The sequence below is a fragment of the Diceros bicornis genome, unplaced genomic scaffold, assembly GCF_020826845.1.
Source record: "Diceros bicornis minor isolate mBicDic1 unplaced genomic scaffold, mDicBic1.mat.cur scaffold_108_ctg1, whole genome shotgun sequence".
NCBI classification, from domain to species: Eukaryota; Metazoa; Chordata; class Mammalia; order Perissodactyla; family Rhinocerotidae; genus Diceros; species Diceros bicornis.
Window position 1 is genome coordinate 613,872 of NW_026691022.1, and position 71,515 is coordinate 685,386.

Below are 71,515 nucleotides of genomic sequence, written 5' to 3' on the forward strand. Positions count from 1 at the left end.
GGTAAAATAGGTGGGGGTGGGAATCCCTACTTTACAATGTTGACATGATGATGAAATTAAATTTTGTTGGCAATGTGTCTACACAGTGCCTGGTACATGATGGCTATGGTGCTTATTTTTATGGAGCAGGCTGGGAAGAGACCCTTGAGTTGGGACTTGCCTCATCGGGGTCAAGTGGTGGAAGCCCATTTATTATTGGGTGCAATGGAGGAAGGTGATGAGAGATGGGAGGTAGATGTTGGTGAGGAAGGAAAAAAGAGAGCAGGAGGGAAGGAGAGAGAGAGGGAGAGAGAGAACATGGTGACACAGCAGCCAGACCAATTTTTCTTCACGGTGATGAGAGGAGAAAATAAGGGGTTTGCCACCCTGTCCTCATTTACTGGGAGCAACTCAGCAAAAAGGGTCATGATATTCTCACAGTGTTGAGCAATTCCAGCTCCACCCCTGCCGTCTTCCCACACTTTCTGTAATTGAAAACCCGGAGAACAGAGAAAAGGTTCCCCTCTTTGAGTGACAGAAACGCAGCACGATGTGGACCTTCAGCTTGCTCCTCTTCTGGGGTGCGTGTGAGGCTGAATGGGGAACTCGGGGAAGCCTGGGCTGGAAACAGGCTGTAGGAAAAAGGGAGGGCCATGGACCGTCCAGCCAAGAGGTCATAAATGTAGGTTGGACACTGCAAACACCTTTATTGGGGGACCTTCAACAAAAATCACTCTAGCTCAGGGAATTCCATCCGTCAGAGCAGAATTCCTTTATAGCCATTCACTTGACATGTATTTCCTGAGTACCTACTATGTATCAGGAGCTGTTCTAGGCAATGAGGATAGAGAAGTGAATAAACAGACGAGGTTCCTACTCTCGTGGGGCTAACATCCTAGTGGGAGGGGGTGGGTGGAAAAGAATCCACTAACAGTAACAGCAACCACCCACTTACCATCATTCTAAGTTCCTCAAATATGGAATGCATTCAACCTTCACAGAATTTCTCTGATATTGGGTCATCAATAGCTCCATTTTACAAAGGAGAAAACTGAGGCAAAAGAGATTAAATATCTTGCCCAAGACAGCTTAGCTGGTAAGGGGTAGAGTCAGGGTTTAAAACCAGGCAGTCTGGTCCAGAGTCTGTATGCTTTATCACTACACTATGCTACCACAAATAATAAACAAAAGCATTTCAGGTAATAATAAGTGCTATGAAAGAAGTTGTTATAGAGTGTGACTAGGGGTTGTATTGAAGGCGGAAGTCAGGAAAGACATTTCTGAGGGGATGATATTTGTGCTAAGATCAGAACAATGAGATGGAGACTTTCTGTCTGTCCTCTTATTGCTTCTTCTTTAGGCGTCAGTTTTTCTTGGTATTGTTTATCTTCTATGTTGTGGTTTCTTTGACATGTCTTGTGAGTTTGGGTCATGGGTTCAAATCTAAGAATGAGGGATCTTTTCTAAGTGACAAGTGTGGGTTTCCTCTGCTGTTGTAGAGTTTCTCCTATTTTATGAAGGAGGAAACTTAGCTATGATGAGATTAAATAACTTCCCTGAGGCCACATGGTCTGTAATTGGTGAAGCCAGATTTTTAAACCCGCATATTTTGATGCCAGATTTGGTATGCTTAAATGCGATACTCGGTTGCCTCTAAGATAATTCATGAGCAAGAGGATTTCAGTTAGTGATGGTGAGTTGGAGTGTTGGGAGTTTGGGTCTGTGGAACTGGTTGACTGGAAGGCTTCATCAGAAGAAGCAGATAAGTCATGGACTCCAAATGCAGGAATGCAGAGTTGTTGCTTTGGGGTGTCAGCACTGGTATTAGCCATTAGCACCCCTCGTTATGCTCTGAAGTCAACCAGCAAAGAGTAGTTATGATGACTTTGATGATGTTGATGGTGAGGGTGATGATAATGGTGGTGGTGGTGGTGGTGGTGATGATGGTGATGGTGATGATGAAGATGATGATGGTGGTGGTGATGATGATGATGGTGGTGGTGGTGGTGATGATGAAGAGGATGATGATGGTAGTGGTGGTGGTGGCAGTGGTGCTGATGAAGATGATGATGGTGGTGGTGATGAAGGTGATGATGGTGGTGATGATAGCGATGATGATGGTGGTGAGGGATAATGATGATGATGATGATGATGATGTTGGAGAAGAGCTAAATGCTGGAGGACTACACTGCCTTTTAGATATTTAAAAAAACTAATTGCCCTACCATTTCATGAAATTTTAATACCACAGACTGTACATCTATTTGTGTATTATATGTATATCTATATGTGTATTATACATAAAAGAGTAAGATTTTTTTCATCTTTCCCAAAAGAACCAAGTTTTGCCCTTTTGGGGGAGATGTCATTCCTTTTGAGAATGTGTGTTTTATTGTACATCTTTGAAAACCGCTTGGAGCTATTTTTGTAATTGAGAAGAAAATGAATACAATCAAAATGAAAAACCAAAATAAAGTGCAGAAAGGCAGGAATGGTGGCTGTGAAGATTATGTGCAATAATGTATGTTTCTCACTCAATTGGGTCTCTCATGTAAGCTCATCAAACCTGAGGCCATGCCAGGAGTAATTTTTAAGGTTGAGCCCAAAAAGCTTCTTGCTGCTTCACGGTATTTTTCTTTTCTTTCTACACAGGGTGTTGTGGTATATGTAGCTGCGAAACAGTCACATTAACCCCACCGGAATCAGTGGCATGGCGTAAGTTGGTCCAAGAGAATCCATATGTCCAATGTGGTGGGAGGACGTCTTCTGGAGAGGAGATTCTTTTGTTCAGAGGCTGACAGCTGGTCACTTGCTGAGAGCTAGTTAGTGGCAGAACAAGGGATAACTTCCAGGTCTCCTGGTTCCCACTCCAGGCTCTTTCCTTTGTGCCTTGGACTTGCTGTGTGACCTCAGGCAAGTCACATTACCTCTCTGATCTTCAGTTTCCTCAGCTATGAAGTACAGATAACAAGGTTCCTATCCCACAGGGATGTTGTGAAGCTTGAGTCAAAAGGGGTAACTTTCTAAACCACCTGGTGTGCGTGACAAGAGCTTCATAAATGGTAGCGTGGTGGGAATGGGCATGAAATTTACTCAAACTACAACTCAATGTGGAAAAAAATGCATTTTTTTAATGTTTCATTAAGTATTCTCATCTTCCATATAAGCTCCTACTGGATAGAGGAGGAAAACAGTGTTAGTTTTCTCAGTGTTCTCAGTGTCTCAGTTTCTTGGTTTAGTCTTATTTGGGAAACCCCGTTTATATTGTATGAAGACTTAATCTTTCAAAATTTCTCACCCTACCCTTGTTCCTCCCAAGATGGTGTCTGGGTATTGGCATAGGGGCAGCTTATGGGATCTTGTAGCTGTGAAGTGTGGACTCCAGGTGCGGTGTTTTGTCTACAGATGGAGCATGGCCCCATCTTGGTTCTTGCTTGTCCATCAATCCTCTCAGAAGCTCAGCATCTCCAAGGGGTCCATGCAGTAGCTCCTGGTTTCCATGTCCAGGCTACAGAAACCATAAGAGTTTTCTTGGGTCACCTACCAGCTCTCTCCGTCTGCTTGTTCTAATCCTTGGCTCCCACACCACGTTGGATGTGGCAACAGCAGAAAGAAAGCTTTTGTTGGGAGAAGTTAACCCTTAGCCTTGATGCCTCTAAATTCACCCACTCCTATCTGGAAATCTCTCAGGTGACCCATCACCACTTATATTTAGCCTTGAGGGGAGATGGCAGAGAAGCAGGAATCCTGGTGAGTCTTCTTCGTCTTAGTTCTCTTTTAGCTTCCTTCAGTTTTCACCCTTCCTATATAATAGGTATTTCCCTTACATCATATCCTGAGTCCTCTCTACGCCACAGCTTAATGAAATCTCTATCTTCCAGTCCTCCAAGCCTGGCTATTGAAAAAAACATTTATTGACATAGAATTGAGATATAACATTGCGCAAGTGTAAGGCATGCAACATGTTGATTTGATACACTTATATATTGCACAATGGTTACCACCGTAACATTAGCTAACACCTTCATCACCTCACATAACTACCATTTTTTTTTTTTTGTGGTGAGAACATTCAAGATCTACTCTTAGCAACTTTCAAGTATATAGTACACTATTGTTAACTATAGTTACCATTTTGTACATTAGACTCCCAAAATATATGCATCTTGTAAGGCTTTGCTTTCAAGACTACTGTCTTCTTGGGAACCCAAAAACCCAATTTGATAATGAAAATCTGAACATTACCTTTGGCTGTCATTGTGTGTCTGCAGCTAAGACATCTTAAATTTTCCTGAATGAGATGAAATCTTTTGGCAGGATGGGTTTGAGCGGGGGTGGGGGGGTTCACATCCCTATAAGTGGAAAAGAGAAAGTTACATCAATATATGCCCAAAAAGGTCATCCTTGATTTAAAAAAACTATTGTTTTTTAAATAATAAAAAATCTTTAATAAAATTTTTTAATAAACCTGAGCCCAGAAAGCCTTTGCTTGGTGAGAAAGAGATTGTATTAATCTCCATAGCTCTGGGACCCAGTCCAAGCCTGGCAGAGTGTGGGCAAGTTAGATGGATAAACGAAGAATATGTGCGCCACATAGAGAGTGTGAGAAATGTATGGTAGAGGGTTGTACAAGGAATTTATAAGTGGGAATTCAAAAGGCTTAACGTTTGAGAAAATTCTGTACTATCAGGATTAAAAATGCATAAACACAGGTGTGTTAACTTTGTGAGAGTTCATCCAAGTGTACACTTATGATACTTGCACTTTTCTATATATATTACACTTAATAAAATGTTATAAAAATGGACATACACTTGACACAGCAACCGCTCATCCAGAAATTTACTCCAAAGAGATAGTCATATAACATACAGAGATACCTTGCTATATACTCAAGAATGGGCACTCAGGGACTGATTGGGTAAATTGTTGTGTTTGTTAGAGTAACTCCAGCTACTGTAACAAATAAACCCAAAACTGTCAGTGGCTTAATAAAAAGAAATTTAATTCTTGTTTGTTTAAGAGTCCAACGCAGTTATTTCTGGCTAGTGAGTGGCTTTCCTCCATGGGATGATTCAGGGACCCAGATCCTTCTGTATTGGGGCTCAGCCAAGCTAGGGTCTCAGAGACTTCTGCAGACAGTGGCAGAAGGGGAAAGAAACAGTGGAGAAGGCACACCCACTTGATAAAAGCCTAGGCCTGGCCGTGACACATGTCACTTCTGCTCACGGTCACATGACCATACCTGGATGCAAGGTGAGCTGGGAAATGTAGTCCATGGTTGGGCGGCTGCCTCCTAGTGACAATTCCACACCACGGAAAGGGGAGTGTGGAGTTTTTGTTTGATCTTTGGCTACCTAGCTATTTCTGGCGCAGCTATAGCTCATGGATACAATGGAATACTATGCAGCTGTTAAAAAGCATGAGTTAGGTCTATATGGACTGACATGGAAAGTCGCCCAAAATGTATTATTTTCTTAAATTTCTATTATAGAAATATTTAAACACTCAGAGGCAGCAAAGAAAGTATAACAAACACCCATGTGCCCATTGTCCAGCTTCAATGCCTGACAAATTTTGCTCCTCTTGGTTTGCAAGACATACTGTTGAGTGAAAAAGCAAGTAGAAATAGAACAGAGCTGTCCAACAGAACTTTCCATGATGATGGAGTGTTCTAGATCCACAGAAGCCACTAGTCACATGTGGTTATTGAGTAGCTGATAAATGGCTGATATACTGAGGAATGGCATGTTTCATTTTATTTAATTTTAATAGATTTAAGTGTAAATAGTAGCTACTGTATTAGAGAGCACAGCGGATTGTAGATTGCACGATCCTATTTGTGTTAAGAAAATTGTGTGAATTTATAAATTCATTTCTATTTGATAGTATATTTGCACAGTTGAGTTGTGAATAGGACCCAGCCTTGAAGGATTCACTCAAGCTTTTGACAATTGTTACCTCTGGGTATGAGGATGGGGGACGGGGAGACCTTCACTTTTAATTTTATACACTTCTGCATTGTTCGAATTTTTTTTACAACAAGCGATTATTACCTTCTTAAAAAAAGATAAAAACAAAAGAAACAAAAATAAGGATTACCATCTGCTTTTGGTTAGTTTCCGTCGAAGCAGAGCCTGAGATGAGGATTCTGGTGTGAGTAATTCATGAAGAGAGGGCTCTCAGGAGGCACTTGCAGACACTTGCAGGAGTGAGGGAAGCAGGATAGGGCAGGGGGAGAAACTAGCCACTCAGAAGGCATTTCAGGAAAGGCTTAGCCACAGCCCATCCCGCCGGAGCTCTAGAGTGTGAATTGCACCCGAGACGTTCACCTGCTCAGAGGCAAGGGGATGGCTGCACTGTTACACTCCTGCATCTGTCTGTCATCGCTTCTGGAGCAGTGAAACAGCTGTCAGACGAGTGTGCCAACCTGGTACAGGGGATGGGGGTGGTGCCAAGAGTGGCTACTGTCCCACCCGTCTCACCTGGCAAGGTGTGAGGAACTCATGAGCTGATGCAGGTAAATCTCCAGGAAGAGACTGGGTTTTCTTCATCACATACCAACGCCTGCTTCCGTAACTTGCCACCGTGACCTTGGCCCCCAGGGAAATACGGAGCCTGGCTGGGTGAGCGGGTGGCTCATGGCCAGATCTCCAAGGCAGCTAACAACTTCTCTGTCCTCTGCTTGCAGGTCGGCTGCTGAATCTGACAGGGACGGCTTTTGGTAAGAAACTCCCCCAGATTGAAGGCAATCAGGCCTTGGGCAAGCACTTCCATCTCCCGGTGTCATCATCTGATTAGTGGGTATTGGGACGACCCCTACCTAATGGGATAGTTGTGAGGACTCCCCTCCATGTGGAGTTGCTAAGAGGGGGGCTCTGGAGTCACTCTTCCTGGGTTCAAATCTTGGTTCTGGTGCTCATTGCCTTGGGGACCTCAGGCATTTCAATAAAATCCCCACGACTTCAGTGTCCTTGAAAATGAGGGTAAGAGGAGTTAATTCCACAGGGTTTTGATGAGGATTAAATGAGGTGTGTACGGGCAGTGCTTAGAGTGGTACGTGGAACATGGTAAGCGCTCCATTATGTTAACACTCCCCCTCCTCCTCCCTCCCCTCCTCCTCCCTCCCCTCCTCCCCTCCTCCTCCCTCCCCTCCTCCCCTCCTCCTCCCTCCCCTCCTCCCTCCCCCTCCTTGTCTCTCCCCTCCTCCTCCCTCCCCTCCTCCTCCCTCCCCTCCTCCCCTCCTCCCCTCCTCCTCCCTCCTCTCCTCTTCCCTCCCCTCCCTCCCCCTCCTCCTCCCCCTCCTTTTCCCTCCCCTCCTCCCTCCCTGCTCTCCTCCCTCCCTTCCTCCCCCTCCTCCTCCCTCCCTTCCTCCCTTCCTCCCCCTCTTCCTCTCTCCCCTCTTCCCTGACTTCCCTCCTCCCTCTCCCCCTTCCTCTTCTTCCACTCCTCTTGCCTCTCTTCCTCCTCTTCCCCCCTCCTCCTCTTCTCCCTCCTCCCCTCCTTCTCCCTTTTCTTCCCCCTCCTCCTCCCCCCTCCTCCCACTCCTCCCTCCTTCCCCTCCTTCTCCTCCTGCTCCTCTGCCTCCTCCTTCTCCTCTGCTCCTCCCCCACCCCCTCAGCCTCCCCCTCCCCTTCTTCCCCTCCTCCCCCTCCTCCTCTCCTCCTTCTGTTCCTCCTCCTCCTCCTTGGAGAAACGCGTATTATCTGGTTGTTAGTGGCTGGGCTGCGGCTGGGCTGAAGCTGGGAGCCAGTGAGGGGCAGAGCCAGGACCACGGCGGGTCCCCTGGACTCCCTCCCTGCACTCATCCCCTCTACTTTGCTCTCCTCTTGCGTTCTGACTTGTGGTGTGGCCTGGGGCAGGCTACGGGAACTCTCTTGGGCATCCGTTTCCACATTTGTAAAATGGAGTTGTAACGTTTACCTTGAAGCAGGGTGACTGACCATCCTGACTTGCCCCAGACTGGGATCGGGGGGGCGGATCCCAGGAATTTGGACTTTGAGGGCTAACAACAGGAAAATCCTGGGAAAGCCAGGATGACTTGGTCAACTACCTCGACGCATTACAGTGGGGACTGCAGAAAATGCATGGAAGAGGCCTGTTGCACGGAAGTCACTTATGAAATGAAAGCTCTATTTGTATTTTAATAAGTTCCTTTGTCTCTCTGAGTCTCATTTTCTGCTTAGGTCAGTTAAATGACCATTAAATTGTTTTGAAGATCATGTGTGTGTCTCAGTTGGGGTGTTGAAGTGGCCTGTGCCCTGGTATCCCCACTCCTTGCCCTTCCAAGAGCGGCCAGAGGGCACCTGTGAACCCCTGAGTCAGGGGCCATCCCTCCTTGGCCCACAGCCCTTCAGGGCTCCCACCTCCCTCTGGGTAAACTCTCAAGTCCTCCTTGTGGCTCACAAGGCCCTGCACAATCTTCCCCTATCCCCTTCCTGCCCTCCCCTCCTCCCTCTCTCCCCTTCGCTTCCTCTGCTCCAGCCACGCGGGCCTCCTCACTCTTCCTCCAACATGCCAGGCACAGTCCTGTCCCAGGGTCTTTGCACACGCAGTTCCTTCTGCCTGGAAAGCTCTTGCCCTACATATACACGTGGCTCCCTCCCTCACCTTCTTTATGTTTTAGCTCATGTGTCGTCTTCTTAGTGACCTCTCTATTTTTGACATTGTATCCCTCACCCCCACATCTCCAGATTATCAGCTCTGTGAAGGTGGAGAATTTTGTGTGTCTTGTTCCGCCGCTGAATCCACAGTGCCTAGAATAGGGCCTGGTGTATAGTAGGTGTTTGTATTTGTCAGGGTTGTTCAGAGAAACAGAACTAATAGGATGGATATCTATATATCTGTATACACACACACACACACACACGTAAAGATTCATTACAGAGAATTGGCTCACACAATTATGGAGGCTGGCAAGTCTCAAGATCTGCGGGCTGAGACTGGAAGGAATTTGGAGAACTGAGTGAAAGTGAGCATGGCTGATGGGGCAGGATAGGAGACGAGCTGGAGAGGTTGACAAGTGCCCAGTCAGACATGACTGGGTTGCTAGTCTGGTTTGGGGTGGATTTGAGTTGTGAGTAATGGGAAGCTCAGAGTTGAGAGACCACAAGTGATAACGTGCCGGAAGTCTGCAAAGAGAAATGTTGCCTTCGTAGCTGAAAGAGGAAGCTGGAAATGAGAAGCAAGATGTTATCTGAGGCATCATGCAGGGAAGGGAAATAAACAAATCATGCTGTAGGGAGCAAAGAGCTTGGGTCTCAAGACCCTAATAATGATAATCCATCTCATACGTTTTTTTTTTTTAAGATTTTATTTATTTATTTTTTTCCCTTAAAGCCCCAGTAGATAGTTGTATGTCATAGCTGCACATCCTTCTAGTTGCTGTATGTGGGATGCGGCCTCAGCATGGCCGGAGAAGTGGTGCGTCGGTGTGCGCCCGGGATCCGAACCCGGGCCGCCAGCAGCGGAGCGCGCCCACTTAACCGCTAAGCCACAGGGCTGGCCCTATCTCTTACGTTTTCATGGCACTTTATAAAGAGTTTTCCTATGATGTCCTATCCTACCAATTGATGCTGGCATTCTCGCTGTGCCCCTCTATTTATTTCACGCCCCACATCCCATCCACTGGCAAATCCTGTTAACGTTACCTTCAAAATAAATCCAGAATCCTAGCTTTCCATAGCTCCCACCTGGGTTGTATCCACCATCATCGCTCGCCTCGACAAGTGTGGTCACCTCCTCCCTGGTCATCCGGCCTCTGTCCCTCTACAGTGCATCTTCCAACCAATGGCCAGAAGGATCACATTAAAGTCATGCTCTGTCCTTCCTCTGCTCAAAACTCTCCCATGCTCCCCTTTTGCTCTGATAAAATGCTGAAGTCTTACAGTGGTCCAGCAGATCCTGCATGATCTTGCTATGTCACCTCCTCCCACTCTCCATTTATCCACTGTACTCCAACGACATCGGCCTCCTTGTAGTTCCCCAAAATCACAAGGTGTGGTCCTGCCAATGGGCCTTTGCACTTGCTGTCTCCTCTGCTTTAATTAGCTTCATAGCTCACTCACCTCCTTCAGATCTTTGCTCAAATGTTACCTTCTCAGTGAGGTCTTTATCATTGAGCACCGACTATGCACCAGGCGCTATTCTATGCACTTGGGATGCAGTAGTAAGTAAGATGGTCACACATCTCTTCTGGGGGCTCACAGTCAATCAGGGAGAGAAACTTTAAACAACCAATTACAAAAGTTTTTATGTAGAATTATCTTAGATATTGCCTGAAAATTTACTCCATTTCCAGTCAGACCTACCTCTTGTCGTGTAGAAGTAATGAAAATCATGCACTTAGGGTTTTCACCGGCCTGATGCTGCCATTCACCGGCTGTGTGCCCTTGGGCAAGTTACTTAACCTCTCTGAGCCTCAGTTTTCCACATCCATATAATGGAAGTTGTATTAGTTTCCTATTGCTGCTGTAACAAGTCACCGAAAACTTGGTGGCTTGAAACAACAGAAGCGTATTCTTACAGTTCTGGAGGTCAGAAGTTTGAAACGGGTCCCACTGGGCTGAAATCCAGGTGTCAGCAGTGCTGCATTCCTCGCTGGAAGTTCTAGGGGAGAATCTGTTTTCTTGCCTTTTCTGGCTTCTAGAAGCCAACTGTATCCCTTTATTCGTGTCCCTCTTTTTCCATCTCCAGAACCAACAGGGGCTGGTCAAGTTTTTCTCACATTGCTTCACTCTGACTCTGTCTCTCCTGGTTTCACCTGTCTCTTATGAAGATGCTTGTGATTGTGTTGGTCCCACCTGGATAACCCAGGCTAATCTCTCCATCTCAGGGTCAGCTGATTAACAGTCTTAATTCCATCTGCAACCTTAATATCCCTGTGCCATGTAGCATAGCATATTTGCAGGTTCCAGGGATTTGGACGTGGTCATCTTTGGGGGGGCCATTATTCTGCCAAACACAGAAATGATAGTGTCAAGTGAGTCCCTTCCCTAGCACCTGGAAGCCTGCCCCCACCTGTGGCTTTGTCCTCCTGGAACTCACAGTGTAGTAGAGGAGATGATCACTAAAAAGCTAACCACTCAAATAATCCACCAATTATAATTTTGATAAGTTCCATAAACAGAGAGCACAGGGAGCTATGGGGGAGTCAGGGAAGGCTTCTTGGAGGAAGTGACATTTAAGCAAGAACTGGAGAATGAATAGGAGCTGGCCAGGCAAAGCAGAGGAAAACAGAACAGCATGTGCAAAGGCCCTGTGCTGGGGGAGGCTAGAAATGGAGAGTGAAGAGAGATGTGGTTCGGTCTGGTCACTGGGGACTTTCCAGGTCATATTAAGTAACTTGCATTTTCATTCTGAGTGCAACAGGGAGTGTTGTAGGCAGGGGTGGGGGTGGGTGATCAGATTTGCATTCAGAAATGATTGCAGGGAACAGTGGAGGGTGTAGGGGCTGTAGGGGATGTAGGGGATGCAGCATCCAGGGGAAGATCTGTACCAAGCATAGCCATGGAAATGGAGAGATGTGGGTAGATGTCGAATATTTGGGAGGAAGAATCAGTGGGGCTTGGGAACACACTGGACATGAGTTGAGGGCCAAAGAAGTAAACGGAGGTACAGAGATGTGAACTTCACTTGTCCCAGGGCTGGGGTGGCTAGGATGTAGTTTTGACTGTTTCCATAGAAACCAAATGACAACAACTTAAAATGTTTATCTCTTAGAAGTTTATTCTTCACCCTCTCATAAATCTCCACTTTGAGGATGGAACAAGGTGACAGGGCTACCTCGTCTGAGATCTTCTCAGCTCCCAGGTGCCTCCCATCTTGTTGTTTCTCCGTCCCTCGGTGTGGAGGTTTTCCAAAGCATCATCCCCATGGTTATGGACAGATCACCTCATTCTGTCCATGTTCCAGCCCAGGTGAAAGGGAAAGGAGAAGTGAAGACCATGCTCCTTCTTTTTAAGGGTGTGGCCAAAAGGTGCACATATCACTTCTGCTCATTTCCATTGGCTGGAACTTAGCCACATGGCCACACGTAGCTGCAAGAGAAGCTGGGATTGAAGCTTAAATGGGTGGTCATTTTAATAAAAGGAAGAGGGGGAGATGGGTGTGGGGGAGTAGCCACCATTCCCTGCTTTGATGTTTCCTGTGGGAGCTTTAACCCAGGTGGTCCTTGCTCCAAAGGCTGCAGCTTTGACTCGCATACTCTTCTGTCTGGAGCTCTGATGCTCACAGAGTGGTCCATGGACTGGCATCATCAGCATCAGTCACAGGCTTGTTAGAAATGCAGAGACACAGGTCCCCCAGACCAGCTGAATCAGCACCCGATTTTCCAAGGTCTCTCGGGGATCCCAGGTGAGGCAGATGCTGCTGGTCTGCGGACCACACTTGGAGAAGCAAGAGTCCAGATCAGTACTTCTCACACTTCTTGTGCACACACATCACCTGAGGATCTTGCTAAAATGCAGATTCTTTCAGCAGATCTGGGGCAGGGCCTGGGGTTTTCTGTTTCCATCAAAATGCCAGGCGATGCTGATGCTGCCCACCCACGGACCACACTTTGAGTGGCAAAGTCTAGGGTCTGTAAGGTCCTTGACTAACCAGTTTCCTAGGGCTGCTGTAACAAGTTATCACAAACCATGTGGCTTAAGACAACAGAAATTTGTTCTCTCACAGTTCTGGAGGCCAGAGGTCTGAAATTAAGGTGTCAGCAGGGCCGTGCTTTCTCTGAAGGCTCTAGGAGAGAATCTGCTCTGTGTCTCTCTCAGCTTCTGGTGTTGCCAGCAATTCTCGGTGTCTCTTGACTTGTAGATGCATCACTCCCATCTCTGCCTCTGGTATCACATGGTGTTCTCCCCAAGCCTGTCTCTGTGCCTCTTCTCCTCTTCTCATAAGGACGCTAATTATATCAGATTAAGGGACCATCCTTCTCCAGCATGATCCCACATTAACTTACATCTTAATTGCATCTACAAGGACCCTATTTCCAAATAAGGTCACATTCTCAGGGACCAGGTTTAGGGCCTCAACATATCTTTTTGAAGGACACAATTCAACCCACAACGGTCACCTTTACTCTCGAACGCTGGCTTCCCTTGCAGCCCCGCTCTGGTGCACTAACCCGAACTCTTCCTTCTGTGCTGCCCAGAAACGAATGAGTGTGTGGATACGACCGTCTGCCCAGCTTATGCAACCTGCACCGACACTCCAAAAAGTTACTACTGCACTTGCAAACAAGGCTTCCTGTCCAGCACCGGAGAGACACAGTTCAGGGGCTCAGGTGTGGAATGCAAAGGTGAGTTCATACCCCCTCAAAGGTGGTAGGAAAATCAAATAGAAGCTAGCTGGGTAGTAGATGTGGGTGCTTTTTGTTTTTTCCCCAAATATGATTTCCTCCATCCCTCCCTGCCTCTGTCTCTTTCTTCCTTCTTTCCTTCCTTCCTTCCTTCTTTCCTTCCTTCCTTCCTTCCTTTCTTCCTTCCTTCCTTCCTTCCTTCCTTCCTTCCTTCCTTCTTTCTTTCTTTCCTTCCTTCCTTCTTTCTTTCTTTCCTTCCTTCCTCCCTCCCTTCCTCCCTCCCTCCCTCCCCCCTCCCTCCCCCCCTCTTTCTCTCTTTCTTTCTTTTCATTCTTCATTTCTCTCTCTCTCTCTCTTTTTCTTTCTTTCTTTCATCATGAGAATTATTCCTGGTCACAAAAATTTCCAATGGTTAGAGGCTAGCACTAGGATGAAAATGAAAATAAAAATCCTACTATCTGTCAATATCCAGAAATAATCACTGATTTCATTTTTGGGGTGTGCCTTCAGTCACCTCTCCAGTAGATAATAAGAATTTTTGACATTTATTGAGTGCCAGCCTGCATGAGAAAGGCTTTATGTGCATCGTCACATAAAATTGACTGTAAGCATTGTGATGATCTCCAATGTCCAGATGAGAAATCTGAGGCTTGGAGAGCTGAAGTGATTTGTTTAGGGTCATGCAGTTGAACTAGGATTCAAACCCAGGTCTTTCTGACTTTACTGAGGGTCTCTCAAACACGTGGCTTAGTTGCCACACTCTAGTTAAGGGGTGTTGGGGAAGCATGTTTAATCACTCTAAACCTCAATGTTTCCATCTGTAAAATGGGTGTATAAAAGTATGTATCTCAAAGGATAGTTGGGAAGATTAAATGCAACAATGTATGCAGTGTGCTAGGCACATGTGCAGTATCAAGGGCTATATTAACGTAAATAATATAAACTGACATAATTCCCAGAAAGAGCTAAGTTCTTTGTCTGCATTCCTTATATTTAGACCCTTATTCTCTTGATAGTAAAGATCTGATTATGCCTCTGAATAAGACCAGACGTTGGCAAAATTTTCTGTAAGGGAACAGAAAGTAAATATTTTGGAGACTGCAAGGCTTATGATCTCTGTCATGACTACTCAGTGCTCCAGTTGTGGTGCAAAAGCAGCCATAGATGATACAAAAATGAATGGATGTGGCTGTGTGCCAATAAAACTTTATTTACACGAACAAGTGATGGGCCGGATTTGACCTATGGGATGTAGTTTGCTGAGCTCTGAAGAAGAGAATGCATTTCTATCACTGTGGTTTCCAGGGAGCCCCAAATGTCCTTCTTTATCTTTGAGCTACAGATCATGGGTTATTCAGTCAGCTCAGTAGTGCTGGTGGGCCCTGGTGTTTAAATTTGGTGTGAAATCAATGTTCCCCATCTAGAAAGTGATGGATACTATAGCAACGATTTTGTCCACTGTATGTCTTTGACCCCCAGCATGGTACCTGATACATTGTGAGTTAAATAGATATTTGTTGAATGAAGGAACACGAACTTTAATCTTTAGTCAACTCCAATCATCCTTCTATTGACAGGCACTTAGGTTTTTCTAATGTTTTACAACTTGAAACAAAGCTGAATGAACGTCCCTGTGATCTTATGTTGATGTACAGTGGCAGCTCCAGATATCTCTCTAGGAGAGGTGCAATGATGGGTAGCAAGCTATAGGAGACTTGTCTTGAAGGTGTGCTTGCATGACAAGTACATAGCAAGTGTTTATTTGGGGTGACTTGGCAGAGCAGGGCTGAAGGAAATTAGGGGAGGGTCCCCCCACCATGGTACCATGACTGCACAATTCCGTGAGTGCTTCAGGAAGTAAATTCCTAGAATTGGCTTTGCAAGGTGTTCAACCTATGTATTGTTGGGTAACAGACCACCGGCAAACTTAGTTGCAAACAACAATCATTTATTTTGCTCATGAATGAATCTGCTATTAGGGCTGAGTTTGGAGAGGATGGCTTGTCTCTCTTCCATACAGTGTCAGTTGAGCCTCAACTGGAGGCTAGAGGATCCACTTTGAAGAGGGTCTACTCACAAGGCTGGCGAGGTGGTGCTGGCTGTTGACTGGCTCCTCCCCCAGGGCTGTGGGCTGGATGTCTTAGTTCTGCCCCATGTGAGCTGCATTTTCACGGCTTGTTGGGCTTCCTCAAAGTATGGCAGCTCATTTCCAAGAATGAGCCACTCAAGAGAACAACGAAGTACATTATATATTTATGACCCAGCGTGACATTCTTCTGACCCAGCATGGTATTTTTATGACCTGGTGTCACTTCCACCATAGTCACAAGCATGCTCAGATTCAAGGGGAGGGAATATAGACCCCACTGCTTATGGATGGAGTACCAAGGTCTCACTGAAAGAAGGGCTTATGGGAGGGAAACATTGTTTCAACCATCTTTGTAAAATACAATCGGCAGCACAAGATGAAGCAACTTTGTAACTCTGACTCTTTCTCTATCCAGATATAGATGAGTGTTCTCAAAATCCCCTACAATGTGGTCACAACTCAATCTGCAAAAACCTGCCAGGGAGGTACAAGTGCAGCTGTTTGCGTGGTTTTTCTTCTCCTACTGGAAACAACTGGAACCCTGGAAAGCCAGGTCATTTTGCCTGTACAGGTAATGCTCTCAGGATCTCAGGCATGGTCTTTGGAGGAATGCTATCACTGAGTTGGGTACATGTGTTTCTCACTGTAGACACCCAATCTTTTGTCTGCTCACTCTCCTCCACTGCTCCTCAGACATCAATGACTGCCTCTCCAGTGGAATCTGCCCAGAGCATTCTGAGTGTTCCAACTCCTTGGGAAGCTACAGGTGCAGCTGTCGTGATGGGCTCTTCTCTAACAACTCCGCCTGTGAAGGCACAGAGGGCCTGCCCTTCTTTATTTACCTACTTAATTAAGAATCACCTCATTTGATGGTCCTTTGAGGCAGGGATCATGATCCTCACTTTAGGAATGAGAAAATTGAGGCTCAGAGAGGTGAAGTGACTTGCCCAAGGATGCACAGCTGTTAAGTGGAAGATCCAGGGTTTGAACTCCTGTTGAGGCACTACTGTGACTTAACCAGTGGGTCAGGCAGTACTTGAGAGTAATAGGGGGCTCTGTCCCTACAGCGATTTTATCCTCAGGGGACATTGGCAATATCTAGAGACATTTTTGATTGTTGCAGCTGCTGGTGGTGTTGGGGTTGTGTGTGCTATTGTCATCTAGTGGGTAGAAGCCAGAGATGCTGTTAAATACTCTACAATGCACAGAACAGCCTCCCCGCAAATAAAAATGATCCAGTCCCAAATTTCAGTAGTGCTGAGGTAGAGAAACTCTGTCCTAGGGAGAGCTCAGATCCAAACCTCAGCACTTTTTCCTAAAAGATATTTGAATTAAGACCTGCGAGTTACCCTCACCCCCCTTCCCCTTCCATATTAAATCAGTCATCATGTCTTGGGGTATCTACCTGCTAAATATGTCTTGAATCTCTCCACTCTTCTCCATCCTTGGATCAGGCTTCATCCGTATTGCAGCAGCATCCCCTCTGGTCTCTCCCTTTCTGCAGTCTTGTCACCTCTATCTATCCTCCACACTGCAGCCAGAATGTTCTCACCAAGACACCAAGGCTCCATCTTCCGGAGTCTAGTGTGGTTCTATTGTTCTCCACATTCATTTATAGGAAGGGTGACTCCATCCAGCAGGGCATGGAGTGATCCAGCCCTCATCACATCCCCTTGACTTGGAGTCACAGATATTTGAAGTCATCTCTGATTTGTCTAGTCCATTTTTAGCAGTTAGCTATTGCTGAGTAACAAATCACCCGGAATGACAATGGCTGAAAAAAACTAACATTTATTTAGCTCTTGATTCCATGCATTGGTGGTTTAGGTTGGGCTCTGCTGGTCAGTTCTTTGGGTCTCAAACATTCTTCGTGTGTCTGTGGTCAGCTGTGGTTGGGCTGGGCTGTCGCACATGACTAGGGCTCATCTGGGATGATCCATGTCTTCCATCCTTCATTAGGCTAGTTTAGGGCTTGTTCATGTGGCAGAATCAGGAGGCCCAAAGCATGAACAGAAGCAAAGAAGCCTCTAGAGGTCAAAGTTAGGAACTGGTGCCACATCACTTCTGCTGCATTCAATTGGCCAATGGAAGTCATAGGGCCAGCTGGATTCAGCGGTGGGAAACAAACTCCACATTTAAAGAGAGGAGTGTCAAAGTTACGTCATACTGCATAACCTGCATCCTGAGGTGTGGATACAGGGGTATATATGGGGCCACTGAAGTATCACACTCGTGGCAGATATCTTTTGGATGGATGAATAGATGGAAAGCTGGATGCATAGATAGATGGATAGCTGCTTGGATAGATGGATGGATGGGTGGATGGATGGATGGATGGATGGATAGATGGAAGGATGGATGGATGGGTGGGTGGATGGGTGGGTGGATGGACGGACGGATGTATGACACAAACAAATGAACAACAACAAAGAAATAAACAGTGTACTTTTTTGTCTATGCTAAAAAAGAAAGACTACAGCCTTTCTGCAAGCTATGATCATTATGTTTGACATTATTGTCATCCTTTTGCTTACATACCACTGGCCAGAATTTATTTTAACCACGACACCTACCTGCAAGGGAGGTTAGGAAGAAGGGGAGAATGTGGGTATTGGGGAGCCTCAGCACTGCGTGCCACGAGCTAAGAACATGTAGAGCGAATCTCCACTTGCAGTCTCCTGTCTTCATTTCCTCCTCTGCCTTGATCTGGGTTTTCTCTTCCACTCTCTAGATGTGGATGAATGTGTGGATCCCAGAGCCTGCCCAGAGCATGCGACTTGCCACAACAGCCCTGGAAGCTACTATTGTGTCTGCAACCCAGGATTTGTTTCTAGAAGTGGAAACACGAGATTCCTCAGTCCTGGAGGGACATGTGAAGGTAGGTGGAGGGATCTGCTGGGGAATCAGGTCCAATTCTGTTTGCAAAGACAGCAGTGGTGGGAGAGGAGTCGGGGGAGGTCTTGGCTGAATCATTCATTCATACATTCATTCACTGATGCACCCTTTGACCAATACTTCTTGAGCATCTACAATACACCAGGTTCTATTCTAGGGATGGCGGACACAGCAGTGACTAACACAGGCAATAATATTTGTTCTCCTGGAACTTATCATCTAGTGTGGAGGGAGATAGATAACAAAAAATAGATGCATGAACATCTTGTGTGTTAGGAATAGTTAAAGGAGATGAAGACAAATAAGGCAGGAAAGGCAGATAAAGGGTTCTAGGGATGGGATTCTACCACTTTTAACAGAGTGGTAAGGAAAGGCCATGCTGAGAAGTTGATATTTGAGATAAGATTGAAGGAGTGAGGGAGTGAGAGATTGGGTGTCTGGGGAAGGATGTTCCAGGAGGAGGGAACAGCAGGTACAAAGGCCTGGAGGCAGGATCCCAGCTAATGCGTTAAGCTCTCTCATACATGTGCTCATTCAGTCCTCCCAGCAACCTGATGGTATTGGTTGTACTCTACAGCAATTTCACAGACAAGAAAACTGAGCCTCCATTGTGGTGGAATCACGATCCCAAGGCCAAATAGAGAGGATGTAGGAGAGTCAGGATCTGAGTGTGCCTAGATGTGACTTCACCCCCCATGCTCCCAACCACCATGCCCTTCTGCCTCCAAATGAGGCTGCAACCTCTGGCAGCTCAAGGTGGGCTGGCGTAGGACACACATCGATTTAATCCCCAAGTTCACAGACTCTGAGACTCAAGACAGCCTGGGAAGCTGTCATGCAAACATTCCAGAGCAAGACAGAACCTGGATTCCAATCCTCGTTGTGCCTTTCACAAGCTATGTGACAGTGCAGAATTGTGAAGCCCCAGTTTCCTCCTCTGAAAAGTGGAAATATTAGTTTATAGCTCATAGGGGTGCTAGGAGGATTCGTGGAGCTAATGCACGTAAGAGATCTCTGTCAATGCCTGCCACAAAGAAAGCTCAACATATTAGTAGTTAATTTTTATTTTAGTTAACGTTTGCTTGCATAGTACTTACTGTGCTCCAGGTTCTGTGTGGAGTGCTTTACAGAGGTCACCTTATTTAGTCCTCTGAATGACCCTATGGGGTGGGTACTATTATCCTCATCTGATAGATGGGGAAACTGAGACACACAGAGATGAATTGTCTTGCACATTGTGTTAGGCAGCTTGGGCTGCATCACCAAATATTATAGACTGGCGGCCTTAAACAGCAGAGATTTATTTTCTCACATCTCTGGAGGTCAGAGGTCTGAAATCGAGATGTCAGCAGGGCCGTGGTTTCTCTGAAGGCTCTAGGAGAGAATCTGCTCTGTGTCTCTCTCCCAGCTTCTGGTGTTGCCATCAATCCTTGGGATTCCTTGAGCTGTAGACGCATCACTCCAATCTCTGCCTTTGTCATCACATCGTGTTCTCCCCAAGCCTGCCTCTGTGCCCCTTCTCCTCTACTTATAAAGACACCAATCAGATAAGATTAAGATTAACCATCCTACTCCAGCATGATCCCATGTTAACTTACATCTTAATTGCAACTAGAAAGACCCTGTTTCCAAATAAGGTCACATTCTCAGAGACCCGGTTTAGCACTTCAACATATCTTTTTTCTCTATGCCAAGAAAAAAAGACTACGGCCATTTGTGCAATCTGTGATCATTACGTTTTGAAATTATTCATAACCCTTTTCCTTACATAATATTGGCCAGTATTTATTCTCTTGGTCCCACCTAACAGCAAGGGAGGTTAGGGAGAAGGGGAGAATGTGGGTATTGGGGAGCCTCAGCACTGTGTGCCACAAGATAAGAACATGTAGAGCAAGTCTGCACTTGCAGTCTCCTGCTCTCATTTCCTCGTCTGCCTCAACCCGGGTTTTTTCTTCCACTCTCTAGATGTGGATGAATGTGTGGATTCCAGAGCCTGCCCAGAGCATGCGACTTGCCACAACAGTCCTGGAAGCTACTATTGTGTCTGCAACCCAGGATTTGTTTCTAGCAGTGGAAACATGAGATTCCGCGGTCCAGGAGAGACGTGTGAAAGTAGGTGGAGGGATCTGTTGGGGAATCAGGTCCCATTCTGTTTGCAAATTCAGCAGTGGTGGGTGATGAGTAGGGGCATGTCTCGGCTGAGTTCAAAGACTTTTCTGCAAAGCTGATGCTAATAATCATTCATTCATACATTCACTCATTCATTCATTCATTCCTGCAATACTACTTGAGCATCTACAATACAGCAGGTTCTATTCTAGGAATGGTGAATACAGCAGTGAATAACACAGGCAATAATATTTGTCCCCCTGGAAATTATCATCTTGTTTGCAGGGAGATAGATAACAAAAAATAGAAGCACGAACATATTGTGTGTTAGGGATACCTAAAGGAGATGAAGACAAATAAGGCAGGAAATGTAGATATAAAGTTCCGGAGGTGGGTTTCTAATTTTAACACGGTGGTAAGAAGAGGCCGTGCTGAGAAGTTGATATTTGAGACAAGATCTGAAGGAAGTGAGGGAGTGAGAGATTGGGTATCTGGGGAAGGATGTTCCAGGAGGAGGGAACACCAGGTACAAAAGGCTGGAGGCAGGATCCCAGCCAAGGCGCTAAGCTCTCCCTCTCGTGTGCTCATTCAGTCCTCCCAACAACCTGACGGTATTGGTCATATTCTACACCCATTTCACAGACAAGGACTGTGAGCCTCCACTGTGGTGGAATCACCCTCCCATGGCCAAATAGATAGGAGGTAGGAGAGTCAGGATCTGAGTGTGCCCAAGAGTGACTTCACACCCCATGCTCACAACCACCATGACATTCTGCCTCCAAATGAGGCTGCAACCTCTGGCAGCTCAAGGAGGGCTTGCGTAGGACAGACATTGATTTAATCACCAAATTTCCAGACTCTGGCACTCAAGACAGCCTGAGAAGCTGTCATGCAAATATTCCAGAGCCAGACAGAACCCGGATTCCAATCCTCGTGCCTTTCACAATCTATGCGACGTTGCACAATTTTTGAGTTTCAGTTTCCTCCTCTGAAAAGTGGAAATATTAGTTTATAGCTCGTAGGGCTGCTATGAGCATTCATGGAGCTAACACATGTAAGGGATCTACGGCAATACCTGCCACAAAGAAAGCTCGACATGTTAGTGGTTAATTTTTATTTTAGTTAAGATTTGCTTGCCTAGTACTTACTGTGTTCCAGGCTCTGTGGTGAGCGCTTTCCAGAGGTCATCTTATTTAATCCTCTGAATGACCTTGTGGGGTGGGTATTATTATCCTCGTCTGACAGATGGGGAAGTTGAGACACACAGAGATGAATTCTCTTGTCCATCGTGTTAGGAAGCTCGGGCTGCATAACAGAATATTGTAGACTGGCGGCCTTAAATAACAGAGAATTATTGTCCCACATTCTGAAGGCCAGAGGTCTGGAATCAAGGTGTCAGCAGGGCCGTGCTTTCTCTGAAGGCTCTGGGAGAGAATCTGCTCTGTGTCTCTCTCCTAGCTTCTGGTGTTGCCAGCAATCTTCGGTGTTCCTTGACTTGTAAATGCATCACTCCCATCTCTGCCTCTGTCATCACATGGTGTTCTCCCCAAGCCTGTCTCTGTGCCTCTTGTCCTCTTCTTATATGGACACCAATTATATCAGATTAAGGGACCATCCTTCTCCAGCAGGATCCCCACATTAACTTACATCTTAATTGCATCTACAAGGACCCTATTTCCAAATAAGGTTTCTAAGGGACCAGGTTTAGGAACTCAACATTTCTTTTTGGAGGACACAATTCAACCCACAGTGGTCTCCTTCACTCTCAAATGCTGCCTTCTCTTGAAGCCCTGCTCTGGGGCGCTAACTCAACCTTTTCCTTCTACGCTGCCTAGATGTGAATGAGTGTGCAAGTTCCACCATCTGCCCAGCTTATGCAACCTGCACCAACACTTTGGACAGTTACTACTGTACTTGCAAACAAGGCTTCCTGTCCAGCACAGGAGAGACACAGTTCATGGGCCCAGGAGTCGAATGCAAAGGTGAGTTCACGTCCCCTCACAGGTGGTCGGAAAAGCAGGTGGGATCTAGCTGGGTAGCAGATACAGATGCTTTTTGTTTTTGCCCCAAATATTAATTATTTATTTATTTCCTTCCTTCCTTCCTGCTTTCCTTCCTCCTTCCTTCCTTCCTCCCTCCCTTCTCTCTTTCCCTTTCTTTCTTTCTTTCTTTTCTTTCTCTCTCTCTCTCTCCTCTCTCTCTCTCTCTCCTCTCTCTCTCTCTCTCTTCTCTCTCTCTCTCTCCCTCCCTCTCTCCCTCCCTCCCTCCCCCTCTCCCCCTTTCCCCCTCTCCCCCCTCTCTCCCTCTCTTTCTCCCTCCCTCTCTCTCTCCCTCCCTCCCTCCTCCCTTCCTTTCTTTCTTTCTTCTTTGCATTCTTCCTTTCTCTCTCTCTCGCTCTTACTTTCTATTTCTTTCATCATGAGAATTATTCCTGGCCACTAAAATTTCCAATGATTATAGACTAGCATTAGGAAGAAAATTAAAATTAAAATCATGCTCCCTGTCAATATCCAGAAATAGCCACTGATTTCATTGTGAGGGCCCACTGTTTGGTCGCCTTTCCATGGAGATAGTTAGAATTTCCAATATTTATAGAGTGCCAGGTCCTGTGCGAAGTGCTTTATGTGCAATGTCACATTAAATGGACTATAGGCATTATGATGATCTCCATTGTCCAGATGAGAAAACTGAGGCTTGGAGAACTGAAATGACTTTTTTAGGGTCATGCAGTTGAACTGGGATTCAAACCCAGGTCTTTCTGACTCTACTGAGGGTGTCTCAACCACGTTACTTAGCTGCCACACTCTAGTTAAGAGATGTTGGTGAAATATATTTCATCTCTATAAGCCTCAATGGTTCCATTTGTAAAACGGGCGTATAAGAGTATCCAACTCCAAGGATAGTTGGGAAGATTAAATGCAATAATGTATGCAGTGTGCTAGGCACATGTGCAGTATTAAGAGCTATATTAATATAAATAATATAAAGTAACATAATTCCCAGAAGGAGCTAAGTTCTCTGTCAGCATTCCTTATATTTAAACCCCAGTTCTCCTCTTGACAGTAAAAATCTGATTATTCCTCTGAATAAGACCATAGGTTGGCAATTTTTCTGTAAGGGGCCACAGAGTAAACATTCTGGAAGTTGCAAGTCGTACGATCTCTGTCATGACCACTCAGTGGTGGTGCAAACACAGCCAGAGATGATACAAAAATGAATGGATGTGTCTGTGTGCCAATAAAGCTTTATGTACACAAACAGATGGTGGGCTGGATTTGACCCATGGGATGTAGTTTGCTGAGCTCTGAAGATGATGATGCATTTCTATCACTTTTGCAGTTAGTTTCCAGGGATCCCCAAACATCATTCTTTATCTTTGGGCTACAGTTCATGGGTTATTCAGTCAGCTCAGTAGTGCTGACGAACCCTGGTGTTTAAATTTGGGGTGAAATCAATATTAACCATATAGAAAATGATGGATACTACAGCAACTATTTTGTCTACTCTATGTCTTTGACCCCCAGTATGGTGACTGATACATTGTGAGTATTTAATATGTATTTGTTGAATGAAGGAATATGTACCTTATTCTTTATGTCAACTCCAAATTGAGTCATCCTTCTATTGGCAGGCACTTAGGTTTTTCTAACGTTTTACAACTTGAAAGAAAGCTGAATGAGCATCCCTGTGATCTGGGAGGGAGCTATAGGAGACTTGTGTTGAAGTTGTGCTTCTATAACAAGTACCTAGCAAGGGTTTATTTCGAGTAACTTGTCAGAGCAGGGTTGAAATAGATTTGTGGAGAGCCACCCCATGGTTCCATGACTGCACGATTCCATGGGTCCTTCAATGAGTAAATTCCTAGAATTTGCTTTGCAAGTGTCCGAGTTATCTGTTGCTGGGTAACAGACCACCTGCAAATTTAGTTGCAAATAGTAATCATTCATTATGCTCATGAATGAATCTGCTATTAGGGCTGAGTTTGGAGAGGATGGCTTGTCCCTATTCCACATAGTGTCAGTTGAGTTGGCGCAACTGGAGGCTAGAGGATCCACTTTGAAAAGGGTCTACTCACAAGGCTGGCAAGGTGGTGCTGGCTGTTTGACTGGCTGCTCCCCCAGGGCTGTGGGCTGGATGTCTTAGTTCTTCCCCATTGAGCTGCATTTTCATGGCTGGTTGGGCTTCCTCAAAGTATGGCAGCTCATTTCCAAGAATGAGCATCTCAAGAGAAGAAGGAATTACATTATATTTCTACGACCTATCATGACATTCTTCTGACTAAGCATGGTATTTTTATGACCTGGTGTCACTTCCACCATAGTCACAAGCATGCTCAGATTCCAGGGGAGGGAATATAGACCCCAATACTTGATGGGTGGAGTACCAAGGTCTCACTGAATGAAGGACATATGGGAGGGAAACATTGTTTCAACCATCTTTGGAAAATACAATGGGCTTCACAAGATGAGGCAACTTTGTAACTCTGACTCTTTCTCTATCCAGATATAGATGAGTGTTCTCAAAACCCGCGACAATGTGGTCTTAACTCAATCTGCCAAAACCTGCCAGGGAGGTACAAGTGCAGCTGTTTGCCTGGTTTCTCTTCTCCTACTGGAACCAACTGGAACCTGGGAAATCCAGGTCATTTTGCCTGTACACGTAATGCTCTCAGGCTCTCAGGCATGGTCTTTGGTGGAAAGCTATCATTGAGTTGGGTACATGTGTTTCTCACTGTAGACACCCAATCTTTTGTCTGCTCACTCTCCTCCACTGCTCCTAGACATCAATGAATGCCTCTCCAGTGGGATCTTCGCAGAGCGTTCTGAGTGTTCCTACTCCTTAGGAAGCTATAGGTGCAGCTGTCGAGATGGGCTCTTCTCTAACAACTCCAACTGTGAACGCACAGAGGGCCTGCCCTTCTTTATTTACCTACTTAATTAAGAATCACCTCATTTCATGATCCTATTAGGTAGTGATCATGATCCTTATTTTAGGAATGAGAACACGGAGGCTCAGAGAGGTGAAGTGACTTGCCAAGGGATGCACAGCTATTCGGTGGAAGAATCATGATTTGAACTCCCGTTGAGGGCCTACTGTGACTTAAGCAGTGGGTCAGGCAGTTCCTGCGAATAATGCGGGGCTCCATCTCTATAGCGATTTTCTCTCCAGTGGACATTGGCAATGTCTAGAGACATTTTTGATTGCCACAGCTGTTGTTATTGGATTGTGTGTGCTACTGTCCTCTAGTGGGTAGAGGCCAGAGATGTTGTTAACCATCTTACAATGCACAGAACAGCCTCCCCACGACCAAATGTGATCCAGTCCCAAATGCCAGTAATGCTGAGGTAGAGATACTGTGTTATAGGGAGAGCTCAGGTCTTTTTCCTAAAAGGTATTTGAATTAAGACGTGAGAGTTACCCTCATGCTCCCTCCCCTTCCATATTAAATCGGTCATCAAGTCTCAGAGAATCTAACTGCTAGATATGTCTTGAATCTCTCCACTCTTCTCCATCCTTTATTCAGGCTGCATCCGTACTGTAACAGCATCCTCACTGGTCTCTCCCTTTCTCCAGTCTTCCCCTCTCAAATCCATCCTCCACACTGCAGCCAGGATATTCTCACAAAGACACCATGGCTCCATCTTCCTGAGTCTAGGGTGGTTCTATTGTTTTCCTCTTTCATTTATAGGGAGGATGACTTCATTCAGCAGGGCATGGAGTGATCAAGCCCTTATCACATTCCCTTGGCTTGGAGTCAGAGATATTCGAAGTCATCTCTGATTTTTCTGGTCCATTTGTAGCAGTTAGCTATTGCTGAGTAACAAATCACTCTGAAAGTCAATGGGTAAAAACTAGCACCATTCATTTAGCTCTTGATTTCATGCATTGGTGGTTTAGGTTGGGCTCTGCTGGTCAGTTCTTTGGGTCTCAACCCTTCTTCTTCATGTGAGGAGATAATAAGCCTTCATGAATTCACAGGTAATCAATGAATCTGGATCGTGAATTATGAAGGGTTTAGAGGCAAAAGATGAGCGTAGGTGAGAACAAACTCTCAGGGTCTTGCCTGTTCTAATGAGGAGTTTGGATTTTATCCTGAGCTGCGAGGACCCTCATCAGAAGATTTGCCTGGGTCATAAACTTGCCTCTAAATGCTTCCTTTCTGTAACGACAAAAATGTGTTTAAGAAGGTGGGACCAGAGTCAGGGAAACCCATTGGCTTCAGTCAGTGGTGGGGCTGTGCACTGCAGCTGCAGCCTCAGCATCCTTCATCCTTTTGACTTAGACCAGTTTTCTGCTTAGATATGGATCGATGTTCCAGGAGCTTGACTCTTTGTGGTCCCAATTCCACCTGCACCAATATCTCGGGAGAACACAGTTGCTCCTGCCTGCCTGGGTTCTTTTTGCCTGATGTTTGGACCCCTGAGAAACCAGAGGCTTTCAAATGTACCAGTCATTCTCCCAGCCATGCTGAGGACTTCTCAATGCATGTCAAACTACTCTGAAATGCAGCAGCTTATAACAACAACCATCTGTTCTTGCTCATGATTCCATGGGTTGACCACATGGTTTTTCTGGGGCACTAAGATGGCTGGCTGGTCCAAAGTAGGCTTGCTTACGTGACTGGTAGTTGGTGCTGATCTCTGGCAGGGCCCTCAGTGGGCCTTTCCACATGGCTTCTTGGGCTTCCTCAGAGCATGGCAGTTGGTTTCCAAGAAGGAAAGTTCCAAGAAGAAGAAAGCAGAAACTGCCAGTTCTCATAAGGCCTGGGCTTGGAAGTCCCCAAGTGTTACTTCTACCACATTCTATTGGTCACAGTCACAGGGCCAGCCTAGATCCAAAAGGAGGGGAAATAAACTCTCCATCTCACTGGGACAGCAACATGTGCATACAGGAAATGGAAGAACTGATGGCTCCATCTTCGGAGGGTCTACCATACAGCAGAACACATTTTATAGTCTTCAATCCCCGGGGAAATGCATGCTTCTTTTCATTAGAAATATTATATTTCTTCTCATTCGTTGATCTTTACTAGCTGCTGACATTGTTAGAAGCAGAACAATAGAGGCATAAAGAGGAAAGGGATCTTAGAGAGATTAACACAGCTCTAAGGGCTCTAGGAACCTTTCAGAATCCCCATCTAGGGCCAGAAAACAAGGCCATGGTCTTCCACTCTCCTTTCAGTCAAATTATCACCTCTTTTATTTGTCTTACCTATTCGGGTTTCACTTCACAAGAAGGAAGGTTTCTTGGGCCAAAAAGTTTTGAAAGCCATGCCCCTAGTCCAGCTCTATATGCAAAATATAAATTGCACCTGTGGTATGTCTGACAAGAGCTCACTTAGTCGATGCTTAAATATTTCTGGAAGTGGGCAACCTGCGGTGAAAAGAAACCCACTCCTTGGTTAGAGATGTTTTCTGTGATACCAAGAAAAAAACCACTTCCCCATGCCTTCCAACCATGTCGTTTGAGACCTCCAAATTAGTCTACGTTCCTATCACAAAGACTTCTCGTACCAACTCTCCATGGTATCGCCTGGTGCAATATACCATATACTTGTGTAAGCCCCTAGTGTGGACAGCGCCTATTTATCCCTCATGTTTTTTGAGATGACATAGAAATATGAAAGGTTTTGTCCTTACCTCCCTCCTATTCATTTTTTTATTACTTTTATTTCTTTATTTTTTTTTTTTTTGGTGAGGAAGATTGGCTCAGACCTAACGTCTGTTGCCAATCTTCCTCGTTTTGCTGGAGGAAGAGTGGCCCTGAGCTAACATTTATGCCCATCTTCCTCTACTTTATATGTGGGATGCTGACCTAGCATGGCTTGATGAGCGGCGTGTAGGTTCACGCCTAGGATCTGAACCCACGAGCCCTGGGCTGCTGAAGCAGAGTGTGTGAACTTACACCACAGGGCCAGACCCCTCCTATTTATTTTTTTCTGAGACATTCTATTCCATATATCCTCTGTGGATCAGAAACCTTCAGAGGGAGAAGTAACCTCTTGTTGCCACAGTGACCATACATCACCCTGTATTGGTTAAGCTGGGGTTTCTCAACTTTTGCACTATTAACATTTTGGGCTGGATAGTTCTTTGTTGTGTGTAGGGCTATTCTGTGCATTAGTGGATTGGCAGTATGTTTGGCATCTACCTCCAGATCCCAGTGACCACGAAAAATGTCTCCAGACATTGCCCAACGTCCCCTGGAGGGGCAAATTGCCCTCAGTTGAGAACCACTAGCTTAACGAAATAGAAATTTCTTACTCCCTTAACCATCCAGTATGGATATCCTTGGTCAATAGGCAGCTTTCCTCCACAAGGTGATACAGGGATCCAGTCCTCTTGCATCTCTGGTTTTCCTATGGTTAGGAACTTGGAATCCTTGGTTTCAGCCAGTGGCAGGGAAAGAGGGAGAAGACACACTCACTTCTTAACCACGTGGGCCCAGGAGTGATATGCCATACCCTCTTCCATTCTATGAGTGAAAGCTAACCACATGGCCCCGCCTAGATGCAGGGGGCTCTGGGAAATGTAGTCCCTTGTTGTGCCGCCATTTTTCAGTGACAAGGCTATGCTTTGGAAGGGGAAGCATGACTTTGTTGGATTGTTGGCCAACTCTGCCTCACTCCACAGATATTGATGAGTGCCTTGATATGTAACCTTTCGGCCAAAGGCAGTGAAAAGTGCCTTTTCAATGCAACGTGCACCAACACGCACCAGGAGCTACTTTTGTACCTGCCACCATGGCTTTGCACCAAGCAATGGACAGCTGAACTTCACAGACCAAGCAGTGGGATGCAGAGGAGAGCAGAGGGTTTGCTGGTCAACCCTGGAAAGAAGGCTATCCCTGTTCCTCTGGGTTTTTTGATCTTTTTGAGTTCTTTGCAGATATTGATGAGTGCTCCCAAGATCCATCACGGTGTGGTCCCGATTCTGTCTGCACCAACGCCCCAGGCTCCTACAGCTGTAGCTGCGTTGTGGGCTTCCGTCCCAATCCAGAAGGCTCCTGGAAACATGGCAACTTCAGCTGCGAAAGTAATCCTCTCCTTATGTGTCTTGGCAATGGAATCTGTGTCTTTCTTTGGTTGTAAAATCCTCACTCTACCCAAGCTCTGGATCCTCTTCTTACTTTCATTCATTCTCCCTTTTTATATTTTTTCACTAATACATTAATTTGATAAATTATTTTTGAAGCATTAATTAACTAATTAGTCAAACAGGCCCCTGCACTAGGTACTGGGGATTCAATCCTGGATGTGATGGACATGATATTTGCCCTCATGTAGCTTATAGTCTAGGGAAGGAAGTAGAGAGCACACACATAATTATTTAATAATTGAAAAACTGTCACGCCCTTTGGCATATTATATACCCCATTAGTGAGATATATAATATGCTCCAGGCAAGTGACATTTAAGCTGAAGCTTGAAGGAAGAGTAGGGATTATGCAGATGAAGAGTGGAGATCACAGCGTGACAGGTTATAGCATGTGCAAAGGCCCTGAGGCTAACAAAGACTGAGGACAAAGAGAATGGCATTAGCTGCATCTGAGCAGGTGGGCAGAGGTCAGATTCTGCAGGACCTTGTGTGCTGTGTGAAGAACTTTAGTCTTTCTGCTGAGAACAGTGGGGAACCGTGAAAGGTTTATGTTTTTAAAATTATGGATTATTTGATACATTAAAAATATAAGTAATTTATATGGAGGCAATGAAGTATAATAATAAAATGGATATATCCGAGGCCCTTGCCAACATAAGAACCAGAATATCATCAATGCCATTGCATTTTCTGCATGCTTCTTCTCCACTCCGTATATCCTTGTCTTCTCCCCAGAGGGAACCACTCGGAATTTTGTGTTTATAATTCCCCTACTTAAAAAAAACCCTTCCATTTACGTATCCCTAAACAATATCTTGCTTAGTTTTGTTTGCTTTGGAGCTTTACAAAAATGGTATCATACCACATATGATCTTTTTTTATTGAGATATAATTGACATATAACATTCTATTAGTTTCAGGTGTACAACATAATGATTGATATTTGGATATATTGCAAAATAATCACAATAAGTCTAGTTAACATTCGTCACCCTACATAGTTACAAAATTTCTTTTGCTTGTGATGAGAACTTTTAAGATCTACTCTCTTAGCAACTTTCAAATATGCAATACAGTATTATTCACTATTGTCCCCATGCTGTATATTACATCCCCAGGACTTATTTATTTTATAACTGGAAGTTTGTTCCTCCTGACGACCGTCATCCATTTTGCCCACCCTCCACCCCCACCTCTGGCAACCACCAATCTGTTCTCTTATCTATGAGCTTGGCTTTTTTTTTTTTTTTTAATATTCCACATATAAGTGAGATCATATGATATTTTCCAGAGTTGCTCTTTTTCACTCAATAATCACACTTCCCAAAGCCCCTGATGTTGTAGCGTGTAGCTGTAGCTTGTTCATTTCCACTGTTGTATAACATGGCAATGGATGCATTTACAGCATGGGGTATGATTGTGTAAATAATAATATCTTTCTGTGGTTGACATTTGATTTGCTTGCTTTTGTTTTCGTCCTAGTGGTTCCCTTCAAGTGTAAAGAAGATATGTTACCCAACAATGAGCAGGTCCAGCTATGCCAAGAGGGAGCAGCGGTGGAGCCTGAATATGTAAGTATTTTTGAAGGTTCCTAGCTCTTGAAGTTGTCCTAGAAGCCACTTAGGTAGGATGTTGTTTTGCAGCTTTAACGAAGACAAAAATATACAATGGCCTAAACCAGATAACAGTTTACTTCTCTCTTTGTAACAGTCTGAGTGTAAGCTGCTGAGAGCTGATGTGATGGCTCCATAATGCTCTGTCATCATGAACACAAGACTCCCTTGTTGTGGTCGAACATGGCTGCTCCAGCCCCTGCCATCACATCTGCATTTCAGCTTGTGGGCAAGGGAGAAGGGGAGGTGACAGGCACTGTCCTTCCCTTCAAGAGTATGACCCAGTATCACTTCTGCTTATACCTCATTGGCCAGAAATTAGTCATGTGGTCACACCTAGCTACAAGGAAAGCTGGGAAGGGAGGACATTTGCTCATCTAAAACTTGGGAATTCTCTTACTAAAAGAAGAAAGGATGTTGGAGTCTCATTACTAGTGAAGATGTTGGTGCTGCATCTGTGTGATATGGGATGCATATGTGATACATAGCCCCCAGGCCAGGCAAAGAGGAATCTGGACATCTGATTCTCTAATGGAGTCACTCCAGTGAGTAAAGGCTCCATGAGCATCTTCAGGAATTGGTGTAACTATTTTAAATATCAGCTTATAAACTAGCTTTGGAATTGCCATGCACTTTGGACCATTGTCATGTCTTTTTTTCATTGTGGTGAAATACACCTAAAAAATCACCATTGTAAATTATACAATTCAGTGTTATTTAGTACTCACAATGGTGTGTAACCACCACCTCTATCTATCTCCAAAACATTTTCATCACCCCCAAAGGAAACCCTGTACCCACTAGCAGTCACTGCCCATTCCCCCCACCCCAACCCCTGGTAAACACTCGTCTACTTTCTGTCTCCACAGATGTGTCTATTCTGGACATTTCATATAAATGGAATCATACGCTATGTGGTCTTTTGTGTCTGGCTCCTTTCACTGAGCAACATGTTTTCAAGGTTCATCCATGTTGCAGCATGTGTCAATGCTTCATTCCTTTTTACGGCTGAGTACTATTTCATTTGGACCACTGTTTTTTCACACATTTCCCCATCTTTTTACCCTACTAAATAGTTTTGCTGTCTATGTTTCTTTTGTTGTTCATGGAAGAGAAAGGAGCTGTGGTTCCAATTCTGATCAAATAGTGAGTTTTTATTTCTCCGAGAATTTGAGAGACTCACGAGACCTCAGGAATTTGGGACCACCCTGTATGGTGGGCTTGATGGCCCAATTTGTACCTTACATGCTTGGGGGATAGACTGATCAATGCTCACGAATGCTTTTCCCTCGGGGGCACAGGTTTCTTTTTGTGCACTAATGAACACCATCTTCAGCATCCTGGACAATGCCTGTGAGAACAAAGCCACCGTCGTTTCTCTGAAGGTAACGAGGAAGTCTTTGTAATTGTGTTTCCAGTTTCGAGCATCTTGTGGGACACTTTGGGAGCAGAAAGTCCTCTTTATAATTAATCGACTGTGAGTTAATATTTAATTTATTACAGTTGTAAGTTTTTAAAAATTAACACGCAGTAAAATTGCCCTTTTCTTTACAATCCTATGAGTTTTATCACCTGAGTAGATTTGTGTAACCACCACCACAATCAGAATACAGAACAGTTCCATCTCCCCCAAGAACTCTCTTGGGTTTTCTCTTTACAATCAGATACTCCCTCCACCACTAGCCCCTGTAAATCCCTGATCTGTTCTCTGTCATTATAGCTTTGTCTTTTCAAGAATGTGATATAAATGGAATCACATGGCCTTTTGAGTCTGGCTTCTTTCACTCAGCATAATGCCTTCGAGATTCATCAATGTTGTGTTTATCAATAGTCCCATTCCTTTTTTTCTGGTAACCATTAATGATATTTAGTACATTTACAATGTTGTCTAACCATCACCACTATCTAGTTCCAGAACATTTTCATCACCCCAAAAGGAAATTCCCTACCCGTTAAGCAGACACACCTTATCCTTCCCTTGACTGCAACCCATTCTCTTGATGAGAGAGGACAGCTGCTATTTCATTGATGAGAGACAGAGCGCAAATACACCTTTCTTTGCAGAATACGCCTGAGAGTGTTACCTCTGTGCTTAAGCAAACGTCCACGTGATCCACCTTCACCAAAGAAGAAACGTCCACCCTGGCCATAGTCTTACTGGAGACCGTGGAGAGCACCACGTTGGCAGCGTTCCTGAAATCCTCAGAGAATGTCAGTCAGTCTATTCAGACGGAACGCCTAGGTAGGCTATATCCTCCACGGCAAGCTCACACCTGGGCGCTGATTTTGAGGGGTGACTTCAGCAATGTGATTCTCCATGTCTTTTCCATATACCGTTTCCCTGACTGTTTCTAACCTCTGAACTCACACAAAGCAAGCCTATTATAGTAATGACATCTCTCATTTATTGAGCATCAGGCATTGTGTTAAGAGTTTGTGGCCAGGCACTGTTTGGAGGGCGTCGTTAATTCATTCAACAAATACTCGTTGACTGCCTACTGTGTGCCAGGTGTTAAGATATGATAGTCGTTTGCTGTGTTCAAATATTTCGAGCTCTTTCTTCTGGGCCCACGTTAGGATTGTACTCCCTGGCTTGGGGTTAGGTGGCATTTTGTGATGAGTTTAAGCCAGTGAATTGTGAATGGAATAGTTGCTGGTGTGAGACCTTCCAGAGCCTTCTTTCCCTCTACTCTAGGGACAGGCAGTGTTTCAGATCACAATGTCTCCATCTGTGTGGGTCCCAGGGCAAGGAGAACACAGAGCACAGCCCCAAGTCAATTCACGATGGACACAAAGCATGAATGAGAAATCAATAATTATTTATAACCCACTAAGATTTGGGGTTGTGTGTTACTGCTGCATGCCCAATCCTCTCCTGACTGATACAGCTATGGATTTACCACCCTGAACGTGCTTGGTGGGTGACTGCATGGGAATTTCGGGTACTGTATGCCTTAACGGCAGCACCCCACTCCTGGTGTAGCTCCAGTATCAGTCACATAATCCCGGGTAGTTCCATCCTCATGGGTGCCCAGGAGGCCAAGAGGTGGAAATAGAGTGTTTGGTGAACTGCCACCAGAATTGAACAAAACTAGCCTCGTGAATTTTATATTTTAGTGATAGACCTATGGCATACCAGATAGAGCTAGTGCTACTGAGAAAAATACAGCACGCTAAGGAGGCTCGAGAGGGTCAAGATTAGTGGGAGCGTTGCTATTGTATATAGTGCGGTTAGGGGAAGTCTCACTGGGGCAGAGACCTGAGGGAAGGGAGCCGTGTAAATATTGGGAGACAGAGCAAGTGTGTTCCTTGGAACACTTGGTGAGTTCAAGGAACAATGAGCAGGCCGGTGAAAGCTGCAGCAGAAGGGGTCAGAACAGAAAGGGAGTGCAGATTTTGTAGACGAAGGTAGGGACTCAGGATTTTATTTGAGGTAAGATGGGGGGTGGGATTGGAGAGTTTGAGAAAATGCATGGCATTATCTGGCTGATATTTTTCGAGGGTACCTCTGGTAGAATTATCTATTTTGTTTTCAATAAGAGTCCTTTAATCATTGCCATGCTGCAGGTGGGAAATCTGAGGCTCAGAGAGGTTAAGTCGTTGCTCAAATTTGCACAGCTGGTGAGTGGCAGGGCTGGACTCCATCTGACTGCAGAACCCAAGCCCTCATCCACCATACTGGGCTTGCCCCGGTCCCTTTCTATTCCTTTGGCTTTGGAAAACTTGCCTAAATTTGGAGTAGCCAGAGTCACAACTCTGTCGCCTTCCATCACTGTCGACTTCAATCCCATCTTTTCCTCATGCACCCCCTATGATGTGAGGGCTCACGCCTATGGCTCCACCCGAGTTTCTCATATGTTTGGTGCTACCATCCTCCTACCAATAATCAGGGGCTCAAGAGGTTTCCCGTGATGAATTGGCCTTTCTGTTCTCTCCTTTGCTTGCGACTATGGATGCGTACCCTTCTTGGACAGAAACTGAATTCAGGACCCACTCTCTGGGTGACCTCATGCAAACTCTCCCTTTCTCCTTCTAGATATTAAGACCCAAGTTATCAACAAAGAATGCGCTGAGGAGAACACCGTCTTTAACTTCAAAGCCAAAGGCGATGAGATGAAGATTTGGTGCTCCACAATTGAAGAATCTGAATCCACAGGTACAGACCCGCTCCTGAGAATCAAGGAGGGTGGTTGTGGTATATTCAATCAGCAAATATTTATCCATCAACTTCTAGGTCCCAAGTCCTGTGCCAGGTGGTGAGGGAATCTCTGATGGCAGAGGCAGAAATAGCCCATGCCCTTGGGGAGTTTTCCATCTGCTAGGGAAGGCAGACATTAAATAAATAATCTCACAATACCGGAGCACTGAAACCTTCCCTGTCCAATACAGCAGCCACTGGCCACACTTTGTTATTGAGCGCTTGAAATGTGGCTAGATTGTGAGCATAGAATACATACCAAATTTCAAAGGCTTGGTACAAAAAACAGAGGATGTAAAACATCTCATTAATAATTTTTCTAGGGGCCGGCCCGATGGCGCAAATGGTTAAGTGCACGTGCTCCGCTGCGGCGGCCCAGGGTTCGCCGGTTCGGATCCCAGGCGCGCACTGACGCACCGCTTGGGAAGCCACGCTGCGGCGGCGTCCCACATAAAGTGGAGGAAGATGGGCACGGATATTAGCCCAGGGCCAGACTTCCTCAGCAAAAATAAGAGGAGGATTGGCAGATGTTAGCACAGGGCTGATCTTCCTCACACACAAAAATATAATAATAATTTTTGCTACTGATCATGTGTTGAAATGATAATATTTTGCATGTATTGAGTTAATATATTATTAAAATGAATTTTACCCGTTTTCTACTTTTCTGAAATGTGGCTACTAGAAAATTTAAAATTGCATATGTGGCTCATACTATGTTTCTAGCAGACGGCGCTAATCTGTATCAAGGGTTGGCAAACTTTTCCTGTAGAGGGCAGGTTAGTAAATATTTTAGGCATTGAGGGCAATACAATTTGTGTTGCAACCATGCGACTCTACTGCTGTGGGGCAAAAGCATTCACAGGCAATATGTAAATGAACGGGTGTGGCTGCGTTGCAACAGAACTTTTATTTACAAAACACAGGCAATGGCCAGATAAGCCTGTATATTGTCCACCACCCCGATCTACATGCTCTCTGGAGGGCACAGACCTAGGACACATCCTGGGAGACCCCCAACGTTGAAAGGGGAAGCCCACCAAAGAGATTAAACAAGAATGACCACAAATGTGGGAGGGGAACTTATTTTCCACTGCTGAGTTGAATCGTCCTTTAAAAACACAAATTCAAATTTGTTTTTAAGTATAGCCAAGATTTCTCCAGGTGATAGCACCTCAGGATTTTTTTCTATGGTTCTATGAGGGTCACCAACCAGAAGCCCACCCATGTTTTAATCCTCAGAGCAGGCCAGTGAAGGTGCAGGAATGCATGGGATATTACAGTGCATATACTAATAAATACTGAGCAAATGATTCCCTTTTTTTTTTTTTTTTTGCATTTGTGGCAAATCGCAGGGACCACTGGGGTGGCATTTGTCTCCTTTGCGGGTATGGAGTCTGTTTTGGATGAGAGCTTCTTCCAAGACCCTCGGACCTTCTTGGGCAACTCCAAGAGGAAGCTGAAGATGAATTCTCGCATCGCTGGGGGCATCATGACCGGGAAGAAGAAAGATGGCTTCTCCGACCCAATCATCTACACTCTGGAGAACATCAAGGTTTGTGAAGAGGTCTCCACTGAGCCCCCATCTACCCGTTGAGAACTCCCCATCCCCTAGTGGGCTTAACTCTTATTTTTGTTTATTGAGGTAACGTTGGTTTATAATATTATATAAATTTCAGGTGTACATCATTATATTTTGATTTCTGTGTAGACTATGTCATGTTCACTACCCAAAGACTAATTACTGTCCATCACCACACACAGGTACCCTGTCACCCCTTCTGCCCTCCTCCCTCCCCCTTTCCACTCTGGTAACCACTAGTCTAATCTCTGTATCTATGTGTTTGTTTATTGTTGTTGTTGTTGTCTTTATCTTCTATTTATGAGGGAGATCATACGGTATTTGACTTTCTCTCTCTGACATTTCTTTTAGCATAATACCCTCAAGGACCATCCATGTTGTTGCAAATGGAAAGATTTCATCTTTTTTATGGCTGAGTAGTATTCCATTGTGTATATATACCACATCTCCTTTATCCATTTGTCCATTGATGGACACTTAGGTTGTTTCCAAGTCTTGGCTATTGTTAATAATGCTGCAATGAACATAGGGGTGCAAGTATCTTTACACATTCATGTTTTCACGTACTTTGGATAAATACCTGGCAGTGGAATAGCTTAACTCTCATTTTTAATGGGGACCCATTAAGGTGGCAAGCTTCCACAATTTCTAGCAACTTAAGCCAATCCTCAAAACCCACCTCTAGAGGAGTAAACTTTCCTATTTCTATGTGGCGTTCTTCCATTCATCAGCAGGCAAGATTTAGGTTAGGTTAAGTAACACTGATGCAGGAATATTTACAGAGACTTTAGTTACATTAGCTATGACCAAGTCAGTGGGAGAGACAGATCTGACATCCAAGACATTTCTTCTCATGACTGCACAATGAAATGGCAGCGTTTTCCTCCATCCCCTATAGAGCATACCTGCATCTTCTTGCCCCAGATGACTTCAGGTTGGCCACACTGCATCCATTCAAGAAGGATTCTCAGGTGACCAGGGACTTTGATTTTTTCAGCCAAAGCAGAAGTCTGAGAGCCCCAACTGCGTTTCCTGGAGAATGGATGCAAAGGGTGGCAGGTGGACGCCATCTGGCTGCGTGATCCTTGAAGCTTCCGAGACGCATACTGTCTGCAGCTGTAATCGAATGGCGAACCTGGCCATCATCATGGCTTCTGGGGAGCTCACGGTCAGTACTGATGCTCTGTTTCTTGCTCCCCAAATCCAATGGGAAAATATTGACTAAACATGCATGGTGTGCCTCTCATGGCCTTGTGTGTTGTGGGAGGAGTCATGGGGGCACAGAAGGGGTGTGTGCCATACCTCTGCCCTTGGAGAATTCATGGTCTTGTTGGGAAGCCATGACCCTCATATGTCAGATGAGGAATGACCCTAAACAGGTGCAGGCACAGTAAAAATCACAGATCCCATTTACTGAGCACTTATCTTGTTCTGGACCCTTTATTTTAAGTGTTTTTAGACCCACTGCACAGGATAAGAGACTGAGGCTCAGTAGCCTTCTAGTAATTGGAAGGTGGGATTCTATTCCAGGACAGTCTGGCTCCAGAAGTCTCTTTCCACTGAACCATACAAATGGTGCAAGAGGTTGCGCTGTAGGAATTCAGAGGTGTTTCAGTGAGATCTGGTGACAGATCAGGGAAGAAATGAAGAACAAAGTGAGCCTTGGTGAGCAGGCAGATTTGGGAGAGAGGAAAGACATCCTCATTAGTGCTGTGGTGAGTTTCCTTACCTCTCATGCAAGATCTGAGGTGAATTCTCTGCCAGGGAGGCCCTAACTGCTAGTTAGAGGAATATGGGGCTTAGGACTTGAGAGACCTGGATCCAGAGCAAGACCAGCCGAGTTTCAAGTCCATCTCTGTCACTTCCTAGCTGTGTTAACCCAAGATATATATAATATAATGTTTATATATTGTATAATTATACATATAATTATTAATATTATAAAATACATATAAAATTTCATATACCTATATGTTATAGATGTATTACATATATATGCATTATAATACCTATGAATTATAATACATATATATAATTTCAGGAATATTGAAATGAACGTGCAAATGGACACAAAACTGTTTTTTCCATGGAATTATTCTGCATCTCTGTCATTTATTTAAAATTTACTGAATTGTAAAATATCTCCCACATAGATCAGAACTGGGTAACCTGGAGATGTGTGCTCTGACAATACATCGTTTTCCATGGAAGTACTCATTTTTCTCTACACCATAGATCTCATCCAGTCTCACAGCCATAAACACCATTTATTAGCAATGACCCCAAAATACTAAACAATGTGCAGTCCAGCCCCCTTCCTGAATTCTAGACTCATATAACCAACCACCTACCTAGTGCCCCCACTGAGATGTCTAATAGATGTCACAAATGTAACGTGTTCCAAACTGAGCTTCTGATCCCCCCGCCTCTCATTTCCATGGAGGGTCCCCTATCCTTCTATTGCTCAGCACAAGGCCGTGGAGTTATCCTTGACTCTGCCTTTCTTCTTACCCTTCATCTCCGATCTGTCAGCAAATCCTGTTGACACTTCCTCAGAATGTATCCAGAATCTGATCGCCTGTCTGTTCCTTTGTTGCTTCTATTCTGTTCCAAGTCCTATTGTCTGTAGCCAGGATTATGGAAATAGCCTCATAAAGGGTCTTTCTGCTTCCCCTCTTGCCTTTTCCCTGCCCCACCTTTGGTCTGTTCTCCTTGCAGCAGCCAGAGGGCGCCTGTGAACTCCTGAGTCGGGTCACATGCCTTCTCTGCCTACAAACCTCTATGGCTCCCACCTTACTCAGTAAAAGCCAAAGTCACCTGATGGCCCACAAGGCCCTGTACGATCTGACCCTCTTTTCCTCCTTGACCTCATCTTCTGTTAATCTCACTTCCCTCTGCTCCACCCATGCTGGCCTGCTCAGGATTCTTCAGACATGCCAAGCTCACTTGCTCTTTAGGAATCTTGACCTGGATGCTCACTCTGCCTTGAATGTTCTTGTCCTGATACCCACATGGCCAACTCCCTCACCTCCTTCAAATCTTTGTTCCAATCATTTGTTATCAATAGTATTTCCTCTGGCAACTCGATTTCGTACTGCCTCCTTTTCTCCTACCCTGACATTCATGCTTCTCCTGCCCCTAATCCTGATTTTCTTTTCATAGCGCTTACCACTTCCTAACATGCTATAACTTCCTTATTTATTTATGGTCTTCCATCTCACACTAGAATGTCTTATTTTTTCACTGACATATTCCAAACTCAATTAACTAAGATCCAGTGGCTTAATTAAATAGGGAATTATTTTTTTTGCAAGAATAGAAGCCCAGAGTTAGGTGTTGCTGGTATTGGTTCTATTGCTCAGTGGTATTGTAAAGGATTTAGGCTCTTCCCGGTTTTCCAATCTGCTAGCAGCATGTTGGCTTTTCATCAAAATGTTTTTTATGGTTGCAAGGTGGGTGCCATAGCTTCAGACATCACGACCATGTTCAAGGCAGAAAGAAGAGGGATGGGGCAGAAACAGCAGCCTCTCCTTTCATGCCTCTCCCTTTAACAGGAAACAGAAGCTTTTCCCAGAAACCCCTCAGCAGATTTCCCTCTCACCTATTTGGTCAGAACTGTGTCACATGACCACTCCTAGTTACAAAAGAATTTGACAAAACAAGTATTTGGCTTTCTAGCTTCTAGAGCGAGAGCTATCAGTGGTGAAGAGGTTAAGAATGGCTTTGGAGTTTGCCTGCAGTGCCTGCCATGCTAGAGATAATCACTGTTAACATTTTAAGGTTTATCCTTCTAGTCTGTGTTGCCATATTTCTCTCTCTCTGTATTTATAAGACCCATGCCCCTATAGATATGACCCCTGGGATCATGTTTGTACTAATCTTGGTACTGATTCCAGTTCTGATTTCTCCCTCACAGGGTTAAAGCTCTTTCTTGCTTTCAAATACACTATGAAGCAACATTTGAGGACAGCAGGTGCCGGCAGGAGCTGACGCTGAAATCTTCTCTTCATGGCTTAATGTGGAATTGCAGATCTCACCAGCCCCAGGACTCTCTGGGTGATTCAGAGCACTGATGGGTGGGGCGCTCTTCCCACGTTCCATGCGCTGGTGAGAAACAAGACTTTCTGTTCCAGATTAAGATTTTATCTTCTATGTTCTGCAGCCCTTTGAATTTCCAGAGTTTTGAGGAAATAATAGATCCTAGTGCAATGGCATGACCAAGAACATCTGGCTACCGTTTTGTTTTCTCCTAAGTTCTTTGGCGTGTGGCTCCAAGCCTGCCTCTCCAGCACCTGTCACAGAGTATGGAAACGGCTTCAGGAAATGGCTTGTCTTCTGACCGACTGGCTTACCCTTTAACAAAGACTCCCCCTGCCTTTAAAGAAATGGCCAGTAAAACTGTAACGAGAGCCCCAGGGGATAAACAAAGCTCACTGACGTATAGGCTACTTTGGCACAAACACTTAAAAGAGTTATGTTGGTAAGCAGGAGTGTCAATGGAGCAGAATTCCAGCGTTTCACAGAGAGTTGAAGGACTTGATGACAAAGCCTTGGGAAATATTTTGGTTTCCTGGAACCTTTCAGGGAACCAACATCTCCCTTCCTTCCTGGAACTGTTTTGTGACTTGGCTAGGATTCACACTGCTCGCAAAGTTATCACCATCCTGCCTTGCTCTTCGTCCCCCATAAAGTCTTGAGTGCCAAGGAGAGAAGAAGGAAAATTTAAAATGTACATGTCCTCCCTTCCATGGCCACTCTCCAGCCTGCCTCCTCAAAGTGTGGTCCGTGGACCAGAAGCATCAGCATCCCTTTGTTGGATAAACAGGATCTCAGGCCCCAGCCCAGATCTGCTGAACCAGAACCTGAGGTTTAATGAGATCCCCAGGGGGTTTTTGTTGTGTGTGAGTGAATGCTCTAGAATATTCTTCTGTTTTCCATGCTTATACCAGAGCTTGTTTTTAAAACTAGAAAGGAAAACATATTCTTGGCTTTAGGACTTTGCATCTGCCATTCTCTCTTCCTAGGACACCTTTCCTCAAGATTGGACTAATTTCTACCCTCTCTTTGAGTCTCAGCTTAGTCGTCACTTCCACCAGGAAGCACTCTTTAGATCTCTTCAAGTAGGATTAGATGTCACCTCTGCGTGTCCTCTAAGGCTTCATGCTTTCTAGCTCTGTATTATAATTTCTTTTCTTCTTGAGTGTCTCCAATTAGATTCTGAGCTCCATAAGTGCAGGGAAGTATAGTCAGTGGATTCTTCATAAATATTTTGAATGAAAGCGTGAATGAATGGTTACTCTCCATTTTGAAGATGAGGAAACTGAGGCTCAGAGAGGTTAAGTAACTTTCCCATCATTACACAGCTGTAGCGGGCTGAGCTGGGCTTTGAACTCTTGACCAGAGAGCTCCTCTTCCAGGCCACTAGTCCTTCTCCTTCTCTTTCTTTGACCCTAGGAATTCTTAGTTTGGGGATACAGAGAAAAGACTAACTATTTACTTTGAGTCAACTTATCATTTAGGATTCAGTTCGCTCGGTAATGATCCTGTGTTGAACAATTTGATCACAACATTAAACTTGATTGATGGAGGCTCAGTCTTTGTTATTTGTGGCAGCCACAATTTGGGAGGGGGGCTGACACATGTTTACAAACAAGAGTTCATTTATGATAGGTTGGTCTTCAATGCCTGGCTTGTCCAGAGGGTTCAATATAGAGGTGACAATTCTAAGGGATATTGAAGCAAGAGAAGGCATGATTTTTACTCATTGCCAATTGTGGCAGGTTAATTGCATCAATGCCTTCAAGAATGGTTTCCATGCCTCCACACCCCTTCCCTGTAACTTTGTAACCCTTCCTTCTCTGACTCTGGCTTGGCCTTGAGAGTTTATTTGGCCAACGGAATGTTAGCAAGCATGACTCAGAGGTTTCAAAATTGGGTGTGCATCCCTTCTTGCCCTTTGCATGATTTGTCTTGCTCGCTCTTGCACCCCTGCCTCCGCCATAAGAACGTGCCCAGTCTAACCTGCTGGAGGGATGTGAGAAACATATGCAGGAGAGTTAAGTCATCCCGTTACGCCAGCTGAGGCTGTCCTTAATCAGCCACCTAACCAACTTGTAGCTGACTGCAGTCGCATCAGTGAGCCAAGTCAAGATCAGCAGACCTGCCCACCCAACCCATCAACTCAGGAGCAACAATCAGGTATCATTATTTTAGGGCACTGAGTTTCAGGAGTGGTTTGTTATGAAGTGTTATTTGTGGCAATTGCTAACTGATACAGCAGCCAATGGATTGTCAACATTTTGCATTTGATTGCAACAATTTGGAATATACAAAGAGGAGGATTTGCATCTATATTTCCTCTTAGCTATCAAGGTCTATAAATCTATAATGCTTGAATAAAGTTCTTTCTGACAGAAGACTTGCACAAGGCATTGTCTATCTCTATTACAGTGTTACATGTTGGTTTAAAATTCAATCGTGTTAAGGAACTCTATGTTTCTAAGGTAAGTGAAAGCTGTAACCTCCACAATAAGGATCTTTCTTACTATAAACATCAAGCTATGCTTGGTACGTTCCTTTACCCCCATGGCCTCATATGCCTCCCCTAGAGACAGAAAAGACACTTAGAATAAAAACTGCATGGTTCTCAAATCCCATAAATATAAAGTGAAATAACTCTGTCCTCTTATAATCCAAATAATTTATGGTGTCCAAAAAAAGACAGAATCCATTCATTCAAGAAATATTTATTGACCACCTAAAATGTACTTTTCCTTCCTAAACCATTAAACATCATTGAAAAAAATTAAAAAATTGAAAAGCAAGGATATTAGAACATAAAATATTATTTTAAATTTAAATATTTTATTTTCCCCAAACCAGAATTTATTAAAATTTGACTTTCTTGATTTTAATGGAAGAAAATTCATCAATAATTTTTCAAAATCAATTTCTAGAAAAAAATTAACCATTAAAAGTACATTGAAAAAGTATATGTAGGGGCTCACATTTTTCCTTTTGTATCAGGTTCCATTATGACCCCAGCATAGCACTGTCAGATCTTGGATTTGGATATTTTGCTTATCATGGATTTTTCTTGCATTGATTTTGATATTTTTAAAAATTGCATTTACATGGTATTTATCTTGATTACTTAGTTTTTTTGATGCACACTTAAATTTTGTGCCTGAGACGAGTGCTTCCCTCCCCTCACCCCAGTGCTGGCCCTGATCGTGATCTTTTGTTTTACTGAGGAAGATTCTCCCTGAGCTAGCAACTGCTGCCAATCTTCCTTGTTTTGTATGTGAGCTGCCACCACAGCATGACCACTGACAGACGAGCGGTGTAGGTCTGTACCCAGGAACCGAACCAAGGCCACCGAAACAGAGCATGCTGAACTTAACCACTAGGCCACTGGGGCGGGCCCTGGTCATGATTTTTGGGGGGCAGATTCATACTGGTTTTTCAGGAAGTGGGACAACATCCTTGGCACCCCTTGCTTAAAAACACTTGAGTATTAATAATGCTGTATTAGTCACACCTGTCTACATGGAAAGAGAAAACCATAACATAGTGCCAGATGTCTCATGGCTACACAGAAAGTTATCCTCAGGGTGACATAGAACAAGTATGCCCATGTTATTTTAAAACCTTTATTTTTCCCACTTGTCGTATTGTGAACATCTTTTCAACTCATTGAACCTCTTAGAACTTCATTTTTTTTCTCGAGAGCTGCACGGTATACATGCGTCATAATGTATTTAGCCTGTGTTTGCATCATTTCCAACTTTTTAGTACTATAAACTATACTGTAATAAACATCTTTGAGCTAAATTTTGAGCACTCTTCTAGTTAAATGCTTTTAAAATTAGTGGTAGGTTATCAGTGAGAGGAAGCTTATATGTCTTCCTTAATGTCTGGTTGAAGAAAAACATTAGTAACTGCACAAATCTATCAAACTTTCACAAACTGTCCAAAAGTAAATCATTAGAAATATAGTAATTTGAAGTTTACTTAAGCTCTACTCATAGAAAATCTTTCCATCCTCAGTTCTAAGTCATCTGGTTGCCTCCCTGCCTTAACATTTCTGTTCTGTTGTGCCTAAAGTTATCAATCTTTTATTTGTGATACTCAGCATGTTGGATTATAATCAGATGCTCATGTGTTTTTGTGCCCCTCTATCCTATGAGTTCCTTGTCATTTATCTCTGCACGCTTATGACCCAACAGAAGATTAGGTTCACGGATTGGATCAATAATGTTTGTTTAATGAATGCATCAAGGAAAGAGTGTGTCAATCTACCACACAGCAACAGGACACTGTTCTCTATTCTGCCTCCTGAAGGACACCCGATTTTACAGATAATGTCATGCTCTTGCAGAGTCACCCAAAGACCCTTTTTTTTAATATGCCTTAATTTTATCTATTTATTTATTTTTCCCCCACAGCCCCAGTAGATAGTTGTATGTCATAGCTGCACATCCTTCTAGTTGCTGTATGTGGGGCGTGGCCTCAGCATGGCCGGAGAAGCGGTGCACGCCCGGGGTCCGAACCCGGGCCGCCAGCAGCGGAGCACGAGCACTTAACCACTAAGCCACAGGGCCGGCCCAAGACCCTTTTGTTTAAGTTTACAATAACAATATGTCTGTGCTAATTCCATTATGAACACTGCTATTTCTAAAACGACAATAAGCAACTTAGGTCAGCTTCCCTAAAAGCAGAGCCTGAGACAGGGATTTTGGTGCCCATGATCTTTGAGGGAGTGCTCTGAGAAGAGAGAAAGTACGGGAAGAAGAAGGAGCGGAGCAAGGCTGTGGTCTCAGCTGGAACCTACTTGCAGCCTGACCTCACTGTGAGCTCTGGAGCATGAATTGTACCTCAGCGTTGGTCCCATTTTGAGGCACAGGGACCAGCCTGTTTTGTCCCTGTGTCAGTTAATTATTGGCTGCGTGCTGCCCCCATGGTGGTGGGAAGATGTATAACAGCTCCCCTTTGGCTGAGGCCAATTTTCTGGAGAAGGGGACAGCTGGCCCAAAAAGGGGACTAGGGAGAGCCACCAACAATATTGACTATTTCGCCCCATCCTCGTGACCACCAAATATGAAAAAGTCAGTTGTATCAATAATTCAGATACTTGCTTGAAGCTCATTGTAATGAGATTTCGAACTGCATTAAAACAACTTGTTTCAAGTGATGCTGCAAACTTCTTAGGCCTTCCAGTAAAACCTTCCTCTTACTAAAGATCTTAAAGATTATTTACTGTTACCATTTGGCTTTATTGAGTCTAGAATGCAATGGTTTTTATATTTCCAAATATACCTCTAATAAAGTACTTCCATCTTTAAAAAATATGAAAAGTGTCAGAAAGAGACATTTCTAATTCTTATCTTGGGAGGGGGCATACTTTCTATTTGAAATCCTATAATGTACAACACCCAATAGTACTTGCCATTACTCCCTGAACATTATATCGCTTTATTATCGATATTTAATCTTTGTCATGTCCCACTTCTGTGACCCTACTTCATGGGTAATTCCCAGCTTTAATAAAAGTATCCACTGTATGTGCAATTTGAAACTCTCAAGCTGCGTCTGCCAGTGCTACAGATATCGGCTGGCTCAATTTGCCTGGCTAGCTTTTGACCATGGGATCTCAGACTGTCTTCCTTCCTCTTCCCTATTTCTCATAAAAATCCCTCTTTGGGAGTTTGTGGGTTTTGATGAAGTAGCATCTGGTCTCTGCTCCCCATCTTCCTCTACTCTGACCTCCTTGTCAAAGTCCCTCATATGCCTTCCCCAAGTTTCTGCTCAGCTCAGCACAGCGATATTTGCTTGTGGCCAGGTCAAGCCCACAGAGTGCCGAGAGTCATCCTGACCTGTGCCGGAAGAAGCAGGTTCTCTCCCCAGCTTGGGGCTGCCATTGTCTCCCGAGCTTGAAAGCAGCTGCCCTTGGGCATGGAATCACTTTTGACTCATAAACACCATGGCACCATCTCTCATTCTATCCCTTCACTTGAGGGGCCACCAAATAACCACTTAGGTCTGCTGGACACATGGACATTCTCCACCCTTCTGTCTTCTCTCTCTTTTCCTTCCAGTGGAATCTTCTCAAAACCTCCATGCATATCGACTCATGCAGGTAGGTGTTTTGGAGGCGTTATAAGGGTGTATCTCAATCACTTCCAGAAGCATCTAAATTCTACCTCTGGTCCAGCCCAAACACCCTGTGACAGACAGCTGAGAAAACCCAGGAGGCTTGGAGATGTTAAGGAATTGTCACGATGTCATTTATTCATCCTCTGAATATTTATGAAGTATCTATTGTCTAGAAACTGGGGCTATGATACTAAACAAGACATACATTGTCTTTCCTTTCATGGAACTTACATTCTAATGGTGGGGGGAGACCCAATAAACAAGTAAATAGATATTAAAGTGAGCTGGATGTCTTCCATTGACCCCTCCAAATCCATCCAGTTGTCTGCCTGGAATGCTAACATCTTTGGAGTATGACAATGGACTTTCTTGACCTCTGCCTTTCAGTTGGTTTTGGCCAGTGGGAAACACCAATAGGATATCAGAAAAATGGAGGAGAGAGAGGTCAGAGTATTTATTCTCTTAGCTCCTTCCCTGTGAGTCACCATGAGCTATCTGTCCCTTGAATGAAGACCACAGCTCCAAGATGTGGTGCACCAAATCTTATCAATTACAATTTCTTATCCTTGTCCATTCTGATATTGTCTTAATAGCATTACATGCAGTTCCTAAACATCTTCAGCCTATCCTGTGATTTTATTTCCACATAGAATAAAAAGAAAACTTAGAAAGCTTCAGTTAGGACATTTGCAGAATTAACATCCATACTTTTTGTATGAATTACATCATGTTGTGCCCTCCCCACCAGCATTTTGCATGATCGCCACAGAGATAAAAAAAAAAAAGCCAATGTTGTCTGGATTTTATGAAAAATAATGTTCATCAAAATCCCTGGGTAACGGATATGATTTTGCCAAAACCCAAACTGATCAACTAGGTTCCCTGTTTAAACCCGTATGGGACCAGTAATTTATTTGTTATTTTTTAATAAAAGTCACATAACATAAAATTCACCATTTTAGCCATTTTAAATTAATATCCAGTGGCTTTTAGAACACACAAAATGTTGTGCAACCATCACCCTGTGGGGCCATGTTTTAAAGCATCTCAGGTACCAAGCACACTTGGCATGAGAGGTTTCTTTGAAACAAAAGTGACAGTATATTCTAAGGGCAAGATTCAGTTGATTTCCAGTGAGCCGGGTGAGAAAGAACGTTTGTATGAGCCACTAACCAGGACCACGTTGGCATCAAGTCTAGGCTGCCGTTCTGATGGGGCAGAAATACTGGGCTCTACTTGATACTTGTGTCCTGTTCTTTGCAGGGCAGAACACCTTCACCTTATTTCCAGCCAATCCTCCTAACCAAATATCACTGCTTCAAGGCGTGGGAAGTTTGCTGAGAAACAATTGTGTTCAAACGATAGGCAAAGGAGGAAGTGGCTTTTGTGTTTTGTGCTTCAAACTCATATATTGGCAAAGGGTGACGTTTCCTTCTTTTCTTGAAATGTGGCTTCCTCTTCTGTGACAGTGAATAAGAAAGATTTGGCTTCTGGTTAGAATGAGTAGAGCCCCTATAGTGCCAGGGTGTACGTTAGCTGGCAACTTGTTGAGAAGCGCCTGCCCAGCCAAACGGATTAAATGAAGAGGGTTTAAAGAAGATACAATTTATATAAGTGTGCGCAGGTAGAATAGGTTCTGAATCCAATGCCACAGCATGAGGTGGGGGGGTTTCCCCACACATTCAAGCAATTCTCTGACACCATCTGTGTGTTCTACAATGCATCTCAATTGTGACACTATCTACCCAGAGATAGCGTCAGATCCCATAGGTTAATGGCTCAGTCCCACAAGACTGCCTCCCCTCCTACTTCAGAAGCCAGTCGAAAGCCTAGATTGTCACTTGTGCTTCTGACTGACCGGCTATAGATTGGAGGTTCCCATGACCCCCTCCTCAAGTCCCATTAATTTGCTAGGGTGGCTCATGGAACTCAGAGAAACATTTTACTTACTAGATTACTGGTTTGTTATGAAAGGATGTAACTCAGGAACAGCCAGATGGAAGAGATGCATAGGGCAAGGTACGGAGACGGGGCTTGGAGCTTCCATGCCCTCTCCAGGTGTGCCACTTCCCAAATTTCCAGGTCTTCACCAACCTGGAAGCTCTCCGATCCCACCTTTTTGTATTTTTCTAGAGGCTTCATTGCATAAGCATTGATTGATTGGATTGATTAAATTATTTGCCATTGGTGATTGAACTCAATCTCCATCCCCTCTCCCCTCCCTGGATATCAGGGGGTAGGACTGAAAATTCCAAATCTCTAATCTCTTGGCTGGCTCCACTGGCAACCAGCCCCCCTTAGGTGCTCTCCAAAAGTCACCTCATTAGCATAAACCCACTTATGCTGGAATGGGGCTTGTTATGAATAACAGGTCACCCATTTCACCTTTATGGCTCAGGAACTGAGGAGGAGAGACCAAATACAACAAAAGATGCTCCCATGGCTCCTATTGCTCAGGAAATTCCAAGGGTCTTAGGATCTTTGTGCCAGAAACAGGATGAAGACCAAATATATATTTTTTATTATAAATCACAACATCACAGCAGGGCTAAGAGAAACCAACAGAGGATGGTGGGACACCCTGGGAGTAGCAATATGAGGGATCGCTTATCATTCCTTGGATTAAAGGAGATACCCTTTGATCCAAGGGGATGGAGCAGTTACAGGAACCTGGAAAGGGGCTTAGCCTGTGACAGAAGAATTGAACCACTGCCCAAATGTGCAGTCTCTGCAGGGAAGGGGGAGTTTCTTCATCTCTCTCTTCTCTAGCCCTCTTCTCTCCTTCCACGGCTACCATTTTCAAACTCATTTGGAAGAAAGAGCACAAGAGTGGGCTGATAATACAATCCATACAGGACAACCTACCAGTGCACAGAGCAGAGTAGAGAGGGATGGAGAGCAGATTCTTTCCCAGTTGCCCAAAGTGAATTGTTATAAACTTGTTAAAATTTGAGAGGCAGCCACACCCCATTGAATTTTTTTCCTCCTCCTTCCTCCCATTGAGATAAAATGAGTACATGAGGAAGGGCTGTCTGCTTTGGCTGAAGCAGAGGCAACTCCTTCTGGTTATACCAGGAACACGACTGTCTCTTCCAGGCCGAATTTTTCCCACCACGAGTCCATTGTTTAAGTAAACCAACATTCCCTCTCTTTCATGGGTCTGGTTTCCCCAAGAACACAGTGAACCATCCCCTCGCCCTGTGCTGCATCACCATAAACCCACAGCCAGAAGATAAGCACCAGGTTAAAACACCACCAGATCCTGAATTCAGTCACTGCTGAGACACTCCCATCAATGTTGTCATTCAATGGTGACTCCTGAGGACACCTTTCCCCTGAGACCCACTCCCAGCCTGTCCTCAGCTTCTTACAGTAACACTGAGATTTCCTCAGAGTCCTCCCAACTTGGGCAAGAAACATTCTGAAATGTTCTCTGTATTAATGTTCAGGGACTGGGGACATTGGTAGATGTAATTTGAGTGTGTATGTGCAGTAGTTTCTACGCAGGTATTCTACTTTTCAGACACAGATAAAATAGTGTGGCTACTCAATGCACCAAGAAAATGGATAACTGATCACATTTTTTCATGATGTGAAGTCTTTAGAGAGTAAATGTCATGCTTAGGAGCACAGACTATGGAGCTAACTCTTCACGTCCAAATTCCAGCTCAATCCCTTACTAGATATTTGTATTGACAGAGTTATTTGCCTTATTGGTGCCTCAGTTTTTTCATCTCTCAGTTGGCAATAATGATCAGCATACCTACTTTGTAGGTTTATGGAGAGTATTAAAGGAGTTAATGTTTGAAAAATGCTTGGAACACCTAGTGTATTCCCAGTGCTGTACCTATATATTAGAAATAAAATTTAGAAATTCTTCTGACACTGCCTGTGAGCCCCAGAGGGTGAGACTGTTGCCTGGATGTATGTAGAAAGCACTCCATGACATACGATGAATAAATGAGTGAACAACATTGGCAAATGCATTACCAATGTCACCTATGTCACCCTACAGGCATTCCCAAGCCGAAACACACGCAGACATTCCTGCTCTGTCCTGCATCACATTCCCTGGAGGAATCACTGGGGCATCTTGGACCCTGGTAACCATGCCCACTAAAGGTTCTTTTCTGTCAGCAAAGTCCAGTCTTTGTCCAATTGCTGCAGCTCACAGGGTCTGCACTCTGATCTTTGTCTTCACTCGAGGGAGAAGTGCCATCCCCAGAGCTGGGCACACACAGAGCCTGAGCCTTGGAGAAAATGTTTCCCTGACCCTGGGGTAGGTAGAAGAGCGCAGGGACAGAGTGGGATTTGGGGAAAATCCTCCAGGTGTTGTCAGCAGGGATGGAGGCAGGGGATGTGTCAGCAAGGACTGGTCTGGTTGGTGGGCCTCGGTGGTTAAATAGTAGGGCGGGCTGGGAAGTTTCGTAGGTTCTAGCATAATACAATCAATATGATGGTCATGAAATCAGAATCAGCCTAATTTAGGGGAAATTAACCCAATGTCAGCTGTTCCCTGACTCTCTAATCCAGTAGTGACTTATAATAATGGTATTTGTGTTCTATCATCTCCTTTTCATTGATTGGCTAGAGTAATTATTCTTTACATAGCCTGTCTATTTTTACATAGTAAAGAAAAAGTGAGTTTTAAAACAACCCTCCTTGGAAAAGTCTCCCTAACATATTGGATTAATAACAGAAGCCACGACAGGAAATTCACCACATATCTTGAGCTTTAATCTCTGGTTTTAGATCTTCCTAACTGGTAAATTACCTTGACTTCTGCCTTCTTTCTTGAGATTAGTCCACTAAGGACTAAGTAGGAGTGCAACCTCATGCCATGTGAGAAGTGGTGGGACTCTAGGAAGAGGTTTGTTTCATTCTATCAGTGTGTATGTGTGTGTGTGTGTGTGTGTGTGTGTGTGTGTGTGTGTGACAGTTTTTGCTGCATCTTGCAGTGCGGGCCAGTGTAGACTCCATTTCTAGGGAAAAAATTTCCCGAACCACTTTCTCTGGACTTTATTTTCACTGATGGCTTCATCGGCACTGTCCAATAGCAACATTAAGCACACTCTATTATAGAATTTAAATATTTTTTTTAGTAGCCACATTTTAAAAAAGGAAAGCGAACAGGTGAAACTAATTTTAATGGTATATTTTAACCCACTATAACCAAGATATCATCAATGTGGGTGCAGTCTATACAAAACTAATAATGAGAGAGTTTACATTTTTTTCCTGGGTTTCATAAATCCAGTGTGTACTTCCCACTTACAGCACAATCTCCATTTGTAAGTTGAGTTTTTTCAGACATACGTTCTCTGTACTGAGATTTAATGTTCACAGTTGTCAAATAAGCGTCACTAGGAGTGGGGTGGATGATAATTTCACTACTGATTTAAGCTCTAATGGAGCTATGAACACCAACTGGTCAATGGGTTAATCAAATGAATAGTCATATATTACAGAAGACTGGTATGATTTGGGATTTAGAAAAAGACTGTGGACCGTGTGTCCTGACAGGGGGCACCAGGGATTTTGTTGTTGAGAGTGACAAGGACAAGAAGAGAATAAAGTCATACTCATAAGTGTCTGACAACATAGGGGAGAAGAAATGACCTGCCGTAGTCCTGAGTTTTGACCTCGAGCTTTCTGTTCTGGACCCAAATCTCTTTGATGATGTCCCAGGACACAGGTCAGATTAATCCCCACAGGGAGAGAGGGAGTGTAGAAGCACAAGGCATCTGACATAATTGTCCTGGGAAGGCAGGTTTCCCTGCCAGACTATAACTCTGATCCACTTTCACAATTTATTTTTATAGGGTAAGAGGAAAAGAAGTATGATGGTCAAATCATCACAGAGGAAGTGACATGATTGTGGAAACCAATCCAAACCAAAGCCTGGTTTGAGCATCTCCACCCCTTTGAGGATGTCCAGTTACATATTCAAGAGGCCAGTTACTAGAATCACATCCTATCCTGCCAATGAGATCAGATGCCATCAATGGGAGGAAACCTTGGAGCAGCCCCAACAACTCTGCTGGCAGAAGAGACTGCAAGGTCTCCAGGCCTGCAGAGTACAGGAGAACTGTTAAGTCCTTTGGACCTTGCCAAAGCCCTGCCGAAACTTGCACCTAGTTGCACAGGTGCATCCCTGCCAGGTGTGCTCACAGGTGGTCTGAACTCCAGTCCCATGCCCACCCCTGCCTAGTCTTCAGATTCGGCAGAGATGATCCCAGGAGCTGGTCTGTACATCCCACAGCTCCTTTGCAAACAACTTCTGGTGACTGAGGAGGATATCAGGAAACAGGAAGGGAAAGTGAAGATGGCAAGAGAGACACTGGCGGTAGCACTAATGCAGACAGACTCGCTAGCGAGGTAGGGAGAGTGAGGGGCCAAGAAGGACGTCCGGACAAACACGATGAAGAAAAGAGAAGACGGCGCAGATGACATGCAGCTCACACTACATTAATGCCTCTGCAGGGGTCCTGATGTCTTCTTGCTTTAAGCTCTTGAAACTTTAATATATACCAATAGTTTTCTTTTCTTTGATTCCTTTGCATGACAGAGAAGATACAGACAGTGATCCTTCGGAGGTGAGAGATTGGGTTTCAGTGAAGAGAGAAAGGAGATCTTTCCTTCTCACTTTGTTCTCTCATTTTCCTTTCCTGAGTGTCATGTACTTGTATTTTAAGATCAACAGAGAGTTATCACAGTCAGGGGATTCTTTAGCGTTTTGCCCTCACAGTCACAGAGAAAACATACCTAGTCCAAATGGACTGTCCTTTTTGCGTAATATTGCAACAGATTCCAACATAGTATTTCACTAAAGAGCTGTTATATCTGTCTTCTCAAAAAAGACACCTACTTCTGGGTCTCTATTTTTCTGGTATTTGTTGCATGTTGAATCACAGTTCCATATAATGAAATACTGGATTTTCCCTGTTTTTAGATTTATATGCATTGGAAATTTGATTCATGAAAATTGATGTCCCATTGCGGTATCATGCTGTCAGGAGAACGACTGTTTTCAGCATCACAAGTCTCACAATAAGCCAGTGTGTTGGGATTTGTCTATTTGCCTGATCGAGCATGTTGCACTCTTCAAATCCTCTTTATCATTACTTACTTTTACCCCACAGATTTATCAGTTTCTGAGAGCAATGTGTTAAACAATAATAGAGTATCTTAGTATTTATATCTTCCCTAAAAATGAGTTATTTTTTAGGTAAATCTTCTCTCCTCTATTCTTCCATGGGTAATCATCTGGAATTTTGGTTCGAATGTGTTTTTAATGTCTTGTTTTAAAACTAATACTAAATTAGACAGACTGTTTTTTCCTTTCCTCGTGACTCCTGTTTTGTTTCCCTGGGTTCACATTTCTTCTTCCTGATGCACATTCTTTACCGGTTCTTTCACTGCAGGCCTGTGGGAGGTCAACTTTGAGTCTGTTTGTAGGTCAGATAACGTCTTTCTTTCTTTGACACATAGTTTGAATAGGTGTTTAATTTAGCTTTGGAGTAATTTTTTTCCTTCTTTGTCAAGTTATTTAATATTTCTGAGCCTCCATATCTTTAGCTTAAAATGGGAATAAAACCCTAAAAATGGTGACTGTAACTGAGATAATACACGCAGAGCTTGCCAGTCATGTTGCTTAGCAGAAATTAAATAGTCAATAACGGTAACTATTATTAATCATTAGAATGATATTATAATAATGTAATATATCATAATAATATATTTAATGTATAATTATTATTATACATTAATTTATAACTATAATGTACAGTGTATAACGTATAATGTATGCAATGTATAATAATAATATATTAATATTATTAATCATGATAATCTTCAGAGTGTGCATTCTCAGAGAATCACTGCTTAAGACTGAGAATGTGAAGCTCACACACAAAAAGTCTGAGAGAGTGGCATGACTGTGAATTTAATTCTCAGCCCTTGGGTATGTTCAGCTGTGGTCGTCTACACAGTGTGCACAGATAATGTAATCTGTTCCCACAGACCCACGGCAGAACAGCGCAGCCTGCCTCATGCCTGGATGCTCTAGGCTGCTTGTTGTCGGGGCCAATGCTGTGAGGCTAGTTGGACTCTGTACAGAGAAAGATGAAAAAAGACTCTTTCTTTTCCCTCAGATTTCCTCCCCCCCCCCGAGTTTTATTCACTTTTACATCCAGAGCAGATACTCTCTTCCCAGAGCCTTGGTGTTACTCTGGGATTCAGGGTCTCCAGACACCTAGTCATTTCAGCTCCCAAGGCCCAAGGTGACTGCAGAGTCATGTCTCACCCATTCCTCTCATCTTGGCCTGTTTCCCGTCATGGAGGACCCATGAGTGGGGAGAGGAGCCATCGAAGGAGATTGATCTGGAAGTCCTGGTGAATCTGAGCTTCAGAGAATGAAGCAGAAAAGGGGAACGTGAGACTGCCAGTGCTTCAGTGGGGGAGGAATATGGAGGAACCGAGAGGGGTGTGATGGCTGCACAGAGTCAAGGGGAGGGATGTTCCAAAGTTTCCTAATAGGGAAAACTTGCACTGAAGTGGGGGTTCAATTTTACATGATGGCAATGTCTGTGCTGGTTTCACCAATTCTGGTGTCCCTGAGGGATGAACTGGTGTGACACCACAGGACAGAAGTTACGGTCACTTTCAGGACTTAAGGAAGTTGAAACCTTTCAGCTTAGTCCCCTGTGAGCCAGTCAGGGCCCAAGTCTAGAAAGGCTCGGAGCCTGTGTCCGTCCAATGTGGTTTCGTTCTGTTCCAGTCAAGCTGCTCCGGACCCCATCTGGGAAATGGGACCTCAGATCTAGTCAGATCTAGTCATCGCAGCTTCCGTAGGTCGCCACGAGGCAGGTAATAGCCCAGGCATCGTCACTGGACCTCATAGTTGCCCTCCTTCTTCTGCCGGCAGACAAGTGACTTGTGAGGTGACGAGGGCGCATCAGAATGGTCCAGTCAGCTGCCCAGTATGGGAGACTCCAGGGGAAGGAGATGCCAAAGCCACAGAGACCCGAAGCCTCCTGTGTCTCTCTCTTCCTTTTGTCCACTTAATTTTCACCCTCCGTCCTTCTTTTCCTTCCCTTTTCCCTCTTTCGGCTCTCTCTCCCTCTCTTTCCCCTACATGTTCTAGCTTAATTGAGGTATTAACGACATACAGTAAACTGCATATATTTAAAGTGAACAATTTGATACATTTTGATTATAACTTATTGAACCATCACCACAATAAAGAAAAGGAACGCCCATCCTCCCCAAATTTCCTCATGCTCATTTTAATTCCTCCTTCCCTGCCGTCTGCAAACACATTCTCATTCCCAGGCAACCAGTGATCCGGTATATGTCCCTATAGATTTTCCTGTATTTTCCAAGAATTTTTATAAATGGGATCATATACTATGTACTCATTTTTTACCGGCTTCATTCACTCAGCATAATTTTTCTGAGATTCATGCTTGTCATTGCATGTACTATGAATTCATTCCTATCCCCAACCCTTCCCTGGCAGCACTGTACACAAGCCCGAGCACTTTCCAGGTTGGCGTGAGATCCAATAGTACTGCTGCATCCCCAAAAGTGGGAATGCACCTTGGTGCAACTCTGGGAGGGGTTGGCGGCAGCCCTGGACCCACACATGAATGCTTTCCTGGATGGCTGGAAAGCCCACCGTGCCACTGGAGTCCCAATGATCGGCCAATGCTCAGACCCGTGAAGAAGCCCCACCCACCAAGCACAGAGGCTGCCATGAGCATAAGAAAAGGCAGCAGCAGATACACGCGCACATGCAGATGCTTTCCCAGATGCACACACACCCATAGCAGTACTGCGCTCTCACAACTGGGTACTTGCCTCCGTGTGGCGGGAGCTCTGAGCCCAGTGTGAATGCTTTCCCAGCTGGCTGGAACACCCACTGTACCCACACAACTTCCAGCATATGGGGGGGATCAGAAACACAGCTCATGCTTCCCCCACAGCAGTAGCAGGTGGAATCTGCGACCTGATACTACCACAAATACTCAGGCAAAAGATTAGTTCATCAAACACCATAAGAAACTACAGTAACAATTCAGAGCAGAAGGAAATGACAAATCTCCAGAAACCAACCTTGAAGTCACAGAAATTTACAATCTAAATGACAGAGAATTCAAAATAACTGTCATAAAGAAACTCACCAAGTTACAGGAATGTTCAGACAGTTCGATGAACTCAGAAATAAAATTAATGAGGAAAAGGAATACTTCATCAAAGAGACTAAAACTATTAAAAAAAAACAAGCAGAAATTCTGGATATGAAGAACATAATTAGTGAGATAAAAAAGAATCTAGAATCCTTAAAAAATAGATCTGATATTATGGATGAAAGAATTAGTGATTTAGAGGATAGAAATATAGAAATGCTTCCAGTGGACAAGGAGAGAGAAGTCAGATTTTTTAAAAATGAAGGAATTCTTGGAGAAATATATGACTCAATTATAAAAGCAACATAAGAATTATACGTATTCTGGAGGGAGAAAAGAAGGAGAAAGGAGCAGAGAGCTTGTTCAAAGAAATAATAGCTGAGAACTTCCCAAACCTGGGCAAGAACCGGAGTTATAAATACATGAAGCCAACAGAATGCCTAATTACATCAATGCTAAAAGACCTTCTCCAAGACATATAATAGTAAAATTGGCAAAAGCCAATGACAAAGAAAAAATATTAAGGGAAGCGAGACAGAAGAAAATAACCTACAAAGGAACCCCTATCAGGCTTTCAGTATATTTCTTGGCAGAAACTTTACAGGCAAGGAAAGAATGGAATGATATATTAAAAATAGAAAGACAGAAACTTTCAGCCTAGAATACTCTATCCAGTGAAACGATCCTTATGATACAATGGAGAAATAAAAGTTTTCCCGGATAAACAAAGTCTGAGGGAGTTCATCGCCACTAGATCTCCTCTACGAGCAATGATCAAGAACGCCCTCATACCTGAAACAAAAAGAAGGCAAATGTCTACAAAGCTTTGAGCAAAGAGATAAATAGACAGACAAAATCAGAAAGCTACAGCTCTGTTTCACAATAGGGTAGCAAATACTTAATTATAACTTAAAAGAAGAAGGGAAGGGAAGCATCAAAAGTAACTATAAACACTTCAGCTTAGTCACAAACGCACAACACAAAAATGAATAACTTGTGACAACAATAACTCAGAAGGAGAAGAGGAAAGGGATGGAACCTGCTTAGACTAATGGAGACAAGAGGCTATCAGAAGATGGACTATCTCATCTATGAGATCTTCATACAAACCTCACAGTAACCATCAAACAAAAAATCAGAGCAGAGCCATACATCATAAAAAAAGAGAAAACCTCAACAGACAACCCCCAAAATGAAATGGCAGTCAGAAACACAAAGGAAGAGAAACAATGGAAATATAGATTAGGTGGGATTAAGTCCTCATGTATCAATAATCACTCTAAATGTAAATCGATTGAATTCTCCAATCAACAGACACAGAGTTGTGGGGTGGATTAGAAAACAAGACCCAACAATATGCTGCCTCCAGGAAACACATCTCAGCTCTAAAAACAAACAGGCTCAGAATGAAGGGATGAGAGACAATACTCCAAGCAAATGGCAAATAAAAGAAAGTATGTGTTGCCATACTTATACCAGACAAAGCTGACTTCAAGATAAAAAAGTCTATGAGATACAAAGAGGGGCGATATATAATGATAAAGGGGACTTTCCACCAAGAGGACATAACACTTATAAAGATATATGCACCTAACACAGCAGCACAAAAGAATATATAGCAACTATTAATAGACCTAAAGGGAGAAATTAACAGCAACACAATAATAGCAGGGGACCTGAACAACCCACTTACATCCATGGATAAATCATGCAGAGAAAGACAACAAGTAAATAGTGGAATTAAGTGAAACATATGATCAGATGAACTTAATCGATATATATAAAGCATACCCTCCCAAAACAGCAGAATACACATTCTTCTTCAGTGCACATGGAACATTCTCAAAGATAGACCATATGTTGTGAAACAAGGCAAGCCTGAATAAATTTAAGATGGAAATCATATCAAGCTTCTTTTCTGACCACAATGCTATGACACTAGAAATCAACTACAAGAAAAAAGATGGGGAAGTCACAAATATGTGGAGACTAAAGAACACACGACTGAAGAACCATTGGATCAATGAACAAATCAAAGGAGAAATCAAAAAATACCTGAAGACAAATGAAAATGAAAAGACAACAAAACAACTCTTATGGGATGCAGCAAAAGCAGTTCTAAGAAGAAAATTCATAGCAATACAAGCGCACCTCAACAAACAAGAAAAATACCAAATAAGTAACCTTAAACTACACCTAATAGAACCAGAAAATGAAGAACAAATGAAGACCAAAGTCAGCAGAATGAGGGAAATAATAAAAATTAGAGCAGAAATAAATGAAATAGAGACTAAAAAAAACAGTAGAAAGGATCAATGAAACAAAGAGCTGGTTCTTTGAGAAGATTGAAACAAAACTGACAGACCCTTAGCCAGACTCACTAAGAAAAAAAGAGAGAAGGCTCAAAGACATAAAATTAGAAATGAAAGAGGAGAAATTACAACAGATACCACAGAAATCCAAAGGACAATCAAAGAATACACTGAACAACTTACATGCCACCAATTTCAATAACCTAAAAGAAATAGATAAATTCTTCGATTCATACAACCTCCCAAAACTGAATCAAGAAGAAATAGAGAAAATGAACAGACCAATCACAAGTAAAGAGATCAAAATGGTCATCAAAAACCTCCCAAAAAACAAAAGTCCAGGACCAGATGGCTTCTCTGGAGAATTCTACCAAATATTCAAACAAGATTTAATACCTATGCTTCTCAAACTATTCCAAACAGTTGAAGAAGATGGAACACTTCCTAATTCATTCTATGAGGCCAACATCACCCTGACAGCAAAAGCAGGCAAGGACAGCACAAAGAAGGAATATTACAGGCCAAAATCACTGATGAACACAGATGCAAAAATCCTCAACTAAATATCAGCAAATCGAACACAGCAATATATTAAAAGGATCATATACCATGATCAAGTGGAAATTATACCAGGGATACCGGGATGGTTCAACATCCACAAATCAATCAATGTGACACACCACATTAAGAAAATGAGGAATAAAAATCACATGATCCTCTCCACAGATGCAGAGAAAGGATTTGACAAGATCCAACATCCATTTATGATAAAAACTCTCAATAAAATGGGTATAGAAGGAACGTACCTCAACACAGTAAAGGCCATATATTACAAACCCACAGCCAACATCATACTTAATGGTGAAAAATTTAAAGCCATTCCTCTGAGAACAGGAAGAAGACAAAGGTGCCCACTCTCGCCACTCGCATTCAACATAGTACTGGAGGTTTTGGCCAGAGCAATTAGGCTGGAAAAAGAAATAAAAGGAATCCAAATTGGAAAGGAAGAAATGAAACTCTTGCTGTTTGCAGATGACATGATTGTAAATATAGAAAACCCTAAAGAATCCATCAGAAAACTATGAGAAATAATCAACAACTACAGCAAAGTTGCAGCGTACAAAATCAACTCACCCCAATCAGTTGCAAGTCTATACTCTAATAATGAACTAACAGATAGAGAACTCAAGAATACAGTCCCATTTACAACTGCAACAAAAAGAAAAAAGTGTCTAGGGATAAATTTAACCAAAGAGGTAAAAGACCTATACAATGAAAACTATAAGACATTATTAAAAGAAATCAATGATGACCTGAAGTAATGGGAAGATATTCCATGCACATGGATTGGAAGAATAAACACAGTTAAAATGTCCATATTACCTAAAGTAATCTACAGATTCAATGCAATCCCAATCAGAATCCCAATGACATTCTTCATAGTAATAGAACACAGAATCCTAAAATATGTGTGGAATAACAAAAGACCTCGAATAGCCAAAGCAATCCTGAGAAGAAAGAACAAAGCTGGAGGCATCACAATCCTAACTTGAAAATATATTACATAGCTATAGTAATCAAAATGGCATGGTACTGGCACACAAGCAGACTCATAGATCAATGGAACAGAACTGAAAGCCCAGAAAGAAAACCACACATCTGTGGTCAGTTAATCTCTGACGAAGGAGCCAAGATCATACAATGGAGAAAGGAAAGTCTCTTCAATAAATGCTGTGGGGAAAACTGGACAGCCACATGCAAAAGAATGAAAGTAGATCATTATCTTCCACCATACACCAAAATTAAAACGAATTGGATAAAAGACTTGAATCTAACACTTGAAACATAAAACTCCTAGAAGAAAACATACGCAGTACAGGATTTGACATTGGTCTTAGCAGCATCTTTTCCAATACCGTGTCTACTCAGGCAAGGGAAAGAAAAGAAAAAATATACAAATGGGACTACATGAGACTAAAAGGATTCTGCAAGGCAAAGGAAACGATGAATAAAACAAAAAGATAGGGCCGGCCCCGTGGCTTAGTGGTTAAGTGCGCGCTCTCTGCTACTGGCGGCCCAGGTTCGGTTCCCAGACGCACATAGACGCACCTCTTGTCCGGCCATGCTGAGGCTGCGTCCCACATACAGCAACTAGAAGGATCTGCAACTATGACATACGACCATCAACTGGGACTTTGGGGAAAAGAAAAAGGAGGAGAATTGGCAACAGATGTTAGTTCAGAGCCGGTCTTCCTCAGAAAAAAAGAGGAGGATTAGCACGGATGTTAGCTCAGGGCTGATCTTCCTCACAAAAACAAAAAAAAATGAAAAGACAACCCACCAACTGGGAGAAAATATTTGCAAATCATATAGCTGACAAGGGGTTAATCTCCAAAATATATAAACAACTCAAACAACCCAACAACAAAAAAAACAGATAATCCAATCTAAAAATGGGCAGAGGATATGAACAGACATTTTTCCAAAGAAGATATACAGAAGGCCAACAGACACATGAAAAGATGTATAACATCACTAATTATTAGGGATATTCAAATCAAAACTACAATGACAGATCACCTTACACCTGTCAGAATGGCTATAATTCCCAAGACAAAAAATAACAAATGTTGGAGAGGATAAGGAGAAAAGGGCACCCTCACACACTGCTGGTGGGAATGCAAACTGGTGCAGCCACCAGGGAAAATAGTATGGAGATTTCTGAAATAATTAAAAATAGAAATACCATACCTTTCAGCTATCCAACTACTGGGTATTTATCCAGAGAAATTGAAATCAACAATTCAAAGAGATTTATGCACCCCTGTGTTCACTGTGGCATTATTCACAATAGCCAAGACATGGAAGCAACCCAAGTGCCCTGCTACAGATGAATGGATAAAGAAGATGTGGTATGTATTATATACAATGGAATACTACTCAGCCAGAAAAAAAAAAAAAAAGACAAGATCATCCTGTTTGCAACAACCTGGATGGACCTTGAGGGTATGATGTTAAATGAAATAAGCCAGACAAAGACAAATATGCATGATTTCACTCATATGCAGAAGATAAACATACACAGGGATAAAGAGAACAGATTAGTGGTTACCAGAGGGGATGGGGGCTGGGGGTTGAGTGAAAGAGTTAAAGGGGCACATATGCATGGTGATGGATAAAAGTCAGACTACTTGTGGTGAGCACGATGCAGTCTATACAGAAATTCACAAATAATAATGAACACCTGAAATTACACAATGTTAACACCCTTTATAATTTCAATAAAATAATGAAAAAAAATAATTCATTCTTTTTTATGGTTGAATAGTATTCAATTGTGGGGATATACCACAATTTGTGTATCCGTTCACCAGTAGATGGACATTTGGGTTGTTTTCCGTTTTTGTCTACTATAAATTGGTTGTTATCAACATGTGTGTACAAGTCTGTGTATAGACATACGGGTTTATTTCCCTTGGATGGATTCCTAGGGGAGGAATGGCTGGGTAGACGTACGTAATTATTAAAGACGCATCCAAGCTATTTTTCACCAGCACTCGATGAGAGTTTCAGTGAATTGACATCTTCAACAACACTTGCTATAGTCAGTCTTTTTAATTTTAGCCATTCTCAAGTATGGTGGAATCTCATGATGACTGTCACTTACATTTCCCCAATGACTCATGTTGTGAAGGAGAAGGCAAGCCACACACAGACTGGGAGAAAACATCTGCAAAACATATCCCTAGAAAAGGACGTGTATTTATAATATATAAAGAGCTCTTATAACCCAATAGTAAGAAGACAAGCAACACGTCATGGCTTACCAGCAGACAGCAGATCAGGCCTGTGATGAGCACCAGGATTCCCGCCAAGCAGATGAGGATGAGGGCCCAGACGGGGTGGTCTGGGGAGACAAGTGCTGGGGTGAGCCACCTCCTGTCATCGCCCCAGGGCTCCTGCTGACCCCACTGTGCCTCAACCGTCCTTGACAAGGGTTGGCCAACTTTCCTCATCATCCAAAACCCTGTGCGCATGGTTCTCTTCGATGAGGCACAGCATCAAGATACTCGCCCCCTACCATGGGCTGGGGCTTCCTGCAGGTTTACTAGGCTTCTCAGTCGAGGTGTCATCTCTGTTGGCAGAATATTCTGGAAGTGAATGAAATGGAGAATGCATGTGAATGTGTTTCACTCTTTTTAATAAAACTTTTTAGACACAGAAAAATAAAGGGAGAGTCTCACAAACATCCATCATCTAATTTAACCATGTATATTCCATCCAATTAAAACAATATTTCATCAATGTATAAATTATTAACACTTGCCACCCTTGATTCATCCCATGTTTTCAATGAAATATTAAAGTCAAGTAAACATCATCATGTTTCACCCCATTTTACTTTCCATCTCTAAAAAGTGAGCACACTTTGCTACAAAATCCAAGACCATTATCACAGAACAAGTTTAATAAATTAAACCAAATTCATACCTCTGGGCACAGAGGACTGAATTTGGGGTGGACTATCTTATGACGGCCGGGGGGAGAATGGGTCATCACAGTTGGCAAGCCTATGGGATCTCTCTAAATTTGTAAATTCCCACTCAAAATTGTTCTTCCGTGCCTAGAAACACATTCATCCCCTTCTCCTTTATCTATCTGCTTAATATTCATTTTCTAGGATTAACCTACAATGTAATATCCTGCAGGAAGTCTTCTCTGATTTCCACCTGCAAGTATGAGTTTGTTCACATCAAATAATTGATAATTTTCAATTTTCTATTCTTGTTATTGCCAGCTACAACATAAACTCCAGGAGGGTAGGACACGCAGCACCCAATGGGCATGGGAGGAGGGGTGCAGGTCCCCCTACTTGTACCTCTACCCAGACAACCTCTTAGAGGAGTGCTGTCTGATATGGAGCAGCAACAAGTCTCTTTTTGAATTAAAATTAATTTTAGTTAAATAAAAGAAAAATTCTAGTACCTCAGTAACATTAAAAATCAGTAACAATAAAGACCAGTCACAATACCATCCTTCAAGCACTCAACAGCCACATGCAGCTATGCACTGGACAGCACAGATAGAACATTCCACCACTGCAGAAAGTTCTAGCGCATTGCTGCTCATCTAGAGCGGGACTTGGCAAACTATAGCCTGTGGACCAGAAACCACATCCACCCCCAAACCTGTAAGTCTGCTTCACACACAGCTGGAGGCCCTCACTGACCATCCGGCCAGTGGCTCTCAGTGCAGAGATGAGGAAACAAAAGTCCAGAAAGAGGAGGTGACTAGTTTGAGGTCACAGAGCTGTCTAGGAGAAGGTGAGGGCCTCCCATACTACACTGGTGTCCTTTTCTCTCTCTCAATGGTGGCTAAAGACTGGGGGACTATGCCACCTCCTGCCAGCCTGAGCAAGTTCAATGTTCTCTCAGCCCCAGGCCTCCAGAGTCCCCAGAAAGGCCTCACTTCCTTTCCCAATGACCAGGGAGCCTTACCATCCCCAAGGACACTCTTCCTGTCCAGGGTCAAGTTCTGCAGCTGGGTACCATTCTGGGTCAGCCACAGGAATTCCTCATAGATGGCAACTCTGTCCAGTCTCTGTGCCAAGGCGGCAAGGTACACAGGGAGTCCACTCCAGTGTGGTTACTGTGGGGGACAGACCTGGAAGGGCACAAAGGATAATCAAGGGTGTCTGGAATTCTACCCTGAATCTAGATTCCCTGCTTCTGGGTCCTGTCCAAGAGAACTTTCTGCAATAATGTAAACATTTGTCTGCACTACCAAATACACTCATTATTAGCCTCATGTTGTTATCGAGCACTTAAAATGTGGCTAGTGTGTGTGAGTGAGGAACTGAATTTCTCATGTAATTTCATTTCAAGTAATTAATTTATAAATAAATAACTACAGGGAGAACATTTTTAAAACTTTGGAGTAAGGACTTCTGCAAATGCATAAAAACAATGAGAACACTGGTAAAAATGGTCGAAATCATCTTTTCAGAAGTCTAGAAATTAATCAAAGGCTTGTAAGAATCTGAGGAGGGTTTAGTGAAGACACACGGTGGAATCTTGATACAGGGAGCAAACTTTGTGGCACTATAACTTGCACTATTCCCATCCTGCTCTCACAACATCCTCCATGACTGTGAAAACCGTCAGTCTCAGAACCATGGTGGCTGAGACAACCCGCAGCACAGCAGCCATAGTGGGTGTGGAGCTCTGAAAAGACCCCTCCCCACCCAACTGCAACTAGCTGACCTGCCTGGCAGCTCCCCGAAAACGCCCCATGTTCAGGGCTTGTCGTTACTTGAGTCAGAGCTTGCCCAGGATGGAAAGTCTGTCCCCAAGGCACTTGCTAAAAACAATCAGGGCTAATTGTTTTCTATTGTAGTTGCCAGAGGGAGTGATACCAGGAGAGGCAGGCAAGAGGTGAGCCAACAACTTAGAAGAAAAATTGGGGGAATGAGATGTCCACAGGGGGCTTTGAAAAGCTCCAGTGTATTTGTGGGCCTCTAGAAGGCCACAAGGGCTCAGGGATGTGGCACGCCCAGGACAGACTTGAGAACGTCTGAATCTCTCACCTCTAGTTGGAGGGGTGGCTTAATATCTGAAAACTGATTATGTAATACACCATATTAATAGAATAACCGCCAATACCACGTAATCTCGGCCATATACATAGAAAAGAATTTCACAAAATACAACACCCTTCATGCCTAAAAAACAAAACACTCAACAAATTAGGAATAGAAAGAAACTTTCTCAACCTATAAATAGCATCGATGAAAAACCCACGGTTAACACCATATTCAATGGTGAAAGACTGAAAATTTCCCCCTAAGACCAGGGACAAGACATTGATGTCTTCCCTCATCTGATATGTTAATCACAGGTACTAGAGGTTCTGATGAGGGCAATTAGGCAAGAAAAAGGAATAAAAGAAACCCAGATTGGAAGGGAAGAGGTAAAACTATTTGTTTTGCACAGGAGAAGATATTGTATATAGAAAAACCTAAAAAATACACCCCCCGACACACACACAATATGTGAATCGTATCCCAAGAGGTGTGTAAATAATTTAAATTGCCCCATGTGGTTAGTGGCTCCACTATTGGAGAGCACAGTTAGACTGCTGATATTTGTTGAAAGTCTCCAGAAGAGGAGGAGGAGGAGGATGCTGGAGGTTGGTGGCCCCAAATGTTAATGCTTTTCTCAACTCCCGAAAACCTATGGAAGGAGATGGTAGGATTAGCTGACAGGGATGTGGGGGAGACTGGGCACCATGTCAGTGACTTCCAGATCAAGGATATGTTACGGGAGCTCAGAGCCATCAGCCACCAACTCAGCCAATGCTTCCAATCTCCTCAACCTACACCAAGTCGGTGACCAGGCAGGAGTGGAATATGTCTCACAGCTGGCTGCATCTGTAGAGCTTGGTGACCTAGAACAAACGCGAGGGAGAGTGGGTGAGAGGTCTCCTGGGGATGCAGGGGGCCACTGGAGCCAGTGAAAGATCACAGATCTTGGGGCAAGGGAGACCTGACTTCAAATCCTGGCTCTGCCCCTAACACATTGTGTGATCTTAGGCACAATACTCCCCTTTCTGAGCTTCAGTTTACCCATGTGAGAAATGGGGAAGGCAGCTAGGACATCACCTCTGGAAACTGAGAGAACCCAGACACGCAGGGAAAGTGAAGGATTGAAACAACCAGGTAACAGACGTAAGTCAGGCGGAGGAATGAGGGTGCCTTCAGGGCAAGGAGAGACGGGACAGGGGAGACCCCACCTGGTCCTGGGTGTCCCTCAGCAGGGCGGCGTACTCCGAGGATGTGGGCTCCGGGTTGCTGAGGTTCCAGCTGATGCTGCGGAAATGCAGCTGGTGTTCTCTCTGCATGCATAAACTCCAGGGTGCAGAGCCTGGAGCCACCGAGAGGAAGAGCAGACACGTGGAGACTCTCAGCTCCCAGCACAGAGGCATGGAGGCCCACGGGGTCAGGGCGGTGGGTGCAGACAGCGTCCACACAGGTGGCTTCCCCATCCTTCTCAGGCCTGGGAAGAGAGGGACGTGGGGACTCTAGAGAGAGGTCCTGAAACCTCTGGGGTGGGGGCCAGAACAGGAAGGAGGAAATGGGAGGACAGGGGGGAGACAGAGAGGGGTGGTCACAAAAGTGGTCATTAGGGGCAAATGCTCAGGGGAGGGTCTTACCTGAGGGAGAACAGTCTGCAACTCAAGGAGAAGAGGCCCAGGCTGCTCTTCTTGAACAAGGATCCAGCTGGGGAGGAAGGAGGAGGAGGATGAGCAGGAGGGACAGGGGTTGGGGGAGGGGCTGGTTGGGATTTAACCCAAAAGGAGCTGCTGGGACCAGGGTCTCCCCAGGCTCTGCAGGACCCTCTCAGTGGAGTGGAACGTGGCTGAGCCGTTGCTCCTGTCTGATGAATACCAGAGGGTGGAGATGGGGAAGGTGACTGTGAGGGACTTCAGGTTGTGCCCCAGAGCTGCAAAACGAGAGGGAGAGCAACGGCCATCACTAAGAGCTGGCCTGAGACCACACCAGAGTCCTGCACTCATTATCATCTGTCGTCTTCTCTCCCAGTGGCACCACCACCCACCCGTGTGGTCACCCAAGTCAGAACCAGCACATCTGCTCAGCTCCTCCTCCCTCCCAGTAACACAAATTCCAGTTGCACACTGGTCCTCACACACACTCCCTCTCTCCATCCCTGTCCCAGCTTAGGTGTTAACTTCCTTCACCTGGACCAACACCCCAGCAGGCTCACTGGATGCTCTGTCTAAAGGATGTTCTACATGGACCACTAGAAGGATCTTTCTGAAATGAATACCTCACTAGGGCCACCACTGCTCTAGTACCACCCGTGGCTCCCTATGGCCTTCAGTGTTAGTTCAACCTTCTTGACCTGGCACTCAAGGCTCTACTCAATCTGGCTCCGGCTGACCTTTCAGTCTCATTTTATCCATGTACCGCGGGTTAAACTTCATGCTTCACGCAACCCAAATTCATTTCAATTCTCCCCATATGGCATGTTGTTTCTGGCTGGAGCCTTTGCTCATGGAATCCCCTCTGCCAGGAAAACCCTTCATCCTCTATTTGCCAGGGTCCCTCCTAGTCATTCTTAAAGACTCCATTCAGGTGAAACTTTCTCTAGCAAGCTCTTCCCCTCCAAATGATGCCAGGTGCCTCTCCCCGAAACCTCCCACATTGTACTATAATGGTGTGTTAATTTCATAAGACTAGGGGCGCTCTGAGGGCTGACCTTAGACTGAATCGTTGGTATAATCTATAATCTATAATTTGTGATCAGCATGATTGCCCTAAAACCAGAATCTCACACTGTGGCTTCCCAGCTCCTGGATCACAACCGGCTGGTGGAGGTGTGGGGCTGGAGAGCTTCTCTTGGGAAGGAAAAGGGGCCCCCAGACACCTGTGGTGGCTTCTGGTGGCACAGGTGATGATCAAGTATGCAGGGACGTGGTGGCCAGCTCGGGAGCTGTGGCGAGGGCTGTCTCAGGGAGGGACAGAGTGGGAGGAGCCCCCAGGCTCACCCGGGCTCCAGCAGTGGCTGTGCCAGGACCACCATTCACAGGTGAAGCATACATGAGAGTGAGGGGAGGGGTGAGTGTGTGAGCAGAGGGATGAGCAAGCTTGTGGATGAGAGGAGCCCAAGAGAGAGAGATAGGTGAACAAGAGAGACTGAACACAGAGGAGAGACAGATGGACGGGAAGAAAACTGGACAGACGGATGGGATACCTGGAAAAGGAGGACCAAGGGCGGGTCTTCAGGAGAATTAAAGTGAAAACCACGTGGGGTCAGAATGTGGTGGAGAACACGTCTGTGTCTAAGGCTTTCTCACACTGGGCTGGGACTCTCCACCAGAACCCGGGAGGGAGAGAAGGGATGAATTAGGGCCCTTCCAGGTGCTTCCCTCACCAAGGACAGCGGGTGAAGGAGAACAAGTGCTCCCCAGCCCCAAATGCGGACGGGACCCAGGATGTCAGGGCCAGGAATACTCACTGGTGGTAGTCGGGGCTGCAGCTCCATAGGTGTAATCTGTGGAGAGAAGGCGAGAGGAGCTGAGCAAGAGTTGGGGTGAACATAAAGGATTAAGGGAGAGGGAGAATGTAGGGAGCTTGGTGGGGAAAGCAGAGGGGAAGAGGGGAGTGGTGTTCAGGGGGGGAGGCAAGGAGATGGAAGGTGGCTGGACCCAGTGATCACACAGTGATGAGAAGACTGATCTCAGACCAGGAGCATAGAGAGATGGATCATAGCTCACTTTAGAGCAACGCAGGCAACACAGAACTCTGACTGGGAGAGAGAGTGTGGCTGTAGCACAGCCCCTCACCACTGATGTAGAGGCTGTCCCCGTCCAGGGTGAGGGAGCCCAGGTGGGTGACGCCCTGGGTCTCATGGCTCGGCTCCCAGTAGAGTCACTCTCTGTCCAGCCCTGGACCAGCGGGGGTCAGAGTGGAAGGTGCAGATGATGTCCACCCCAGTGGCTGCCCCACCCTTCTCAAGCCTGGGGGAGGGAGAACCTGGGGACATGGAATACTGAGCAGGGGTCCTTCTGGGTGTGGAAAGCGAGAGAGTGGAAGGGAGGAGTCTGAGGGAGAGGCTGAAGGGGCTGCTCTGATGTCTGGAGAGGCTTTCCTCGGTGTCTCCCATGTGAGACAACCCCCTCACAAGTAAGGCCTGACTTCCTGTAGGATGTGGAGCGGGGCCTGTGAGTGACAAAGAGGGGTGAACACACAGACCTGAGTGAGGGGGCGCCTGCAGGTCTGCACGGACAGCAGCAAGGAGCACAGTCACTGCCCTGTGCCATCTGACACATGCAGGCAAGAAAGTACCGTTACGTTCTCTCGGTTCTACACTCCAAGGTCTTTTCTTTCTACTTCTTTCCTACTCCACAGCCATCACCCAGGCCTAGGGAACAATCATCTTATTCCTAATCTTATTCCCAGTACCTTGCATCTTGCCTCTTAAGTCTACATTTAAACATGAAGTCCATTTGAACCAAGGTGCTTAGACCAAACGCTAATCACATCATCCTTCTACTTGCATCTCTCCAGAGTCTTCCCACTGGTCTTAGAACAGAATCCCAAGTCACCCCTGATCTGGTCCTGCCTGTCCCCCATCGCCGGCGTGGCTCACACCCCTCCCCCTGTGTTGACTCGGCTCAGCCATCCCTCTTCTCAGTTCATGGACACACCAGGCTCTCTGCTTCAGGGGTGTCCTCATGCGGGTCCCTCTGTCTGAAACGCTCTCTTGAACACACTCCCACACCCTCACTCCAGTCTAACCCTCCAACTAGCTAAATCCAGTCCCAACTCTAGCTCTCAAGCTAAATATCAGTCCTTCTCAAGAGCGCTTCCCTGCCCCCTCAGGTTGAGACCCCTTGTGCCAAACTCCCACATCACTCTCATCATTAACTGTCTAAAATCCAAATTCCCAAATACAATATAAATTCCACGGAGGTGGGACAAGGTCTCTCTGGTTCTCCAGGTCCCCATGCATGTGGCCCAGGGCCTGGCTCATCAGATGAGGAACCATCCCGGTTTGTCTAGGACTGCCCTGGTTTGAACACTAAACGTCCTGTGTCCTGGAAAACCCCTCTGTCCTGAGTAAACAAGGATGGAGGGTCACCATAAATTATACACTCAAAGACTATCTATTGCATGACAAGCACACATTCCCCTCAAGAACCTCACAGGAAAGCTAGAATGAAAAAGGCACACACACATACACACACAATTAGTAGAGGCCAACAACTAAATACAAAATTACTTAACAAGATTCTCTGCAACGTGAATCACCAGACCGTTATTTCAGAAAAGTTTCAAGAAACAAAGTTAATTCCCTTTAGAAGGCAAGGTGATGAGGACAGTCTTTTTAGAGACTAGTGCCCTGCCCTTCAATCTACAGCGTTGCTTAGTACTCCTCCAAATGATTTGAAATGTCATAAAGAAAAAAATGTTCAAAAT

The 71,515-nt window shown here is 44.3% G+C and overlaps 2 protein-coding genes and 2 long non-coding RNA genes across 5 annotated transcripts; 2 read left to right on the forward strand and 2 right to left on the reverse strand.

Moving 5' to 3' along the window:
• Positions 1 to 504: 504 nt before the first annotated feature.
• Positions 505 to 31,216, forward strand: LOC131402458 (adhesion G protein-coupled receptor E1-like). Its single transcript, XM_058537200.1, has 10 exons — positions 505 to 560; positions 2,632 to 2,694; positions 6,671 to 6,703; positions 13,127 to 13,273; positions 15,778 to 15,933; positions 18,094 to 18,240; positions 20,223 to 20,369; positions 22,202 to 22,348; positions 30,947 to 31,035; positions 31,175 to 31,216. The coding sequence occupies exons 1-10, from the start codon at positions 530 to 532 to the stop codon at positions 31,214 to 31,216; spliced, it is 1,002 nt and encodes a 333-aa protein (XP_058393183.1). The 5' UTR covers positions 505 to 529.
• A 1,180-nt stretch (positions 31,217 to 32,396) lies between these two features.
• Positions 32,397 to 41,222, forward strand: LOC131402459 (adhesion G protein-coupled receptor E1-like). The gene is made up of 6 exons (XM_058537201.1): positions 32,397 to 32,462; positions 33,190 to 33,319; positions 35,114 to 35,233; positions 36,631 to 36,830; positions 37,855 to 38,025; positions 40,774 to 41,222. Exons 1-6 carry the CDS (start codon positions 32,397 to 32,399, stop codon positions 40,777 to 40,779), a joined length of 693 nt encoding a protein of 230 aa, XP_058393184.1. The 3' UTR covers positions 40,780 to 41,222.
• A 22,143-nt stretch (positions 41,223 to 63,365) lies between these two features.
• LOC131402465 (uncharacterized) lies at positions 63,366 to 67,558 on the reverse strand. Of its 2 annotated transcripts, none has more exons than XR_009218689.1 (3): positions 67,306 to 67,558; positions 65,013 to 65,163; positions 63,366 to 63,649 (listed from the first exon to the last, which is right to left on the reverse strand). It is a non-coding gene; the product is annotated as an uncharacterized LOC131402465 (long non-coding RNA). The 2 variants fall into 2 exon arrangements; XR_009218688.1 differs by having other exon boundaries at positions 63,366 to 63,665.
• A 1,417-nt stretch (positions 67,559 to 68,975) lies between these two features.
• On the reverse strand, positions 68,976 to 69,982 carry LOC131402472 (uncharacterized). The gene is made up of 3 exons (XR_009218694.1): positions 69,880 to 69,982; positions 69,552 to 69,587; positions 68,976 to 69,026 (listed from the first exon to the last, which is right to left on the reverse strand). It is a non-coding gene; the product is annotated as an uncharacterized LOC131402472 (long non-coding RNA).
• Between the last annotated feature and the right edge of the window lie 1,533 nt (positions 69,983 to 71,515).

Excerpts from the sequence above, each read along its gene's own strand:
- LOC131402458 (XM_058537200.1), top strand. The coding sequence starts at position 530 with ATGTGGACCTTCAGCTTGCTCCTCTTCTGGG. Across the intron at positions 561-2,631 it reads CAGCTTGCTCCTCTTCTGGG|GGTGTTGTGGTATATGTAGC; the intron begins GTGCGTGTGAGG and ends CTTTCTACACAG. Across the intron at positions 20,370-22,201 it reads TCCAGGAGAGACGTGTGAAA|ATGTGAATGAGTGTGCAAGT; the intron begins GTAGGTGGAGGG and ends TACGCTGCCTAG.
- LOC131402459 (XM_058537201.1), top strand. The coding sequence starts at position 32,397 with ATGAACACCATCTTCAGCATCCTGGACAATGCCTGTGAGAACAAAGCC. Across the intron at positions 32,463-33,189 it reads CCACCGTCGTTTCTCTGAAG|TCCACCTTCACCAAAGAAGA; the intron begins GTAACGAGGAAG and ends ACGTCCACGTGA. Across the intron at positions 35,234-36,630 it reads TGAAGAATCTGAATCCACAG|GGACCACTGGGGTGGCATTT; the intron begins GTACAGACCCGC and ends GGCAAATCGCAG.